This window comes from Aphidius gifuensis, linkage group LG5, assembly GCF_014905175.1.
Source record: "Aphidius gifuensis isolate YNYX2018 linkage group LG5, ASM1490517v1, whole genome shotgun sequence".
Classification (NCBI taxonomy): Eukaryota; Metazoa; Arthropoda; class Insecta; order Hymenoptera; family Braconidae; genus Aphidius; species Aphidius gifuensis.
In genome coordinates, this window is record NC_057792.1 from 7,211,492 (window position 1) to 7,278,876 (window position 67,385).

At 26.3% G+C, this 67,385-nt stretch overlaps 2 protein-coding genes across 5 annotated transcripts; both read right to left on the reverse strand.

Moving 5' to 3' along the window:
* Positions 1 to 3,973: 3,973 nt before the first annotated feature.
* On the reverse strand, positions 3,974 to 9,723 carry LOC122857429 (zinc finger protein Xfin-like). Its single transcript, XM_044159599.1, has 3 exons — positions 9,171 to 9,723; positions 8,712 to 8,864; positions 3,974 to 8,422 (listed from the first exon to the last, which is right to left on the reverse strand). Exons 1-3 carry the CDS (start codon positions 9,312 to 9,314, stop codon positions 4,724 to 4,726), a joined length of 3,996 nt encoding a protein of 1,331 aa, XP_044015534.1. The 5' UTR covers positions 9,315 to 9,723; the 3' UTR covers positions 3,974 to 4,723.
* A 277-nt stretch (positions 9,724 to 10,000) lies between these two features.
* Positions 10,001 to 48,155, reverse strand: LOC122857430 (ras-related protein Rab-37-like). 4 transcript variants are annotated; one of them, XM_044159600.1, is made up of 9 exons: positions 47,820 to 48,155; positions 42,454 to 42,525; positions 35,275 to 35,517; positions 30,142 to 30,249; positions 12,761 to 12,818; positions 12,607 to 12,657; positions 12,151 to 12,261; positions 11,186 to 11,327; positions 10,001 to 11,103 (listed from the first exon to the last, which is right to left on the reverse strand). In XM_044159600.1, the coding sequence occupies exons 2-9, from the start codon at positions 42,514 to 42,516 to the stop codon at positions 10,986 to 10,988; spliced, it is 894 nt and encodes a 297-aa protein (XP_044015535.1). In that variant the 5' UTR covers positions 42,517 to 42,525; positions 47,820 to 48,155; the 3' UTR covers positions 10,001 to 10,985. The 4 variants fall into 4 exon arrangements, with proteins under 4 accessions (XP_044015535.1, XP_044015536.1, XP_044015537.1 ...); XM_044159601.1 differs by lacking the exon at positions 47,820 to 48,155 and adding an exon at positions 44,554 to 44,578 and having other exon boundaries at positions 10,029 to 11,103; XM_044159602.1 differs by lacking the exons at positions 42,454 to 42,525; positions 47,820 to 48,155 and adding exons at positions 35,687 to 35,727; positions 35,877 to 35,920 and having other exon boundaries at positions 10,029 to 11,103.
* Positions 48,156 to 67,385: the final 19,230 nt, after the last annotated feature.

The following is a 67,385-nucleotide window of genomic DNA, read 5'->3' on the forward strand; positions in this document are numbered from 1 at the left end:
TTTTTCATCACAATCAACTTTTATCCTTGACAAGACTATTTGGATTTCATCAACATGTGGATAATTTTACTTTTTTCTTATTACAAATTATTACAATTATTATTATTCTTTTTTGTTTTTCATAGCAAACAACAACGCTGATTTTCATGGCTTATCAAAAAAAAATTCATCGTATTTATATTTTTATTATTTTTTGTCTAAAATTTTTTTTGCAATTTTATTTTTTTATCGATATTAATTTCTTTATCACTAAAAATTGAACATTCTTTCAGACAATTCATGCAGTTCATTGGTCTGGCAATACTGTCATCAACAAATAAAATTTATTTTTATTTATTTTTTTTAAATCAATAAGTTATGAAATTTTCACTCATTCATCCATAAATTTTCTATTTAAAAATTTACCTCAACTGACAAATATTTTTTATAAAAAATAAAATTATTTTTAATAAATTAAAAAACTAAATAAATAATATATATTTTAATTCATAAAATAATTTAATAATTATAAATACTTTAAATATTTATTTAATGGAGCAAAAAAAGTTTCGAATGACTGTGACCATAGGATTTACGTCTGGGTTTCTTGCGGCAAGGTGATACGATTGGCATTTTTACTCCAATCAGTTATTTGATATTGATAAATTATCACATAATTTACATACACACATAAACACACACACACACATAATTAAAAAAATTAATAATAAATAAAACTTTCAACAAATTAAAAAATAGTAATTAACAAAAAAAAAAGTATATAAAGTTCAATCTATTTTATGTCAACTCTTGTATCAGAAATAATGATAAATAACAATAATAATAATAATTGTATATTCAATTTTATATTCTAAAATAATTTTAAAAACGAATGACATTTGAATATATTTGTGTATTATGATAGAAAAATTCAAAAAATATTAAAAACAACAGAAAAAAAAAATCCAAATTGGTTCTGTATATCTTTACGTAAAAAAGCTCAGATAATATATTTATTTTTTTTTTTTCTATGCAAACTACTATCTTGAGATTAAAAAAAATAAATCTGAGTATTAATTAGTATTCTTAGAAGGAAAAAAAAAAATAATATTCCAGTAAAACATACGAAAATTTCTTGATGGAAAACAAATAATAAAGCTGAGCTTTAAATACCTTCGTATACGTAACTAAATGCTTCCGGATATTCTTCCCTCTTCCCAATGAAAATTTATTTAAATGAATAAAAAAAAAATCAATAATTAATTATTAAAATATCAGTGAAATTTTTTTTATTTTGGTTAATTTAATTAAAAAATAAAACAGTCGCAGTCGTCCACGAATTCTAGATACTTTTTTCACAAATTTTTCATACGATAAAAGAAAAAACAATGAAAAATAACAAGAATATTACAAGAAAAAAAATAATATATTGATTTTTAGATGCAAATGAAATAGTTTAGTAAATTCTTTAATAAATAAAATGAAAATATATATTATTAAAAAAATAATAATAAATAAATATGTAAAAAAAAAAATACAAAAATTAAAAAAAAAAAAAAAAAAAAGTTTGTTTAATAATGTAGATGTTTAGATGTAATTTTCTACGAGACTTTTTTCGCATAATATGTGTACGCGTATTTAAAAATAAAAAAAATCTTAAAATAAAAAAAAAAAAATTTTTCAATAAATGTCTTAAATGTAAATTTCTAAAACACAAACAAAAAAAAAAAATCAATTAATAATTTATTATTAAAAATAAATCAATTCCATTTTGCAATAATTTTTCGGGGCAATATTATTGCAGTGTATTTTTTTCTTGTTAAACATATCTAACAATTACATAATTACTCGACATTTAAAAAAAAAAAAAATTAATTATAAGACATGGAAAATAAAACACTTACTGGAAAATTATTGCAAAATGTATTTTTTTAAAATTAAAATTTTCTGATGATACATAAATCATTAGTTTACAAAAAAAAAAAAATACAAAATACAAAAATGCAAATAAATATTAATAACAATACACATGATGAAAAAAAAAAATTGATAAAAATAAAGAGTAAAAAAATAAAAATACAGATTCCAATAAATTACAAATAAATGACAATTAAAATTTAATTAAAAAAAAGAAAAAAAACCATAGAAAAATGCTTGAAATAGCAAAACAAAAAAAAAATTGTTAATTATTCAGTATCAGTGTGTCGTAACTGTCTTTTAAATCTCCAAGGAAAAAAAAAATAAAACTAAATAAAAAAAAATCGATGTGACATAATAACGTTCGATAGCCAATCCGTGTTTCTATAGTCGTAAAATTTCTTTAGAAATTTCTCAAACTAAATAACATCAATAAAAAAAAATTAATAACAATAATTATAATTATTTAATGAATTTTAAATTTGAATAAATAAAAAAAAAAAACTAACAATAACCGTATAAGTAAATTTTAAATTTAAAAATATACCGACGAGATTTTTCAACGGCGCAGCTACAACTCGTACATGATTTTTGAATGAATATAAACAAAAAATTTAAAAAAAAAAAAAAAAAATAGTTTTAGGAAAATAAAAAAACAAAAAAAAAATATTGATAAAGAAGAAACATTATCAATAGATAAGCTAGTGAGTGAGGAAGACCCTCCGTGATAAAAAAAAAAAATAAATTATAATAATAAATAATTAGGCCCGGTTAATAAATAAAAAAAATAATTATAAAATAATAATAATAATAATGACTAATTATTGCTATTAAAATTATTTATCCTTTTTGTTTAATTTCCTAAAGAATAAATTATAATTCTGTTATTCCTCAAACCGAGCCTAAATTAAAAAAAAATATAATAATTATTAAAAATAATTTAATGATAATACTGGGTTTCGTATATTGATATTATAAATTTATTAAAATAATTATAATTAATTTGTGATTAATACAATTTTTTATCTATACAGTATTGATTAATATGAAAACTTTTATGTTTATTTTTTAAAATAGTAAATCTCATCTTCGCTGAACAAATGAATTTAATTTAAAAAAAAAAAAAAAAAACCCAGTTTACCATGGTTATCATGAGAACATGACTATAGGCCTAATCTATGTGTCATCAGTGTGTTACGTACCTTGAAAAAATAAAATAAAAAAAAAATGAAAAAATATAAAAAACCAAAAAAATATAATTATAATATAATATATTAAATTTAATAAGCAAGCTAATTGATTTAGAATAAAAAATGCCAAAGTGTTTACTATTCATATAAAAAATTTATTATATTAATTATCAATTTATCATAGAACTTTAAATAATTGTCTTTTTTGATTGAAAAAAAAAAAACCTGTATAGTTTGTCAATGAATTTTTGATTGTTTTAAAAAATTGTCTAATTATTATAATAAATAATTTTGCCTTTTATTAATGTTAGAAATTAATTGATATCTATAATTAAAAAATAAAAGAATTCAAAAAAAAATAAAATATATATGTAGCGCGGACCTGTGCAATGGTCCACTTTATATTTCTATATATTATAAATAAAAAGAAAATTATAATTAGTATAAATGGAAGAGTTAAAATTATCCATTTTATTGAAAAATAAATAAATTAATGAAAATCATATGATATATTATTATTATAAATATAAAAATATTTAAAAAGTACGACATAAATCTACATAAATATATGTGTATAATAGTCTATAATTTTTCATATTGTTGTACGATAAAAAAAAGACATTTTTAAGTTTATATTAAAGAACTGTTTTTTTGCAATTCATAAAAAAAAAAAAAAAAAACAACGAAATAATTTCTTGTTTATTGAATTTTGTTATTCCAATAATTTTGTATTTATCCAACACACATTTATTCCTTTTCCTTAATTTTTAAATATACTGGATAAAATAAAAAAGGTATGTAAAATTTTTTTTCAATTGTTACATAAAAAAAAACAGTATTTGGTAAAATAAAAATCATAAAAAATACTTAATGTTATTAGAAGTTAATATTTTTTTTTTTTTAATTAAACTGTCATGCATTTTATTTTATGATAGCATTTTACATAATTTTTTTTAAATTACATTTTTCATTAATAATTAAAGCCCATCAAATTTTGTTTAATATATTTCATGTATATGTTTAAAATAAGAAAAGAACAATTTAATTCTAATGAAATAGAGAAAAAAAAAATTATTATTCAATTTTTCAAGACAAAACAGCAATTATTTTGCTGTAAGAAAATATTTATATTTATTGTCTCTTTAATAACTTACAAAGCAAATCATACGTAAAAACAAAATTGAGAAAAACAAAAAAACACAAAAACAATATCTACGAAAATTGAATTATCAATTTAATAATAAAAAAAATAATAATTAAAGAATATTATATATGTTAGTTTGTAGTTTTATTACATCAGCATAATAATCTTCTTTGCCGTAAAAAAAAAAAAGCTTACTAATTGATTATGGAAACTTTTAAAGATAAAATTAACTATTTTATTTACAAAAAAAAATATTTAATCATCAAATTTTAATTCACGCATATTGCCCTTCGTCAATATTGAAATTAAATATTTTTTTTCATTCTTATTTTCTTTTTTCTTAAAAATAAAAAAAAAGAAAAACATTGACGCAGAGAAAAAAAAAAACAAGAAACAGTAGTAGTTTTTTTTTCCAATTACCATACATACTTATTGATAATTTATTTTAATTATTAAGATTTACGATTATTATTATTATTGTTAATTAATATTTCTACGTATTTCCTTCATGAATTTTAACATAATGAATTTTCAATGCTTTAATATTCGGATATTTAATAAGACAAACTGGACAAACACGACCATCAGCTCCTTTAACTTCATAATCATCTAAATCAACTTTTTTAAAATGTTTTTTTTCATCATTAAGATTATCATCATTAACATTTGATGAATGATCAGTCAATAAATGACTATCAATTGCTCCACGATTAAACATATTTTTATCACAATAATTACATTGAAATAACATACTCATATGACTTTTTTCATGTAATTGTTTAGCAACAGATGTATCAAATTCTTCATTACAATCATCAATTGTACAATAATGTTTTTCACCATTACCATGTACTTTTGTATAATGTTGTCTCATATTTGAGCTATTTGAAAAAATTTTAAAACAATCAGAACATTGTACACCATCATCATCATCAGCAACACTGCCACTAGCACCACCACCATTATCATCATTATTATCATCAGTTGTTTTATTTTTTGCTGGTGATTTTGATGTTATTTTATGTACATTTGAACGATGTTTATATAATGAACTCTTTGTTGGGAATAATTTTTTACAAATACCACATGTTACTGGTTTTTTAGATGTATTTGGTGTACCAACACTACTACCAGATGGTTCACCTAAATTATATGCTTTTCTAATAATATCAAAATCAAGTTTTGGTCTTTTTGGACGTATTTCAGAGTCATCACTTTTTGTTGATGATTTTCTTGGTGATGGTGTTGCTACTGATAATGGTATTGATGGTGATGTTGTTGATGTTGATGCTGCCGCAGCAGCAGCAGCAGCTGCAGCTATTGATGCAATTGTTCTTCTAGCATAATGTGCACCAGCTTTATGTTTTTTCATTGAATTTTCATTATTAAATACTTTTTTACATATTGGACATGGAAATGATGCTGTTATTGGTGGTTTTTTAACTGATGTAAATTTTATATTTGCTGAATTTGTTTTATGTAATTTTTTATGTTTTGTTAATGATTTAATTGATGAATAATATTTACCACAAATATCACACATAATATCTGGTGGTGCTCTTACAACATCATTTAATAATGAATCTTCTTTATGCCATTTCATATGTTCATCAAGTGATTGTTCATCATTAAATATATTTGTACATAAATTACATTGTAATTCTTCATTAAATGAATCATCAATTTTATTTTCAGTACAATGTACATCAACTAAATGTTTACGTAAATCTTGTATGTCATTAAAATTATTATTACAAACAGTACATTGTAAACTTTTTGAATTGTCAATATCATCATTATTTGCTTCATCATCATCAACGTCATCACCACCATCATCATCAATATTATTTCCATCATCGTCACCTTCATTTTCATCTTCATCGTCATTATTATCATCATTTGATAAATCATTAAAACTATCAAGCATTAAATTTTTTTTAACTTTTGATGGTGATGATGATCTTATTGATGATGGTGATGTTAATTTATCAATTTTAATTGGACTCAAATTTAATTCATTTGTTCCTTCAACAATTTCAACTTGTACTTGTTCCATTGGATTTGGTATATTTCTAATACTTAAACGTGAATCACGTCTAAAATGATGTCCACGATGTATTTTTAATGATGTTTCATTACTAAATCTTTTACCACATATATCACATGCTAAATGATCATCTTCATCAATACCATGTTCTTCAATTAAATGTTGTGAATGTTGTTCAGCATCATTAAATACTTTTTTACATTGTTGACATGTTATTAATATTGTTGATGCTTCAATATCACGTGGATGTGCACGTTGTCCATGTTGTATCCATAAATCTTCACTGGTAAATGTTTTTGTACAATTTGGACAACAAAATCTTCCATTAATAATATGTGCTGTTCTAACGTGTCTTCTTAAATTTGGATAATTTGCAAATATTTTACCACATGAACGACATTCAGTACTTCTTGAACCAGGTTCACCACTTGGTGGTGAAAATATTGGTGTATCTTGTTGTTGTGGTTGCTCTTGTTGCTCTTGTTGCATACTACAATCACCAATTAATTTTAAATCATCATCAATTGTCAATGGTTTATCTGTATTTTTTAATTTTAAATGTGATGTTTTATGTTGTTGTAATTGATTTTGTGTTGTAAATTCTTTTGGACATAATGGACAACCATATTTTATTATTTTATTATTTTTATTATCATTCTTTGAATCACGATGTTCTTGATAATGTGCTAAAAATTCATGTGCATGTTTATATTTTGAACCACATAAATAACATATTATTTCTTTACGACGATGTTCAGTATTAGTATGTGATTGAAATTTTTTAAATATTAAAAATGTTAAACCACAATGAGCACAATGATATGAATTTCTTTCATGTGGTGGTAAACGTTGACATAATTCACGATGTTTTAACATATTTGGTTTATGTTTATAAATCATACCACAATAAATACATGTATGATTATGAGATGGAGCACCATTTTGATATGGTCCTAATAGCAATGATGGATTTATTAATTTATTATTTGTTTTTTTATTAGAGCTATTATTCATAGGTGTTGTTTTTTCTATATTTGTAGTTGTTGTTGTTGTTGTTGTTGATTTTAATTTAATTGGTGTTTTTTGTGGTGCTGTTAATTGTTCATATTGACGATCAGAATGTTTTGATAAATGTGTTAATAAATCTTTTCTATTTGGCATTGGACGTAAACACATATTACATGTAAAATATTTTTCAGTACCATGTTTTGGAGTTACAAGTGCTATTTTCATAGCACATTCAAATGATGCACCACAATGTAATTTATATATTGAACGATCTGGAAATTCAGTTAAACATGCAATACATGTATATGGACGTAAATCAGGCATATGTTGTCGTATATGATTTAATGTACTACGACGATCATTAAATACTTGTTGACATGAATAACATGAAAATGTTTTTAATTGACTTATTATATTTTCTTGAACTTGTGTTAATGGTGCATTTTTTTCCATTGATATTAATTCATCTTCAACATCTTCAATTGATTCTTCATCATCCATTACTTCATCATCTTCATTACTTTGTTGTTGTTGTTGTTCTTGTTGTTTTTCACCATCATAATATTCATCATCTTCAGTTGAATTACCAGTTTCAATTTCTTTTGTGTTATTATCACTATTTTCAATTAAATTATTATCATCATTATGATATCTTTGCATATGATTTTTATATGAAAATTTGGAATGTAATATAACTTGACAATGTGAACATTTTTTTTTAAATGCTCTAACACCACGAAAATGTGTACGTAAACCACGACGTATTTTTTTTTTAGATTTTGTAAATTTTTGTGTTGAATCAGGCTCAATAATTTTATTTGTTACACCTGCCATTGGATTTATTAATAATTCACTATCAGCAACTGATTCAACATCAATATTATCATAATCATCATGTGGTTCACGCTTTATTTCAATTTTATCAGCTTTTGTATTTTTTTGTGTTTTTAATTCTTCATTTTTTACTGGTGAATCTTCTTCAATTGATTCCATTGATACATCATCCATTGTTGTATTTAATGTACTATCATTTTCAATTGATGATATTTCTTCTGGAATTATATCTTCAACTGATACATCTGCTTGTGATAATTCAGCTGGACTTTTTACATTAGTATCATCCTTTACACTGGGATCCTAAATAATTAAAGATCCAATTAGTATACATAGTTTTAATTTCATACAAACAAATGAATATTTTTGATAAATTAATTACAAAAGTTTGATCTTTTGTTAATATTTAAAAATAATTGATAATGTTTGTGATATTAAAATATTAAATCAACGATATATAAATTAGCAAATATTTTAAATTATTAATTACTGTATCTTTTGAAATCAAATTCCAATTAATTATTAATATTGATTTGCTTGATAATTAATAATTTAACAATATTAATTAAGATAAGATAATAAATTATTTTACCATATTTAAACTGTTATTGCTGATATTTTTTACAAGCCATTGTTGTAATTTTTCCTGTGATTTTTTACAAGATTCCTTGTAAATATGCCAATCTTTGACTTTATCAATACATCCTTCACAAATTAGCGTTGACAATTTGTCATCAGATGCAACCTAAAAACAAAAAAGCATAAACAAAAAAACATCAACAAAAAAAATTAAAAAATAACCTCAAATATGACTTGGTATAAATTTTTATAAAATATATAAATAATAAACAAATAGAAAAAATAGAAAATAATAAATGCAATAAGCCATCACATAACCTTACTTGAAAATTAAAAAAAAAAAAAGAAAATTACTAGTTAAAAACGAGCTGAGAACTAATTAAGAATACAATTAGACTTATTACAACATTGTAATTTACAAAAACAATTAAAATAAAATGTTATAATGTAATTATTTATAAATTTTAAATACCTCAATTAATAAATGCTGATGAATTAGTTCATCAAATGGTAGTGATGATTCTTTGATACCAAAAATATCAATTTTTGGCTCATCAGTAGATAAACATAATCTACAAACATTTTTAATATTGTCCAACTCGACAATATCATCCATTTTGCTCCGGATAAAATCACACTCTCGTTGTGCCAAACAGTGCCAAATAACACAACAAGATTAAATTATCAAACAAATAATAAATTCAATACCTTATGTCAATATGATAAATTTGTTAAAGCATTATTTAAATAGTTGATAAAATTAGTATTAAATAATATGTCGTTAATCAATAATTTGTACTTATGATGTTAAATTAAATCCACCACTTGTAGAACACAAACTACGCCATGGATGAAGAGGATTTTTGACCGACAAGATGCACTCAATATTCCAATGATCAGGTTAGGGGACGCAAACGTTTTTGTTTGCTTGGCCACCAACCACCAAGCACCAGCACCAAGTTTAGTTTTTTAACAACGCTCTTTCTGGGAATGGGGAATATGTTTCGATTTTCGCTGGTAATTTTCGGTTGCTTTTAGTTCAATTCCATATTCCTAATTTAATTTTATGATAAAGATGGCGTTGAGGTAGTAAAAAAAAAAAAAAAAAATTAGAAGCGGGACTTGCGCACGCATGCTTGGTTATGCATTTAAAAACACTAGATGGCAGTTGAACACAGATTTTCAGCTTGAGATTAAAAAACAAAAAAAAAATAAAAAATGATTACGGACGAAAACAGGAAGAGGCTTGTCATGTTGGATCAATAATAATGCAAGTTTGAAAATAATTATCTACATGATGTTGTTTATAAATAATTTTAATAACTTGAAGTTTTTTTTTTTTTTAATTTGATTTTCTTTTATTATGCAGACACAGTGTTATTTTATTATCAACAAATATGAAAAATTAAATTTATAATTACGCATTATAAATTAATGAAATTATAAAATTAATAAAAATTTTTTCTTTTTTTTTTTGTCTGCAAATTTGGTCCATATAACTGTTTAATTTTAATACATATTTGACATAAAATAAAAATAAATTGAACACTTAAAAAATAAAAAGCTAGCTCATATTTTTAAATTAAATTTATTTTAACAAATAGTATAAATGATAAAATAGAAATACGGATTTAAAAAATATTAATTTCAACAGTTTTTTTTTCAAATCTGTTTTAGAATTGACACAAAAAAATAAAATGTTTAGTTTATTAAAAATAAATTAACATGCTAAAAACTGAATCCAAGTTTTCATATTTTCATAAAAATTAATAGTAATCTTTTGCATTAATTACATTCATTAAATAAGAACTTCAGGTATATATTTATATTTTTTTTTTTTCACAGTCTGATCAACAGATTATAATTCTCTTAATATAATAATACATATTTATAACTTTTTCCATACTTTGTATAATTTAATTAGGACAATATACTTTTTTTTATCTAAAACTAAATTTTATTTGATTATTATATAGACACTTTCTAATTATGAACAACGATCTAAGAACCTGTCCTAGTTGTCATATTGAAAAAATAAATATAAATAATAATTTAATTACATTATTTCTACTGCATGTATAAATTTTTTCAATCTTTGGCATTAATTTTAACCGAAAATCTCTTTACGTATATATATTTAATAATACATTTTCATCAGCAGAATAATTAATAAACAATTATACAGTCAATAATCATTAAAAATTAAATAAAACGTAATTGGGTCATAGATATAGTATATAATATGTGCACGTGTTTTAATGTTAATATTTTAATAAATCATAATTCTTCAAGTTGTCTGACAATGTGATGTAAAACAAGTACTTTTTTCTGATTCTTGACGAACATAATCATGAACATTAAATCTTTCTGTATCAGGATTTACTGTTTTCCGTGCTAATAATTCTCTGAAAAATAATAAAATAAATATATGAAAAAAAAAAAAAACAAAGTTATGTACAATATATAAAATATAATAATTCAAATTACTTAGCAACTGCTAAAAAGGCCAATTCAACATTGAGTCCAGTTTTTGCTGATGTTTCCATAAATGGTACATCATATTCATCAGCAAGTCGTTTTCCATCCTCTTTTCTAATAACTCTGTCTGTTCCACAATCACATTTATTTCCTAAAAAAAATTTTAAATATAATACAATTCAATTAATATATTTTCAACTATGCATATTTATTAATCAATCAATGACAAAATTTTTAAGTTAAATTACGAAACAATTTATTCCAAGCAATGCTTTAGGACTTGCACAAATTGTATACTGTGCGCATAAGTATAATATTTCCAATCATTATCGTCTCTAAATAATTTTTTTTAGGTCATCTTTATAAAGAGGTCGTAAATAATCATATATGAAGTATAATAGCAAGTCATTTTAGGTTCTTTTATGGCTCAAGACGATTACTCGTAAAAAAAAATATACATGTGTACAATATATCTACTGCAGTCAAACTATTTAAAGACTTTAAATGACTAGTTGATTTCAGTAATTTTTTAAAGAACTAAATCATTTTCTGAATGATTTTTAAGAGTGTACTAAAATCCTCACTGAACAATTTTAAGATCCGAAAAATGATCGAGTCATTTTGTTTGAGACTATTAAAGACCAAGAATGATTCGAATCTATATAAATTGTATCTCCGGAATCAGTACAAACATTATTTATTATCTGTCTTATTCTTTTTCTTATAATTAGTACTTTTTATATTTAGTTTAAATATAGAAAATAATAACCATCAAGATTTTTTTCAACGATGATAAAAGTAGGCTGATAACTTTTTAAATCAACGATTCACAATATTTAAATATACCAAAGATGAAGATTTTTGTTTTGTTTTTATTATTAAATCTATAAAAGGTATAAAGTTCAACGACACCGAGATGATGTTTGTAATATTGAAAATAAATTTGTAAATGTGTATATATAAAATTAACAAACCCAATAGCATGATGACAACATCAGTCTGTGCAAATTCACGGATTTCACCAAGCCAGGCTCTGATGTTATCATAGCTTGTCTTGTTGGTCACATCGTAGAGAAGTAGCAGTGCTGAAAAACCAGTCAGTATAAATAAATCCTCATCCATTATGCAATCATGATGTCAAACTCAACGTTAAGTTTATACCGTATACAGTAAATATATTTATATTTTAATGATCACATATTGACTAAAACTAAACTTATATAATCAGAGAAAAGAAAAACAAGAGTTGCATCAAATTTTACAACTTGAAAAGAGGCAATTTCTCTAAAAACTTGATGTGTATACTCTTTGCTATTCTTATATATAAATAAAGTTTTTTTTTTTATCTTATAAGTTATTTTTTTATTGTCTTAGGAACAATATTAAATCAATGATTTATTTATATATATTATATGATTTTTTTTCTTTACCATGAGCGTCACGGTAGTATGCGTGAGTCACACTGCGAAATCTTTCTTGACCTGCAAGAGAAAAAAAAAACATTATCGGTTATTCAAGTATGACATTTTTTTTTTTTTTTTATCATCACGTATAAATATCATAACAAATATAAATATATATTACCTGCTGTATCCCAAATTTGTAGTTTCACTTTTGTATCAGCAACAGTTACAACTTTATTCTAAAATAAAGAAACAAAAAAAATATATTATAATAATGTATAAATATTTCATATCAAAAACACCAATTTTTTTTCAATTTAAAATTAATAAATAATATTTATTATTATTGTGAACGATGCATATATATAAAAAAGCTCACTCGAAAATCTATTCCGACAGTTGATATATGTAGATTGCCAGGAAGAAATCTTCCATCACGAAATCTCGTTAAAATACAAGTTTTGCCAACTCCACTGTCACCAAGTAGCATTACCTATATCATAAATTGGTTTTTTTTTTTTTTTTTTTTTTGATCAACATAATTTAATAGTTACATAATAAAATTGAATATTTTCTTCGAATAAAATAAATGTAAGGAAAAAGCAATTGATTCAAATATTTATATATAAAAAATAAACCTTAAAATGATATTCTAGTCCTTCGGGTGGGGCGTGTGGCTGATTGGGACCATCGTAGGACGACTGGCGCCTGGTAATCACGTGATTACCCCCACTATTACCAGTCATTTTAACGGTGGTGGGAAGCAGGCCCCGTGAGGCCGCACCGTGAACCTCTTGACCTGACCAATCAGCAGTACGTTCACTGGAACCAGTCTGTCGCATAATAACTCGTAACAAGTTGTTCAAATACCTCCGCGATATTTATGCGCTCCTGTTAGCAAGAGCACCAATTTGCTCTTCTTCTTCTCGACCACTCCTTATTGTTGACGTCGCTCTGTCGTGCCTTAACTTCTCAATTGGTTTTTTTTATCTTCTCTAACTCTTTCTGTCTCTTTTTATTTTATTTTCCTTTTTTTTTTTCAATTTTGTTTTTTTCTTTGCGTGTTGACGCGCGCTCAATGTTGTTTTGTACTGTACACGTCGAGTTGCTGGGTTACTTATGTTAGAGAACGCCTCGAGGTCACTCAACTTTATATTCCGTAAAAATTGCAATAGTAGAATATCAACTGACTAATTACATTTTCTATTTTTTTTAATTTTTCTATCTTATGTTTATCCTTTGCTGATTATATATTATTCTGAGAAAATAAAAATGACATAAAATGAATTGATCTATAGGTGTTTTTTTTTTTTTTTTAAATTGTATTATTTATAAAAAAATTAATTATAGTTAAGGAACAATTTGAAAGAGTTTTTGAAAAAATTAATTTAATCGACTAAAAATTGTGGAAAAGTAATTACAAACTCATCAAAGTGTAAGTATATATATTTTTGTAAAATAATTTTGTGCAGTTAAATTGAGTTTAAAAATTTTCAATACTAACAGTTAGTTTAGATAACTTCTCGAACTCATTAATTATCGAAAAAACTGAATAATACAATTCATGTGAAATACAAAAATAAAAAAAGAAATTTATTTTAATATTTATAAGTTACGTACTAAAGGCGGGACCAATGAGGTAGGTCCCACCCACGCAAACATTCGTCGTTCGATGAAAAGATAAAAGAAACATTTAAAAAATATGTGGCATTTAAATAAATACATATATATTCATTTCTTTATTCATTTATTTTTATTCGAGTATAAATTTTTTATTTGTATGTGGATTATTATTTTCGACTCGCTTACTTGAGTTTCGAGAAATCAGATATGCTTACACCCGACTGGTGGCGCCATGACCCTGGCCAAAGAATGCAACAAACATTTTATATATATACACCAAGAGACTGGATTTTATTATTTTAACGAGACTCTTTGAACACTTTATGCGGCTTTTGTACTCGGCCACTGACACTGGCTTGTCACGTGACCGAATCTTTCACTTTAATATGTACTTCAATTGCGTCACGCATTTTGATTTTAACTTTTTTTTTTTTTTTCAAAAGAATATAATAGCTATATTAAAAATATATATTCATAAACTTGAAACGGCAAATAGTTAAATTTATTTTAAAATAAAAAATATCTAATAGTGAAAAATTTTTAGTTAATAAATTACGCGTTTTTAAATTTGAACGAAAATAATTTAATTAATTTACGGTTCATTGCTTTACAAACGATCATAGATGATAGATTAATTACTTTTTAAAAAATTAATTATATTTATAGAAAAAAATAAATAAAAATAGTAATATTAAAAAAAAGCATGTGTACTTGAATGTTTTATCAAAGAAAAAAAAATGTTAAAATTATATATTAAAAAAACACTTGTTTGAAATAAGTAATGACACTCTTGTGTGTATATATTTCAACCAAGTTTATGATAAATATTATTAACCAGTATAAATAATATTACAATTGCGTCGCCATTATGAAAATTAATCACGCCCTTTTACGAGTGTGTGGCCATTGGCGGTAACTTGTTGGCGTCAACGTCACATATTAACAATCGCAATACATGTAAAAAAGATATACACATATCAAGTATGGACATTGATGAACTGAATAATGTTGAAAGGAATATGTATAATCCTCATCACATGTGGTCATACAAATACAAAGCTTCAAAAGCCTTGAGGGTGACTATCTCGACCTCGACAAAACACACACACAAACAAACACAAAGACTATATCAATTTTCACATTCTACTGTATGACTACTAGTCATGATGTATGTATGCATCAAAGTCAAACAAGTATATATGAATTTATAATTAGAATGATAATTAGCAAATTGTGATTACAGTCAATGAACATTAAAATATATGATGTAAAATTATTATCATAAAGTATAGATATTTCATTCGAGCTTTTGATTTCCTTAGAATATACATATATATATTTGTACACCTTAAAAATTCGAATTGAGGTCAATTTACCGATAGGAAATGAACTAGGGTAATTAGTTTTATGATTGACTGAAAATTATTATTATAATTTAAATACTGATTATAATAAAAATAGAAAATTTAATATATTATTTATTTTTTCTTGATAACACTCAGAGTAACTATGACATTGCGTGTTCATATGAACGACGGCGGATTCTGATCAGAACAATCATCGTCCATAATTGTCGTTCTCGGCAACAATATTTATCATCACTGTGTAAAGAAAAAACAAATAATATTTAAAAAACCACAGAGAAAATGACCGAGCGGGGATTTGAACTGACGACTGTTAGGTTCAAATTCCAGCGCTTTAACCACTGAGCCAAATGTCCCATCATTTTTTGGTGTATTATCTTTTACCTCAAAATGTAAAAATTTAAAATTAATATATTCTACAATAATAGATAACTAATTTGGTTGGTTTTTTTTTTTTGAAAATCAAATTAAATATATAACGGTTAAAATAAATGTTACATTGGAAAATAAAATAAAGAAGGAAATAAGTCAGCGGAAGCTAATAGAGTTTTCCAGATGACCGGTAATGCTTGAAAAAATATTATTATGAAATTATTATTATAAAAAAAAAATAATAGATCAAGAATATTCTGCACAGAGAGTAATTTGTTTAATTTTTTATATTATTTTTGTGAAAAAATAAAATAGACAAAAACAAAATGTTATATGTATATCCAAGTAATTATATTTAAATGAATGAATTCTCTTTGCCAAAGGCATCTCTTTGTTAGTTGTTAACTGTACCTTATTTTTCTCAGTAATTATGTAAGTATTTAATTTTATGTGACATTTAATCCTTACAGCTATTTTTGTGCAACCAGTTTATTTGTTGTTGTCTGTCGACTTTCATATGGTATTCAATTTATCTTATAATTTACTAAAACAGTATATATATACACAGTTAAAAATTTACTGTAAATAACAAATAAATTTTTCCATCAAATTTTCTAAACTCTGGAATGTTAAATTACAATTTTAATGACAAAGTAATTTTTTTTAAGCATCTAATTAATAGTTTTTTGTAAATTCAATTTAAATTAACTAAAAAATAATATCTCTTGAATTTATTTTCACATTTTACAGTGTTAATTTTTTTTTTTTTTTCATATTCTTTTTGAGCTAGTTAAAGTTTAAACTCATAAGCCTAGTTAATAAATAAATATATAAAAATTAAACGTGCATCATTTTTAAAAACAGATTTATGTTAAATTTTCTTTTTCTGCAATTTAAATTAATTTAAATAAAATAAAAATAGTTGTTATCACTCTAAAAACGACGAACAAAAAAATAAAAAAAAAAATAATTTTTTTTACATCCCCGTGGGGGTGGGGTGAAAAAAAGCTGATGGGACAGCCTCTTGATGCACGTAATAGCATCAAAATAAATGATAAAGGGGATGGCCCGCACCCTGAGGGCTCCAATAATAAACATATATATATTTAAAACTATAGATATACGATTGGGAACTGTTTGGCAAATGTACCCCACGTTGTACTAAACTATATATATATGATATCGTACTTGTGCAGGCCTACATGTACACATACTAAATCAAAATGCCCCCTACCGGAAAAACTTACACAAAGGCTTGACTCTCGGTTGCCTTGCGAACGCCCTTATGAAGCTTTTTGTATATAATACACATCTCTCGTTATGCCACTCAACCCCCAATATGTATACGATATTTTTGAAATTTTTTGCTTTGACAAAAACTGTCACAAAACTAATTGGTTCAAGTTTTTAAAAATTGACAAAAAAAATAGTCTGTTAGGTATAGCGTTGATTGAATTATAATTTTTAATTAATTAACAAAAAATTTTAAGTATTTTAAAAATATTTTCAACTGATATAATGATATTTTGATTCAAAAAAATTTGTATATTAATTGATACGTGTTGATTTTTTTTTATTTAGTCGTATTTTTTTGGTGTGAAAAAATTTAGATACAGAGATTATAGACATGAGGTCGTATTGAAATTGAGGTTTATTATTTTTATAATTTTATCATGCTATAATTTCACTGTAAAATAAATTTTATAATAATTTATTTTTTTATTTTAGGGGTTGTAATTAGTCCTACGAAGTTTGAGCACGTTGTTTGTGTCCTTTTTTTAAGGTATCTTTTTCTTTTTTTTTATGAGAAATTTATAGATCAATGACTGGTCGAACTCAATCGTTTTTTAAATAACTAAATCCTTTTTAAATTAATTTAAAATGAAAATTTAGCATTTCAAATAGTCGTAATAAATTTATTTAACATTAAAACTTTGTAAAATATAATTTTCTCAATTCAACATAACAGTAAAACACAACCACTTGTTAAACTAATAGATTTCAGATTTTAGAAATTTTAACTAAAAAATTTAGGCACTTACACTTTTTTCAAATTTAATTAACATTGAAAATAAATGATTGAGAAAAAAATTCTCATTTAGTTTTCTTTTGAGAATTCAAATTTTAGATTTTTAAAGATGAACTATTTTTTTTTAGAATATTTATATGAAAATGAATTTTTTTATTATACATAAAATTATAAATAACAAATGATTTTTCAAAGCTTTTTATATTACATCAATTTATACTTTTTTTTTGTGATAAATATTTGGCTTTTTAAAATTGAAATCGGCTGTGTTAACGTGTATATATTTTTATAGCCGACTTATACTGCACCTCGTGTGAAGTAACCGCACCCTTGTCACTCTTTTTTTTTTTATTTCCATTCATTCTGTCTTTTCGTGTGTTCTTCTTTTTCTCAATATTTTTTTTCTTCTCTTTCTTTTTTATATAGGACGTGAGCCTCCTGCACGATTGCCATAAATAAGCTCTCGACATGGTATGTACTCTTTTTTTTCCTATATACATAAAACTCTCGTATTTTTGCTTTAGTAATATATACAAACAAATAATAATTTTGGAAAATCTTATAAAACTAAAAAAGACATACAAAATTAACAATAAAAAATGAGAAAAAAAAAAATTAATTAAGATGATTTTCGATTATAATTTACAGATAAAAATGTATAAATACAAAAAAAAAAAACAAATTAAATATATCATATTTGAGAAATTTAATATTGTTAAAATTCGACTGAACATTTATTTTATTCATAAAATTTAAAAAAATATATACGTTTATATAATTTATTTTGCCCATCAGCTTTGTAATTTTTTTTTTTAATTTTTCAATAAAAAAACAATCATTATCGATAATTTTAATTAATTACATCAATTTCTATATAGTTTTTTCTTATTTTTAAATTAAAAAAAAAATACCAATAATGTTTATTTCAATTTATTTAAAAGAAAAAAAAAATATGTTGACAATAAACATAATAATAATGGCATTGATAAGCAACAGTGTTATGAAAATAAAAAAAGCAGACTCGTGCAAACTGGATGAATTCGATTCCCGAGGGCAACCGCTTGGAAAAACGAGCTTCTCTCATTTCATTCACCACAATAACGAATGTATCCACATATCCATCATTGCATAAGGTGAATAAATATACACATATATATCCATATGTATATTTAAATAAATCGTATGTTTCAACATTTCAGTAAGTTCATAAAAATTATCTATATACAAAATAAAAAATAAAATAGAATATATAAAGAATTTTTCGCAATTTAATATAACGGAAATGACACGCGATAAAATACGTTATAAATGTTATAATGTAACCGGAAGTGAGAAATAGCATCGAGACAACAGGCCTAATATATATGATGGATAATGTGTCATTTCCGGTGATAGAATTGTGTACACATTATAATTACATTTTAAAAATGCTATCTTAATTTTTTGGATTTTATTCTTAATGTTATTATTTAATATAGTTGCCTTATTAAAACAAAATAGCATTAGTTTTTTACTTTCAACCTTTTAACATATACGTTTCACATGAATTTCAAACGTTTATGAAAAAAAAACTAATACAATCGTCTATGTCGTACATAATAAAATAAAAAGGGTTCATATTCGACAGAGATGAATCCTTATTATATGAACATCTGTTTTTTTTATTAATTGTATATAAAAGTCTATATCACCACAAAGTGATATAGACCCTCGTGTTTTAATATTTCCTGTAATAATGTTTGTATTAATAATAAAAAAAAAGCTCAGTGTTTACGTAGTTAAAGCTGCTTAATTTTTACAATAATAAACAAAAAAATAGTAATTTTAAAAGTCTAAAAAATAATAACAAAGAGCAAAGGAATATATATTTATTTTTAAGTTGAAATTATAATAATCGAATTGTATATCAACTTATTATCAATCAAAAAGTCTCGAAAAACAAAAAAAAAAAGCTTCAATTTGTGGAGACTGGAGTCAAGGCTTTCTAAATTAATTTCAGAAGTTGAGAATCATTATGTGTTAATTTTTTTTCATATCAAAATTATACCCAAAATAATTCAATGAAACATAAAGTTGGAGATTGTTTTTTCTCATATTTATTATGATATTTTTTATTATATAAAGTTGGAAGAAAAAAAAAATATACATTTATATATAGAAAATAAAAAAATAACTACTTATTTTTTCTTTGTAAATGTATATATTGTCAGAAGGTTTGAATTTCTTTGACGATAAATGATATATAATTCTCTTTTATTTAAACATTGTGCAAAGTGTTTTATACGCAAGGATACTCCCTCATTATGACGTGTACAATAATGTGTGTTAAACGTGTAGAAATACGCGTCAATAAAGCATTCACTGACCGTCTGTTATATAGCCGATTATATTAAACACGCTTCCAAGCTTACCCTACCCTTCTTCCTCCCATTTGCCCTTATATAACAACCATTTTTTTTTTTCCCGATGACTACCACCTTGCAGTCCTCTATTTCCTCAACTCCATTATTATAATTTTTGAAAAATCATATCGAATTTTAATTTATTATAATTTATATCATTCAAGAAAAAAATTAACATATCAACAAAATTATATTTAAAATATTCACTGATAAAAAGTTATAAAAAATATATATATATTTTTTTTTTTTTTACATTCTGTTCATATTTTTTTACAATTATTATCAAAGCTCTCTTTGATATTTCATATAAAAACAAAAATGAAATTTTAAACCCTTTTGCTGTTTGTAAAAAAAGTTTGTAAACTTTGAAGTTTGTATTTTTCTATTAATTATATTTTAAAATATATTTTTTTAAATTTTATATAATTGCTTTTTCTTTTATTTATCGACAACTTCATCTGGGTTATTCTTATGGCGTATTGGTTTTTCAAAAAATAAATAAAAAAATTAAAAATATAAAATAACAATGCAGTGCTTTTCATTTATTAAAATAACTCTTGTTTGTTATTTATTGGTTACTTGCGGAAATATTTAACATTGAGCTTTTTTGTAATGCTGCAACAAATATATCAAGAAAACTTATAAATCCATCAATGAATTATTTTTCAAGATTGTGTCAGAATAAATGGAAACTTTAAAATATGTAAGAAATATTTTGAAATAATATTAGGAGTCGATACTAGCACGAAGGTGGCCGACTATGCAGAGTAATGTTAGAAATGTGTCATGTGTTTTCGTAATACAGCACAAAGGACAATAGGATTTTCTGGGAATAACTATAGAAATATACAAGACCCAAACATCGGGCCTGTGAGACCCACCAGTTAGTTGCTTCATTTTGACCTTAATTTAGCATATCAATATCGCTTGGATAAATATTTTACAATCATCTTGAATTATTATTGAGTCAACAGAATCATACATAATTAATAAATATATTTATTAATTTCAATTATTTGTTAATTGAATAATTTATAAATTACATAATTTATAAATAATTTATTAATTTATTAATTACATAATTAATAAATATATTTATTAATTTCAATTATAATTGAAAAATGAAGATGAAATGAAATAAAAAAATTATTTCATCCAATTTTCTATCCAAATATTTAATATGTAGGTATATAGTTATATATTTTTATATTATTTAATCTGTTATATATTGAAATTTAATACCCGTTCTGTTTGCTATACAGAGAATATACAGCAAAAAAAAAATTACCCGATCAAATAACAGATATTCGATCTATAATATATATGTATATGTATATAATTTTAGAGCTTAACTTATTGTAGAATTTGAACAAGAAAATATAAAATAAAATAAATAAAAATGAGTATTTCAGTGAATTAACAATTTACAATTTGCAATGATTTGAATTAAATTTAATCGCTGCTTTACTAACAGAAAGCCACCAAAAACATTATAATAAAAGAGAGAAAAAACTTCATGTGCCACCGCGTTATTTTGGATATTTTCAACATATAAAAAATTAATACAAAAAGCTCCCAAATTTCTGGAATTAATATAGAAAGACCAAACTTCAGAGATTGATTGTTTTTTTATTTTTCGAATTTTTTTATTGTTAATAGCAAAAGGACCTTGACTTACAGTTTTTAACTAATAATCCGAAAAATTTTATTTTTATCACAGGCTCTCGGAGCTTATCGAGACCTTCAATTTGCATCTAATATGATTTCTCTCTGTACCTTAATCATTATATAGAAATTAGAAACTATGAGTGGGATCCGTAAAACATATATAAAAAAAAACAATACACTATATGGTGGGGACGATGCACGTCTATCCCACCTTCGTAAAAAGCATCAACTGAGGCAAACACTGAGCTTTTTTTTGATCACTCTATGGTGATATAGGCTTTTAAACAATTAATAAAAAAAAAAAAAAAAAGATGCTCACAAGGGTATATATCTCGGTCAGAAATGAACCCTTTTCATTTTATTATCTACGACATATAGACCTTAATTGTGTTATTTTTTTTTTGTCAACGATAACAGTTTATTTTTTATCATTTTTTAAAAAACTGGAAAATGTCATAAACTAGTTAAGCTCTTCTGTGAGCGGAGCAGCAACATGCATTGTTGTTATCAATTACATTAATGTATATGATATAATTATACTTTGTTACTAAATTACATTCGAACTTTAACTTTCATTTATTTATAATCGTTATTATGCTTTCAATTATATATACACTTTGATAATTTTTGCATATCTTATCGGAAAAATCTAATTGACTCGATGCCAACTGTTCAACGGATTAAATATAAATAAAATTAAAATGTATTTTGTTATCTCGTGACTTTTGAAAGCTGCATTACATGTAATAGAATATTCAAATTAATCAAATATTTAATAAAAACAATTATGCACTGTCAACCACAAACGTTCATTCTACCGCAATCAATGAGCAATTATAGAATGAGTCCCTCGATAAAATTAATTATATATATAAATGTTTATTCTATCGTGAATTTTATTAGAACTTTGTACTTATTAGTTTCGTGATAAGTGATAACAATCGTCATTAACATATAGATAACATTCATAAAAATATCAATACAAATCTATATTTAAAAAAAAATTAAACACCAATTATATATCTGCAAATAAAAATTAACAAACTCTACAGTTGATTTCACACTAAAAATTAAATTTAAAGAAACGAATAACAATTTATCATTAAAAAAATTTATATTTAATATACTTTTTTTTTTTTACGATTATCAATGGAAAAAAATATAATTTTTTATATAAAAATATTTAAATTCAATATGAGTATTATACCATAAAATTTTTTTAAAGAAAAGTTCAAAAGTATTTATAATATATATATACGATAGATGTTGACAATTTATTATATTTAAAAAACTTTACTGGAACTTTATAAATTATATAGTTTTATATTTTATTTGTTAAAACGTATTTAAAATAATTTGGATAATAGAAAAAACTAACATTAATTACATATACAAAAAAAAAATAAAGAAATTACAATAGTTAAACGATTTCACAATTAAATATTACCAATTGAAGATGATACTTTATTTTTATAATTAAATTTTTTTTTGATCACAATTAGCACAAATTTCAGCACATAAATAATGAATATTTCTTTACCATCAATGTAACATGATTGAGTCTGTGCTTCGACTGTTTCGAATGTACCTCGTTCAGGAAACTCTTAGTGATAACCATGGTAACATGCGCGTATCAATTTTTTACACATGCGCGTTTTAATCACGTGTTAAATACTCATATATTTATAAATACTAAAAATTTTTTATCATTATTATTTTTATTAATATAAATTTATCCATTTTTTCCAACCAATACGTTGTCACATGTGTATAATCTATCCAAAAATATTTTACATATACTTTGAGTAAACTTTGTCATCTTTACAAAAAGATATTTTTTTTTTTTGAAAAAATCATTTCTTAGGATTATTAAGAATACTAACTTTGGTGCCATGACAATTTTTGTTATATATAAAATAATAAAAACAAATTTATTGAAAACAAAAATAAAACAAATAATAATAATATCTTTTTTTTTGACTTTGTTCAGGTTGCAATTCTGTTTACTAAATCCCTTGGGATATTCTTTATCTCATTCTCACTTTAATTTCCCTGACCCTTTGCAATATTTTTTTTTTTTTTTTTTTCACCCCTACTTACTTGCCCTTGGCGTTTATACATTACAGACGGTTTTATGGTAATGGGAGGGTTGAATAGCTAGGGGTGACGAAGTGAGGGTGCGATGCCACTGGATATATATTTTTATACTAAGGTGAAAAATTCTCAATGAAAAAAAATCTGAGGTTTTTATTATACAAAAAAAAAAAAAAAAAAAAAAGAGATTAGTATGTAACTAAATGTCAATTTCAATCTCTGCTTTATATCATTGTTATTATTATTTTCTTTTAACCATCAATATTCAGTAATTGGATTTATCATTTGCATGTTTGTGCAAGCAGTAACTTCCGGTTGAATAATCTGTTGTATTGATAATTTATACAAACGTATATGAACTGTGTGTTTTTTTTTTTTTTTTCAATAATTATTATCAAGAGACTCGGTAGAGTGTCGCCTCAATTTTTAAAAATAGCGAGACTCTTACCGGATATAAGTATTTTAAGTGAGTGTTCCTTGACGTCGTCGTTTTTAATTTATCAAATTTCGTTCTAATTATTTGTTAAAAAGTAAAAATAAAAATAGTTTCACTATATATATCAATGCCTTTCTTGCCAATGAACCTACTCTCGATTTTATTTAACAAATAATAAAAAAGATATAAGAGTCAGCGGAAGCCGGGTATTAAATCTTACTACAAAAAAAATTTTCAAGCTGAAATGTGTAATTTCTTCGGATACGTTGCGCATACTTCGCGCCTATCCATACTCCTGAATTTTTTTTTACATGCATATACGTGTATGTATTCAGCCACATGTGTTAGTTATTTATCATTGATGGTATAGCAGAATTTGTTTGTTTTTTTTTTATTCAAAGCATACATATATAATATATATACACGTTTTAATTTTTATATTCAAGAAAATTAGTATGCGATTATTATTTATTATTTATTATGGTATTCACGGTTATTTTAAATAGACGAATTACAAATATAATTTATTATTAGTTTAAACAAAGTAAATGGAATAAAAACAAAACATAAATTTTAATTTACGATTTATGTCCCCAAAAAGCCTCACTTTTTAATTAAGTGTTTATTCATCATATACCTTTAATAATCAAAAGACGTGAAAAACTATACAAGCAAATGCTTGGTTGTACGCTTGAGCGGTCGTACACCCGAGCAGTCGTACACCCAAGCGTCACTCGGCCGACACACATTTTTTTTTTACTACCCTTCGAAAAAAAGTTTCACTTCAAAAATATATTCAGCACGGAGAAATTCTTCCGAAATCAACGACGAGGAGAAAATTTTTCCACTTATTTTTTTGTATGGGTCAATTTGGGAGAAATTCGGAGTAACCGCGGAAAAATTCGGAGTAATCACGGAGAATTTCGAACAAATTCGGAGAAATATTTTTCTCAGGGAGTTAATGAGCTGTTTTGGGCCAACAATTAATTCTGATACATTTGGTCACCAATTTAATTTGGTGTGTTATTTGACACATAATTATAAATTTATAATTTTTTAAAGCACTGCCGACCAACAGTGTTTTTGAAACATTCACCCGTGATTTACAGCCATTGGCTATCTGTTTCAAACACTGATGCTTGCTTTCTTCTCTTATTGTCCAGAGTTTTACGGGGGGCCCACAAGCACGAGCGAATCGGGGATAATGGGTTTGGAAATGATATTCAGGTAATCAGGTTTCGAGCACTTATTAAATACTTGAATATATACAATTCAAAATGTTCTGTAATCAACGTTTCGAGCAGTTCGATTGAATTTTCATGATATGTTGTTTCCATCATTAAATTTGTCAAGTCATAAAGAGTAATAAACTTCATGCCGGAGTAATTTCTCCGCCACCAACCTCGTGCCAGAATAATTTCTTCGGAAATGGGCGCGAACTTTCCCCGGGAATGGGGAGAAAGCCGGAGTAATGGCGGAGAAATATTTCTACCAAAGTTGACAATCATTTCGAGGACAAAAATAACATGTGGTATCATCGTTATCATTATAATCTTCTGGAGTGTGTTTAGATTCATGTTCGAGTAAAAGTTCTTCATTTTGCATATTTTTAAAACACCATGGACAATAAAATCGGGCATGGTTTTTTGTTGTGAAATGATTTCTCAGATCGTCAGTAAGTACTAATTCGGTGCAAAAGCCACATGCGGTTAATTCTTCGTCAAAGTCGTTTTTTGAAAGGTTTTTATCTGCGACATCAGATTTTCTTGTTCTTTTTTTACTTTTTTTTTTGGACTTCTTTTTTTTTGTTCATTCATCATTAAAAAAAGTATTTATTATTATTTTTTTAAATTTGTTTTAAGACCAATTTTATTTCTTGATCACTCTCTTTTTTTATTATTTTTTTAATTTTCCCGTGGGGAAGGAACATCATATTTATCATCGTATTCATCATCATCATCATCAATATATTCCTTGTGGAACTTGCCAGCTTTAGTTTGAAGTGTTGATGATTTTTTTGGGATAAGTTCCCTGGTGAAAATATTTTTTTGCGACTTCTCCGCATTTACTCCGAATTTCTCCCAAAGTGACCCACGCGGAAAATTGAGTGGAGAAAGGTATCAAATTTTTTTCCGAATTTCCTCTGAATCGACTTTGGTAGAAAAACGGTCGAAAATATTTCTCCACGATGAGAATACGCGGAGAAACATGTGAAAAAAATAAATTAGTCGCAGAGAAATTTTTTACGAATTTTTTCCGAATCGGCTTGAGTGGAGAAACGTTCGGAAATATTTCTCTGCGATAAAAATACGCGGAGAAATGTGTGAAAAAAAAAATTTTACCACAGAGAAATTTTTCCGAAACCAACGGCGAGGAGAAATTTTTCCACTCATTTCCCCATATTCATCAATTTGATGAAACGGTCACAGGAGTTTCGTAGACCGAGTACCTCAGGTATATCAACTTTTTTGAGAGAAAGTGTCTTCGAATTTTCATTTCTTTCAAAAAAAATAATCATCATTATGTTTTGCGTTATGAAACGATTAATAATTAGTTATTTTTTTCTTGGAGAAATTGAAATTCGAAAAAGTTGGAAAAAAATTGAACAAATGGTAGAGAGAGTTGGAGAAAGGGTAGAGAGATTTGTTTGCCATTTCTCCGACTGCGTGAAAAATTAATTTTACATGTGCGATTTTTCATACACCCTGTATATGATACTGCGAGGATTTTTTTTTTTTTTGCGAGTCACCAAAGTGGTTTAGAAATTTTTTCAATTTCGAATTGTTTTTGAATTATTTGGTAAATTGAAAATTCTGACTTAGAGGGTATTTGTATTTATTTATTGAAGAAAATCACAACATCAACTTCAACATTTGTACAAGAGACAATTTATATTGGTGTAGTCATGCTGTAGTAGTACAGTGAATGAATTTTTAAATATTTTTTTGACCAAGTCATTTTATGTATAATTGAATTGTGACAAATAAAGCAAGTGAATCTACTACGTAGTATAGTATGTATACATAAACAGTATCACAACTAACAACTGGTAGAAAATTATAAGCTGTTTATTCAATTTATAAAAAAATAAAACCGTATTTTCATAAGGAAAACATATATATATATAGCTATATATTTTTTTATAAGAAAAACACATAGATGTTTATACGAAGCCGATTTCATAATATTGAAATGTAAATTTATCTATGTAGATATTATATGATTCCTCTACACAATTCTATATAATTAATTAAATTATATAATTTGATTTTTTTTTTGCATTAGATTACAGAATTTAGTTTGACATTATATTATTCAATTGTATTTAAAAAAAATAATTATTTCAATGTTATTTAATATGTTTTTTAAATTATTTTATTCAATATTAAGAATTTTTTTCTTTTTGTAATTTTAATATTGTTGATACATATATTTTTTATAAATATATCTTTATTTATTTATAGATAAAAAATAGAAAAAAAGGAAATTAATTTAAGGTGAAATGTAAACGACGATTAATGTCGACCTTTTGAGGTGTTTCATATACGATTCGAAGCTAAATTGGTTACAACTTTCTACATGATTTATCAGCTCGTTTTCACCACGAGTGTATAAAATATATATATATAATGTATACGTTGCCGACTGAAAATACCGTTTCACTAAACCCGCACATATGTTTCAATATGTACGTGAATACAATCGATGAATAAAGATTACTATAACATAAGAAAAAAAAAAAAAGAAAATTTGAATTTTATTTTTTTTTACAATTGCACTTATACATGCATGTTCATCAAATAAAAATATGATGATAATGAATAATAATAAAAATATATATGATAATGAAAAATATAAACCCAGAAATTTCATTAATAGATTTTCCATTTATTTAAAAGTCATATTGTTTTGCATTTTATATTTTTTTTTATTTGTTGAAAAAGTAAAAATATATAAACAAAATAAATAATATATTTTTCTAAATAAAATATATAAAGTATTATTATATATTTTTCTATAAAAAAAATTTTTTTTGATGATTCTGAGTAACGATTAAAATTTAAGATTTTTATAAACACAAAGAGAAGAGAGTAAGTGACGGTAATAAATCAACAGATAATTTTTCAATTCCCTTTAAAATAAAATCTGAATAAAAGCATCATTAAAAAACATGAAAATTGTATCGTAATATTTCGAGCATGAATCATGCTAATAAAATTAATCATTTAGGTTTTATTATAATACGAAAGAAAAAAAAAGAAATTAAAAGTCAAAGTATTTAAATACAAAATAATAATAATACATTGTAAATTATTATAAAGACAATTTGAATAAAAAATATAAATATATTATTCGATTAAATATGTCGACATATTTTGTCGATCGAGAAAATAAAATGTCTTGTTAATTAAATGGGCATTGATTAAACGAGTGTTATTGAATAGTAAAGTATATAAAATCTTCTTTGTCCTTAATTAGCGTCAACAAATATCACAGTGACTGCAGTACTTGTGTATATTTTTAGCTTTTTAATTAATGACTTTTTCGTGATCTTGTAAAAAATAAAATCAAGAATAATTCAATTATTTTTTACAATTTATTTATTGTTTATTGAGAGAATAAAAAACTTTTATTATTATTATGATGGAACAATTGATTTTCTTGAATGTATTTATTATTTGTTTTCATTGGTTTTAAAATTATAATTACTAATTATTAATAATAGATTTCAGATCAAATATCATTACTAATTACAGGATTGGAGTTATTAAAATAATTGTATTATAATATTGAAGTCTTGTTGAGTGAATATTTAAAAAAGTTAACAGATTTTTTTTCGAATTCTTATTTTTGTTGCTTTACTAATAAGTAATAACAGCTCATCGTTAAAGGAAAAAAAAACTATTTCAAGCTTACCTACTATTATGTTATTTTTGGTATTTTTGTCATGAAAAAAATTAATACAAAAAAGTCTAGAAAAACTTAAATCAATGTTGAAAGTCTATTGACTCTACAAATTAAAGCCTTCTTTTCGTTTAAAAAATTGTTTTTAATATTTTTTGATCGATTCTATCTATGAGGCAATAATAAACACAAATCTGTACATTTATCAGTTAAAAGTTTCAACTATATATATAAACATTGAGATTTTTTTTTTTATTATTAATAAACAATGTATGCAAAATATTAAAACATAAGGGTGTACATCACTTTGTGTAAATCACTGTGTGGTGTTATATAGGCTTTTACATAAAACTTTAAACTAATAATAAAAAAAAAAAGTTGCTCAAGAAGGGTATATTTCTGTCGAAAGTGAACCCTTTTTATTTTCATATCTATACGATGTAGACCCTTGTGTTCGTTTTTTTTTCTCGTCCACGCTTGGAATACATAGTCAATTAAATAACTTAAAAATCTATTTGTACATATTAAATCAGTATTAAAATATTTATAATTATCTTTCATGTTTATAACACGATAAAGTAATTAATTTTTCTAGATATTTTAAAATGCATCGTTCACAATAACATAGACAGTTTTTTTTTTTAAATATATTTATAATACATTGCTTACCGTAAATCCAATACCGACTGTCGCTGCAAAATTACTCTGAAATTTACCAGTGTCAAATTGAACCAATAAAGAAGTTTTTCCAACACCACTATCACCAAGTAAAATTGTCTGAAAAAATAAATAAATAAATATTGTCTTTAATTACATCAAACAAAAGTCAAAATTTAAAATATTTTTTATGCAAATTTACGAATTATTTTATTTTTAACTTTTAGAAAACTTGTAGTTATTATTTTTTTGTAATTTAAAATATCTCAGCAGTATTTCAACGGCTTTAAAAGTTTAAAATATTCTCTGTATAAAGCTGATGTGATAACTTTATTTTTTTAAATGCATCAGGATAAAAGTTGAATAGTGTTATAAACCTGATTAGAATACGTGTTGTTTTTTTTTATTTGCTTCTTGCATTTTTAAAAAGTAAAAGAAAAAATATTTGTATGTAAATGTTCCAGCCACGATTTATCGATAAACTCTTTTTTTTTTTTTCCAATAACCTACATGTTTATCAGTGCTTATTAAAAACAAAAAAAAAAATTTTTTTAGAGTTTAAAAGATGACTGAATAATATGCATATATGTTTCAAAAAATGGTGAACTCATGACTCTTCATCTTAAATTAACGAATCCAAAAAACATGAAAAAAACGATAAATGATTATAAAAAAATTAATCAATCCATGAAGCAAAAATCAAAATACGATGAAAAGTTTTTGTCCCCTCACAATGACTATGAGGAAAATAATCATCAAGAAAATTTCACTGATAATAGTGATGATGATATATTGATATCGATTCACAAACAAAAATGAAATTAAAAAACATTAAGGTTAATAATGACGATGATATTGATAAAAAAAAAAAACAAAAAATGATAAGAATTAAAAGCCAACATTGAGCAAGATGTTAATGAATTACATGATGGTCAATTAAATGTTTATCATAATATTTTAATCAAGTAAAAGATGACGAACACGAGCCTTACGTTGAAAAAAAACCAAATAACAAAATCATGTCTATATGCTGACTATTGATAACATTTATGGTTAGTAATGAAGTGATTTTCTTTATAAAATACACCAATTCATTTTATTTTGATATACATACTCCAATAATTTTTCCTATAAACAACTAATACAACCAATTTCTTACCAACCATCCACCTTATTTAACGTCTGAATCGTCTAATACCAGTTAAGTTTTATGCGGGCAAGTGGTAACGTTTCAGGATGTCACTCAAAAAACCCTGGTTTAAGTTCAGATAAAATTAAATAACATATATCGATAGATATTCTTCAATCATAATTACTTTAAATAATTGTCTATAATTTGTTTAATTTGATTGAAAAAATTGTTTAATATTGGGGTCATCAGTCAGCCATTTATTGACTGAGTATTGGAAAGTATTTAGGGCCCAACCTTGGGGAATATTATGGGCTCATCTTGGAAAATATCAATAAATCATTGATGGCGTACCCCAGGCCTAGCTTATTAATGGCAAAATTTTTCCAAGCATCGGCCAATGATTGGCCATGTTGTATACTCTTCCACATTGGGTAATTCAACACTCAGTAATAAAAACAAAAGAAAAATAAATAATTATTCTGAACTATTGTTTGTAGTAGCGTCTTATGAAAACTCGTATAATATTATATCAAAGTGGTATTTAAAATTTTTTTTTAATCGTTAACATATAATATGTAAATATATAATTGACGCGTAACATTTTGCATTACCTTTCATAGACAGAATGTGCGCACGTTTGACGAGGCCACAAATATTTGTATGCTAATTTAAAGATTGTCATGTGCAGTCCAGTGATAAAAATGTAATCTCAACATTGTCGCAACATCAAAGAGAAAGAAAATCATATATTATAAAAAATTTAAAAATATATAATAAAACTCAAAAATATATTTAAAAAAAAATAATAAAACGATCGTTTATAAATTATTCGAATATTTTAGTGGAAAGAAAAAATTATATTTTATATTGCAATATATTATTTTCTTTTTAGAATAAAATTAAAAAAAAAAAAAACATTTATGAAATTTTTTTTATTAAACTTGTTGATTTTTTGTTGACCATCACAAGTCTATCTATATATTTATAAATTCCTTCTGAGTGGTAACAAGATAAGAATACCCAGGCATATCAGTATGAAACGTGTTTACGTGAGACCACGTCAGTTTTTATTTTTTGAGCGTGCGCACGAAATAGCGATAATAAAAAATAAAATTATGATAATAAATAATAAAAACAGAAATAATATTTCAATTTTAAAAAATACTAAATATTGAAAAAATGCATATATATAAATAAAAATATATTACGTAATTGCATTAAGTATTATTATTTTTTTTTTTCAAAAATAATTATTAAAAAAAATAATAATATAACTTTGTAGAAAATATGATTTTATTTCTGTAGAATAAACAAGAAGTAATAATGAAACGAAATAGAGATTAAATATATTTCGTTTATTAGAATGAGATGGTGTGTATGTATGTGAGTATGATGTAGTCGCATGAGGTGATGCATGCGGCGTAACCGAAATATTTTTCTTGGAATAAATGACGGATGCTGGAAGTATGATTTGAACAAAAGAATGAGGAATTAATGTTGCGTCGATATGTTTTATATACTTGAGTTACTCAATCTAATTGGGACTCTTGTCTGATATACATATAGCATTGACACGGTCTCCCTATACGTATAGCTTTGATTAAAGAAAATAATTAATAATTAATCTAAAGTCTACCTTATTATATACCTTGATATTATTCCTTCCACATTATTCCTAATTAATTGATGATTATTGAAATAATAATTTAAATATTAACTAGAAATTCTAACAAACTTGTTTTTAAATATTAATGATGTAATTGTAGTTGATATTGGAGTTTGTATCTATATAAGTTTGGAACTTCAAATAAATATATGTAGACACGTATGGTATAACTTAATTTGTATGCGAGTAAGCCACTCTGCCAGATGGGTGCTCAAGCCAGACAGCCTTGCCAATGCTTCTTTTATATGTATACGTAAAAAAAAATATCTTCAAGCAATGCTTAATCGCATTCCACTGGACTTTCAAGCGTATATTCATCGAAATAAATATACACTAATAACAACGACGTGATATGTCACATATAGGAAAAGAATATTTCCATGACTGGTAATAACAATTTCTTCGTTTTAAAGACAATATTTTAAAATTTTATAGAGCGGACTTGATTGTATATGTGCACTTAGATGAATAATCATGGTCAATTCAGGATAAAGTCCATTATGACTTCATGATGAAGTATACTTTTTACATGGGTGTAAACTGAAATATTAACATTGTTAGAAATATTTATGATGAATGTATATACTAATTTCATACTTGGCATGAGGTATATTATTGAAACAATTAATAAGAAATTAATGTAGCTTACCACATAACTAATTCCTTGGCAACATTAATTCCTTAGCTACATCATAATAATCAGCCAATGATCAGAGATCGTGTCTTGGCCATTCAATAATTAATTAATGTCTGCCAATCATCGGTCAACTCTTGGCGTTATTTATGACTAGATAATTCATCGTTGTCAATATGGTACCCAAGTAGATGGTCAGATGGCCTGCCATTCAAGTGCCGATACTTGGCTGTTAATCATGAATCATGATGCCAAAGATGGCAAGCCAATTAATGGCCAGAGGTAGGTCAATCATGGTAACACAAGAATGGGCCAGGCGTTTGCCAATCATCGATCCCCGTTGATCAGCAAATTTACGGCCACGTTTCCGCTTCGCAATTTGTAAATGGGAAGGTATCATCGTTGAAGTTTAAAATTTAAGAGTTGAATGAATCCATCCCATAACATGATATTATAGTTTCATAGTGGGAATCAATAAAATACAAGGGAGCTTTAAGTTTCATTACGAAAAATTTCAACGAACCCGTGAATCGTGATATATAATTTGCCTGACCCAAGTTTAATACCTTAAAACACAAAAAAAAAAAAAAAAATACTTCTACCTAAAAGTTGAACGAAAAACATTTAAATATTTTTATAATAAGTGAAAATAATAAATAATAATAAAATCAATAGAAATACTTTTATATTTTATAAATATAAAAAAGAAAACTTTCAACTATTATTATGTATAGGATGATTATTGATATAAAAGTATAGAAAGTTTATTTAATGATTTGGTATTATATTACCTCGGTCACAGCCAAAGCGGTATGTATTAACGTGAATATATGGTAAAAGTTTATGTTATTTTAAAACAGCTAAGATCGGCAAATACAAAGAACAAGAAGAAGTTAAATAAGGCAACGAGTTTAAAAAATCAAGGTGGAGCAAAGAGCATAAGAATGGTAAAAACCGGCTCATGACGATAAGAAAACTATACTGACTACCGGTTACTGTCGAACATCCAAATTGCATTTAAAAAAAACAGCAACGCCACCTACAACTCAGATAAGTACGTTTAACCTCAAATGAAACAAAAAAAAACAACATAAATAAACCATACAGAACAAAGAAAATTCTTTTAAAAGAAAAAAAACAACACAAAAATTGCAAGGACAAAAGTAAAATTGAACAATTTTGTATAATACATCAATTATTTATTTCAAATATTATTATAAAAATATATGTAGTTAAAAAGGGATGAAAAATTTACAAAAAAAAAAATCACGTCGAGAACACGCAAAGCGAAGACATGTATGAAATGAGAAATGATTGACCGTAAAAAAAAATAAATAAAGAAAAAAAAGAAGTGATACATGGAAGAGGGGAATTCAAGAGAAATAAAAAAAAAAAAAAAAAAAAGAGGGGCTACCATGGGGGCCGTACCCAGGTCTGCATGTCAGGTATTCACGATCATTATTCCACTTGCTTTTACCAAGGAGGGGACCTTGAATCAAATATCTGGTTTTTTATTTTTCTTTTTATGTTTCATTTGATTTTAATTTCTTTTATATTGCAATTCGTTTTTTATTAATACTAATATTTAACAAACCAAATGATGAAAAATAATATATATTCAAAAAATTATTGTTTTCTTTTTTTGTTTAATAATTAAGATGTTGATAGCTGTGAGTTAATTGATACAAAGAAAAAATATATTTATAGATATACCTTGTGAAAATCACCATCATCTCGAGCAAACTCACGACGAGGACTGACACGATTGTTGTTTCTTGTAATACTAGAATGATATCCGTTGTTTAGTAATTCAATGGGTGGTTTGTAGTCACGATAGCCTGTTGGTGATGGTGTTGATCTAGCTAGCAATTGGTCACCAGGTGTCAAACCAGTTACTTGACTGTCCGTTTCAATTTCGAATACATCATCACTCATACTGTCATCATGAATCATTGCCTGAAACATAAAAAATATATCGAATGAACAATTTTTTTTAATTAATAACAATGTATATTGGATTAAAAATTTTAAAAAAATTATAAGACTGTATCGATAAATTATAAGATTTGGCATCACTAACGTGAACACTGTTTTGATTGTTTTAATATGAATAAGGTAAACGTACCAGTTGATGACCAAGTAAGAGAAATTTTACATATTTTTTATCTGGAAAAATGATTAAACAGAAGAAAATTAATATCAAATAATTGAAACTAATAATTTATATTATTCTCTTGATGATAAAAAATGATCAATCACATTTTTTATTAATTTTATAAGTAAAAAGAATTATTTAAAAAAATTTATAAATTAACCAGTTTATGTCCGCCTGAAAATCGAGTCGAGGTGTCTATGTCCGTTGGTGAATGGTGATTCAGTTATGTCTGATGATTTTTGAGGAGGTTACGCACAAATTCATCGCGGGTGTTGCGGGGCGCTTCTGACGTCACAGACAAAACTCAAATCTGGCTACACTGTAAAAAAATAAAGTGAAAAGCGCCTGCGCCCCGTGTACAATATATGGGATTGCGGGTATGTGTGTGTGTTTGAACATGCCATACGTTGCCACATCTAATTTTTGTAAAGTTTATAATTAATTTCTCATTAATTGACCGATCAACATATGAAAATTTTTCGCGCAATTAATAAAACTCGGTTTCTAGTATATGTGTGATTTTTTTCAAGACTTTTTCATCATTTTTTCTATCCGAAAAAAATGGTTGAAATCTCCGTAAGAGCCAATGTTAAATATTATTTACAATTATTAATTACAAAAAATTTAACCGATCAACATAAGAAAATAATTATACCGTTGTATTCAGAATGAAAAGATCTACTTGTGTACGAAATTTCAGAACATTCTCATTATATTTAAAAAAAAAGAGTAATTTCTGCATAACCTCCTTAAGATAAAACAAGCAGCAAAAATTGAATACATTTTAGTATAAAACTTTTATTAACTAAACAAAGTATGAAAAAAAATTCGTTTATAAGTAAATAAAAGAAAAATATTAATTAAAGTGATAATAATTTTTTTTTTTGTTTTAAATAAAATAAATAAGCAGGCTCGCCTATTTTAATAGCTGTGAAAGTTTCCTGTAATTGTTCTTCAATGTAACTAAATTCGAAATTGAAAAAAAATATTAGTAAAAATATACATTTTATTATTAAATAAGACTCAAAGTGAGGTTAGAAACTTCGGACATAAACTAAAAATGTTCGAAAAATTATGCCCTGGTTCATGTCTTAGTTGATTTTTATATTAAATGATAAAAAAAAGGTGTTTTTTTAAATTGGTGAGTTCGTTAATAATATTTAACTATTTTAGAAAAAAAAAATTGACTTATTGTACTGTTACATGATGAATGATTCTTTATTCCAACTTGACAATCACCTAGCTCCACTATTAAGGAAATTTAGTTACAACTAGACCCAAAAAATGTGATACCTGGCTTTCTTAATAAGTTTTCAGGTATTAAAAATCAGAATAAAAATAAGAAATATTTACTAAAGAGTGTGCAAACAGTTAATTTTCCATAAAAAAAATATTTAGAGGACGAAACGTATCAAATTATTTATTAATCATTAATTTAAACCAAAACGGATATAGGACAGTAACTGGCACGTTTACCTTAATTTAAGTTAATCTTTATTTTTATTTTTTTAATTTAATGATTTTCATTTTCCGTACTCAAATATAATTAATACAGTTTGAAAAAAAAAATATTTTGGAAATATGAAAAATAAATTTCATAAAATTCACAAGATTTATCTGCTTATAACGGAAACGTGAGGTAATTTGTTTGCAAGCATGTCGGTATACCTTTTTTTATTTTTATTTCCATTTTAATTTTTATTTTTTATATACAGATACTTTTTTTTTTTTCTATATATATAGAATATAGGATACATGTGAAAAAGATTTATAACGTATTTTTTTTCATGTATCTCGAGGGATAACCGAGAGTTCATAGTATTACAGTATAAATCATGCATGGCGGTGAAAAATGAAATTTCAAAATGTGCAAAAGTTTTAATAATTTACAAGTACTTGTGTAAATTGACACATACAAAAAAGTAAAACCAAAATTTGTATTATAAAATTATTGAATAGCTTATGTGTTTTTTCATTCTTTTTTATTTTATTTGATTCTTTTATTTTTTTGTATGCTGAATTTTTTCCAATTATATACATTTGATCAAACTGTTGAATTATAGCAGTAAGTTTTTTTAAGGCGTTACCAGTGCTGGATTGCTGGTAGAAAATGATATTGCTGAAACTATTGCTGAAATTTCTGTAGTAACAAGAATTCTTGAAATAACAATACACAATCTTGAATTTTTCGTTAATTTTGTTGTAACTTGTTATTTTTTAATTAATTGTTAAAGTCGACTACTTTTTCAGAAATTAAACATAGGGTTTTATGTAGAGCCAAGTTTAGTTTTTTATCACCTGGTTAGCCATTTCAAGAAAAATGTTCATAGATTTACCAAAAACTAGAGATTTATAAAAGAAAAAAAAAAGAAATTTTTGATATAAAAATTAATAGGGCTTTGAAATCTTTTTACTTTACAATAACAGTTTAAAAGTAAAAAACTCCAATATTTCAGAACATCTATCAGTTTCGACACACGCAGATACACACACGTATATTCAGGGCACATAGACACATGAATTCTCAAGGCGGCAACTTTTAAATTTTGATCAGATTTTAAATTGTTAACCATTGTGAAAAATCAACTAAAAAAAATATTTATTCAATGGGAAATTCATTACGAGACACATTTAAGTTCTGACATGTCATTGTTTCGTTGATGAATATTATTTCATCATATTTAAAAATATTTGAATATTGTTTATCTAAAGTTGGCAGATATGGGGCACCATATGTAAAAAAGAAAGGACTTATCCCGACTAGAAGTCCTCCCAACACGGCATTGGGACCTAGTCCGGTTTTTGTTGGGTAGACGAAAATTGGATAACTGCATTGGGTCCCAATTGCGTTGTCGTTGGGTTGCATTTTTTTGAAAAAATGCAAAAGTATCTCTTTAGGAATTTGGTAGGGTAACGTTGGGGAGCATTTTTCGAGAAATGCAAAAATATCTTTTTAGGGGTTTAGTAGGGTAACGTTGGGGAGCATTTTTTATATAATGTATAAGAGACTGGGAAAAAGAAATATATCAGGAAATAAATCCTGAAGTAACAGAGAGTACACAGTAAAAAAAAAAAATGTAAAATGTAAAAAAAATGTAAATGTTAAGATAAAAATGTCAAATTTTTAACATTTTTTCAAGTGTTAAATGGAAATTTAACATTTTTTCATTTTTAACATCTGAAAAAATGTAAAAATACTAAAAATTCGAAAAAATGTAAGTTTGACATCTAAAAAAATGTCAATTTATTTTACACATAAAATTAACACTTAAAAAAATGTTAAATTTTGAATTTGACATTTTTCAAATCTTAAAAATTATAGTTAAAAGATGACCGCTAGGTCTTGCGAGTTGCGTTAATTATTTCCCATTTTTCCCTCGCTTCTACCAGTGAACGACGCCAAATAAAACTTTGTGTTACAGAAATAAGTTTAATAAACGTATTATAAAAATAAATAATATAATTAAAGAAGTTACAATTGTAACTTATGTTTTAAAACATAAGTTATTCTTCAGTTCATCTTTTTTTTGTTTTATCGAGATCCATTCGAAATGAATAACTCGAGTGCGACAATCTAACACATTAACACACATTAAAGTTTCATGTGAGACTGTTGATTACGTGCACATTAAAAGCATGACTTAAGGTTGAATGTAAACACGAGTTCCCTCTACTCGATTTTGCTAATTTTTTTTTTAATCGCTAGCTAAAATAATTCTCTATTCGCTAGAATTTTTTCAGATTTTTCAACCGTGAAATAAAATTGACCGATTTAACACGGCCATAAACGGAAAAACCCACGTTTTGATCTGTATCGACTAAACCTTCTACTCGAAAATACTAAATTTGATTTAGATTTGTACTTTTTTCAATTGCGAAATTTTTTTTTTTTAAATTATCAATTTCGACGGTTTTTTTAGAAGATATTCAATCGCAAATGATTAATTAACTCCGAAATTTACTTCTTTTTATTGCTGTAGTCGTATTTGTGTGTGTTCGTATAGGCCGGGTACACACATACTACTACAGATGTTATAGTAAAGGACATAGATTTTGAGCATAAAGGGACTTATTTATTTTATGAAAGCATGGGTCGGAGCGTGCCCTTTTAGCTCAAAAAAGTCGTCCGACTATGGGACTTACATTCAACCTTAATTGAGGTTATTCTCAGGTGCTTGTTGGAAAATATATAGTGTTTAATTTAAGTGTATATCGATGGCTATCTTCCACGATAATACAAGTACTACATTCATCACCCCCGAGTCTTAAAAAAACAGTTTTAAATAGTTTGACTATTTTTTTATGCGTAGCCATTTTGAGGCGGGAAAAATTTAAATCAAGTAATACAAACTGTAACTTTTACTGGACTACTAATTGTCATTTATAAAATGTACCTGACTTATTAATTTGTCAGTTATAACTTACAAACATATAACCATGCTTTTAATTCATTATCTATATCACAATAAATGTCTATAATAATTACAATGTCCATATCAAAATAACAAGTCAGGACTCAAAATTATAAGAAATAAATCATTATTAAAAAAAACAAACTTTTATACATATCCCAGCCTATTAGCTTTGTTCCTCAACTCCCATGAAATTTCATCAAAAGATATCTTATTATTATTTATTACTTTTTAATATTTCATAAGAGAATTTTCTTTTTCTCAGTATTCATTAAAATTTGCTGAGTTTATTCAGTACTTGTACACCACTTGAATTGACTCATTGATTTGACTTTTGCGCGCCCTCCATTTCATTTCGTCTTTCCGACCGCCCCATTCGTTTTTGATGGGGAGATCATTCAAGCTTGAAGGGTGTCTGCCCCACCCCTACCAAAATATCCATCATCAACCCAACTAAATTGAAAATCTAATATTATATTTAACTTTTTAAAAAAACTCATTAAGTGTACTTATTTTTTAGTCTTTTTTTTTTTTTAATTCCAATAAAGTATGATATATGTATATACAATTATTGATACCCCGGAAGGCCCAGTTAAAGTTATGTAAAGTAACTGACGAGCTGTAGAAAATTTTTCAAAGTTATCAAGAATTTTAAAAAATTTTAACGAATACTGACAGTGAAACAAATATTCGTGTAATTTTGTTTTGAATTATCAATTTAAAACAATTGAAAAGTGCATGTTCAACTCATCTTGGAACTTGGGATACACTTGGATTTTTTCGTATTTTAGAAAACTGTAACACTCAGTTTTATGGACAGGATAAATCATATAATGAACATCCTTCACGAGAGAAAAAAAATGCAAAAATTTGAAAAAAACTGAAAAGATATGAATCGTTTTCAAAATAAAAAACAAAATAATAATAAAATATATATGTATATATAGTTCAACAATTTCCTGGATGTAAGTTGATAAAGTTTATATATTTTTTTATATACGTTGTTGAGAAAGTTAAGGTCTATTTTACTTGAAAAGGATCAATGAATCGACAGGCTGAATAAGATTGGCTGTTTGATTGCGGACCCGTGTTTTATCAACTCTTTTCGCTCGGGTAAAAAAAAATTCGATGAAATGAGATCTATTTGTCCTTGTAATACTGTTCGTAGAAAAACTCACAGAATGCATCGATCTCTGTCCACTTTCTATATATACTACTACTACCACTTAAAAGGAAATTTCTTTTTTCTTTTTTTTTTTTTGTTAAAGAAAAATATTTTCCTTTTCTCGGAAAATAATTCATCTATACCTTCAGATATTATTATATTTTTTATTCGGTTATGATAAAGTGGTTCAAGAAAAAAAAGAGTAAAGCAATTGTGTAAATAGTTAGTAATGAATAATTTTTTGCTTTTACAAAAAAGCTTTTGCACATTTTATTCGGTATTTTATAAGCTTGCACTAAAAAAAATTTAAGGTTGTACCCATCAAAACGTTACTTGAATAAAGAAGCTTACTTCATGCAAGAAAAATTTCTTTATGGAAGGAAAATTTCTTCATTCGAGAAAAATATTTCTTCAATCAATCAAATTTACTTGAAAAAGAAAATCAAAGGCTTTGAAGAAGAAATAGTTTTCTATAACACGTTTATTCTTCGTTGAAGAAAAAGTAAATGTTATTTAGAATGGAAATTCTTTGACACTACTGGATCTAGTTTCATCGTAACGAGTCGTTGACTTGTTTTAGAGAAGAATAAGTTGTTCTATTTAAGACTTCCCGATCAGTATTCAAATTAAAGGTTTATGAGTGATAAATGCCTCCAAAAAACAACCATAGAATTTTTTTTGAAATATTGTTATTTATTGATTTCAACTACGAACGTCATGCAACAACATTCTTAAAGTTTGTCTAAAACAAAGCATATTTAAACGTTGAAATTTTTTTCTTCCATAAAGAAACTGCTATCTGTTTTTTCTATGTATATTTGAATCTGACGGTTTATTTAAGTAAAGAATATAATGAAAGTAGAAAATCGTGTTGATCCTTAACCAATGAGCAGCTTAAAGACGAAAACATTTTTCTTTGTTTGAGAAAATTGTACCTTCCTCAATCCTCGTTTACAATTTAATACTATTATTTAACGAAGAAAATACGCGTTTAAGAACAAAACTTCTCCAAGGAAATTAAAAAGATTTATCAGAGAATTTTTGTCGATTCTTAATCGTTAAGTGACTTTTTAAGTGAACCTTTTTTTCAAATTTTTTTCCTTCTTGAGAATGCATGCATTTTTTTTTCTCGTTAATAATATATGCAAAATTATATTTACACTGAGTGATGTTGATACTGGTAGTGTGACCATTCTACTCGAATTTTCTTCGCTTCCTCTCATTTTTCCTGTCTGAAAAAAAAATAGAAACACTTGAACAAACACATGAAAATAGTAATGATTGTATACTTTTAAATATGATAATAATAATTGTATGAATTTTTTAATGATATAAATTTCGAAAAAAAAATTAATTACTTTCATGAAGTCAAAATTAAAAATTAAAAATTCTAAGGAAATTACATATACAGTCATATATAAAAATAATATTAAAATGACATTTAAAAAAGTTGGTGACACGTGACTTTGGTCCACGACAAAATAACCCAACCATAACGGCTCATGGCAAAATAATTCACGTAAAAATAACCCATAGAAAAATTATTTATTATCAAAATAATTATACTAATCATTATAATTGTTGAAAAGAACATTGTGTCAAATTATCCTGGTGTCAATGATACTAATTTGTCATTGGAATTGCAATAATATTTACATCATATATTGCTAAAAATATTACGCTATAATTATTTAAAATAAAATTAAAAAACATTACGAGTTAACATGACACATTTTGGGTCATTACGACTTGTAATCAAAAAATTAGATAACCATATTTTTTTTAATCTTTTATTTTATTACTATGATTTGTACATTCATCGCCTTCTTTTATCATTCTTTCAGCTGCTTCTACATAATCCACTACAACGTCTGAACAACATACAAGCATATCAATTTTAAATGTATCTTCATAACCATTTTTAACAAACTTTATATTCTTTTCAAATAAACGAATTTTATCTTCAATTGAATTCAACATGTCATCGTTATTATTGTCTAGCTGTGAATGTATACCCAATCCATCCTAAATTATAATTAATTATAAAATTTAATTTTTTATTATTGCATAAAGTTTAACGACTGAAAATTAATTTAATACTATAAATATTTACCAAAGTAATACTTTCAATGATATTACTGAATTTTAAAATCTCCTTGTCATAGCAATTTTTTATACCTTGATTTGCATCAATATCTAATTGATGAAAATCATCCATTATTTTGTCACGACAAACATCATCTTCTTGATCATCAATAAAATTCATTGAATCAATTTTTTTAGAAATATTTTTAAACATATTTACATTATTACGAAAATAATATTTCATTTCGTTAAATAAAAAAACTTCAGCTTTTGAAAGTATATCATCAATTTGACTGGTTAACTCATTAACTTTTATTTTACGTTCAGTGATCATCAATGATTTATCGTCAACAATAGGCCGTACTTTATAACTGTTTATCTGTGATTTAAAAAAAAAAAAACTATTAACCATTAAAATGAGCTTTAAAAATAAATAAAAATTCAATAAATATTTTTAAATTTTAAAATTCACATTTATTTTTTTCCATATGTAATTACTTCGTTGATCATAACTTGTAATTTAATTATTTATATTTACCTGAATTATACAAAAGCCCAGAAAAACGAACAAAAATAAATTAATTCGTTTCATAATTTATGATAAAATTTTCTGTTTTTTTTCAAGATACACGTTTACCTCACAAACTACTTTGATGAACTAAATAGCAAAAAACTCACCACTAAATTCATTATATCTCCAGGTGTTTTTTTATATATATTTATTAATTTAATGTGAGCTTTGAGATTAGATTATTTTATTAAACACAAAACACTAATGAAAATGTATAAAAACATATACATATATTCATACAAAAAATATATTGATGCCAAGGCTAATATCTCATATAGCTAAAATCATTATTGAAAATAAAAAAAAAATCATTTAAAAATGATTAAAAGACTAATAATTTTTTTTTCTAAGAACTGATAATTATTTTAAAAATAAATAATATTAATTAAACAAATTGATAACGCAGTAGAGAGAGAAATTTTTATACGTTGTAAATGTATTATTGTCATTCGTTTTAATGAGGTATTTGATTAAATCATCAACACAATAAAGATTTAAAGAATAAATAAAAAACGAATTTAGGTCACGTATATATACGCTTTAAAAACAAACTGGAACAATAAAATATCCACACACTTTATAAATATATATACACAATAATTACAATTTTTTTCTCAAATTGACGATGAATAAATGGACGTTTTTCTCTGATTTACTGATGTTATTGAAGTTATATTAAATTACAAAATATCATATGTATAATGTTCGAGCTAGCCATCAAAGCGCTGTCTATTTAGCCTTGACTCTTTCGTGTTGTCCGCCTACACGCACTTGTACATTTGCGTGCTAATTTTGATAAATTATGCTGTGTATATATATACTCGGAGATATGATAATAAAATTAAAAATTTTTTTAATTATAATGTAATTAATAAACAATTATATATAAAGATATTTATAAAATTTGTGTCGAAGTCATTATGATATTTATTATTAACAACATAATCATCAAAAATATTTTTATAGAAATATCAAGTTTTTTTTTCACATCATATTTTCATTGCGTTGAACTGATTCATACGTTAAAACTGAGAATGAGTGGTGAAAACAGAAAAGTATTTAAAAAATTTGACAATTTGACATACAAACAGATTTTCACATCAAAAATTACTGGAAAGGGGGGGGGGGAGGAGGTGTTTTGCGATTTAATAAAAAAAAATTTTTTTAGAAATTATAGAGAGGAGCCCGGTATGTTTTTTGTGGGAACTCAATCTTTTGAATTAGGGTTTTGGGTCGTCATCGTTTTTTAATTTACTTATATCTGATCAATTATTGTAAAAAAAAAAAAAGGTAAAAACCAGGTACAGATTTGGACTAGAACAGAAAGTCAGAAAATATGACATTATGTCAACATTTTGTTTCCGATATGATTGTTTCGTCACCTGATCATTCCATCTCTGTTTTCAATGGATTTGTTTCAAACATTTATTGTAAAAAAAAATATCAATAAATACACAGATGCATTCGCTAATTTATCATTGTATGGTATAGTAGAAATTGTTTTTTTTTCAACTGGGTATACATATATATTTTTAGTACACTCGTGGAATATGAAAAGCATCTAAAAAAATGATGATAAAAGCCGATAAATACATGAATGTACAATGTATATAAATACTGTCATTATAGAACGCAAAATTAACCAAAATGCTTTGTGGCTTTTGGTGAACGTAATTTCAATTTTATGTGATTGCATAATGAATTTTTACGACTATTGCGTACACTTCAGTGAAGTTCCCGTGTAGGAGACTACAACACGGCCATGCAACGGCCGATGCATGGCGAAATTTTGCCATTAATGGGCCACTCATACGCCGGGCCTGGCGCGTTACACCAATCTAATATTGGCTGCCATTATTGGCCCATTAACATTTGCCAAGATTGGCCCATTAAAATTTGCCAAGATTGGCCCATTAAAATTTGCCAAGATTCGCCCATTAACATTTGCCAAGATTGGCCCATTACTTGCGAAATCAATTTTTTTATAAATAAAAATAAAAAAAATATTTTTTTTTTCAATTGCATATATAGATTATCGAGTCCAACTCTGTTTTTTTTTATAATAAATGTTTTTTTTTTCCTGCCTCTCGCCGGGCGCGAACTCTCGACCGAAAACCTAAACCTACACTAAACCTATGCTTTAACTAACTGAGCCACGAGCGCGATATATATATTTTGGAAGTTTTTTGTTCTCTTGTAGTAATTAAGTTCACTCGTAGACTTGGTAGACTTTTTTGAAGATGATTATTCAAATACAAATATATTTATTTATTCATTTAATTTTAATGCTCCATTGTTGATTTTTTTTTTTCTATTGTCTTGTTTTTTTTTTTGTCAAAAATTAGCTGATGGTTGGTAGCCATTAATGGCCAGCCATGAATTTGCCATGAATTGGCCGATGAACGGTAGCCATTAATGGCCAGCCATGAATTTGCCATGAATTGGCCGATGAACGGTAGCCATTAATGGCCAGCCATGAATTTGCCATGAATTGGCCGATGAACGGCAGCCATTAAATGGCCAGCCATGAATTTGCCATGAATTGGCCGATGAACAGTAGCCATTAATGGCCAGCCATGAATTTGCCATGAATTGGCCGATGAACGGCAGCCATTAAATGGCCAGCCATGAATTTGCCATGAATTGGCCGATGAACGGTAGCCATTAAATGGCCAGCCATGAATTTGCCATGAATTGGCCGATGAACGGTAGCCATTAATGGCCAGCCATGAATTTGCCATGAATTGGCCGATGAACGGTAGCCATTAATGGCCAGCCATGAATTTGCCATGAATTGGCCGATGAACAGTAGCCATTAAATGGCCAGCCTTGAATTTGCCATGAATTGGCCGATGAATGGTACCCATTAAATGGCCAGCCATGAATTTGCCAAGGATCGGCCAATGAACGGCAGCCATTAAATGGCCAGCAATGCATTTACCATGAATTGGCCGATGAATGGCAGCCATTGAATGGCCAGCCAATTAATGGCCAGACGTTGGCCAAGACAAGACTGCCAATCTTGGCAACACAATAATGGACCGATCGTTTGCCAAGTATATCCCATTAATGGCCCTTGCTTGGCTACCAATCATGGGCTGCCGTTTATCGGCCAGTGTATGGCCATGTTTCCATGCTTGGCGATTCCTACACGGGTTATTTATTTTTCGATGTGTTTGTAAATAACAGTATATGAAAAAATGTTATGTCAAAGAATTTTATAAGATCCCAGAAATATTATTCGAACTAACATTCTCATTTCTTGTAATTATATATTATTTAAATAAAATTTTCAAAAAATTATATTTGCAATCGTGTTTTAATTTACACACCAGAAAATTGATATCAATGAAGCATCTAATTAAATATCAACAATAAACAAGTAACTCTATTTTTATTTACATATTATATATACATATTATGTATACGAGAAGTTTAAAACATTCTGTAATTAGTTCTATTTATTGATGCATGAGTGTATATATATGACTGGAAAAAAAAAACATATGCGGGTATAAATTGTATATGTTATATATACAACAGGTGATCGATTTTGTCTCGTAAGTAAATTTCAACATGAGTTAGTCATATTGCTACCCACTGTACCTAATCATCACGATTACTCGACTGGTAAAACATGTTTTTGTTATATAAAGAATTTAATCGATATGAACATTTCCAGCGCGAAACTATTAAAAAAAACTAATAAAAAAAAAAAATTAAAAAAAACTTTAAAAAAATGTTGTAATTATTTGTTTAATATACAAATTTTATTGATATGAATAATTTCCAAAAATATCTAATACAATAATTTATAATAAATAAATATACAAAATTTTTTATGTTTTAAAATATAATTAATTTATTTACCTGATATTGTTCGATGAAAATTAAAAAAAAATAAATATAGAGTGGAATGTAGGTTGCTGGTAAAAAACAAAAACTTTCCTGTAAAGATATTCCTAAATTTCGCGTGACACAAAAAAAAAAAAAACTGATTATAAAACTCACTTAAACAGGATTTAAAAATACAGAAATATATTCTATAATCAAATTATTAATAATCACTTGATGCAACTTATGAAATAATTCATAATTAAATATTTGTTTTATTATTATTGGCTATAATTTGAGATATTTTAAACGAATTGAAATGAAAAATTTTAAGGGTTAGGCACTCTCAGGGAAACTTGACGTCAGTAGACTAGGACATTGGACTTATTTTTGATTGCGCATGCGTTTAATACAATGTCATGATATAGCTCGATACTCGGTCTTTTGTTGCGTCATTTGTATATAGAGTTTTAGTGTCCCTGAAAAATAAACACGTGTTGTAGAAAATTGGCGGGATAATATTTATTTGATTTTTTTTTATTCGCATAAAAAAAACGAGAAATGAAGCCTTGCTTCGATTCATTTGATTAGTTCTTGCCTTATTAATAATTCATTTGTTTTTGCATTTAGTAATTATTTTATTTGTGCATCAATAGATAAATATTATTAAATCTATTTAATAATATTTAATATTTAATAAAAATAGAGTACACGTTCACATCAAATGACGAAATTAATTGTTTACAGCCAAATTTAATTTTTTTAGAAATAAGAGATAAGGAAACAATTGGTCACAGGAAATTAAAAAAAAGGTGTGGTGATGATGTGTCGATGATGTGGTGATGACACGTTGGCTAGACTCAAGAACTATACATTGCTATACATTAGAAAAATAAAAAACTACTCGGGTTCACTCAGTGTCCGGCCACCAAACTCGAAGGTACTCTCAGAAAATAGCTAAACTTTTATTGGTGATGTGGCAAAGCTTTGCCACATCACCAGTGATAATTTTTTGTCATTTCAACATTATTTAAAATAGTCAAGACAACATTAATTTATTTAAGTAATAAATAAATATTGTGTTTTTTATAATTAAAATATATTTAAAATATAAATATTAAATTATTTAAATAAGTGTGCATATCAAATCCACATTTTAGATGGTTTTCGTAATTTCTTTACAAGTAATTGAGATGGTAAGCTTAATCAAATTTTTAATAGTTTTTTTTTTAATATTAATTTATTTCATCAGTTTTTTAAAATATCAATTAAAGTCATTCTTTTCATCAGTTTTTTTTTTGGTAAATTCAATAGTTTATAACTTCAAGCAAAAAAATAAATAGAAAAAAAGCACAGGAATTTTCACACCCACTATTTGAGTATACTTTGTGTCTCGAAAAGAAAAAATTTATTTTTTCTTGGAACTTTACATTATCAATTAAATAAAAAAAAAAAAACCCACTGATAGCTTAAGTATTCATATATTATTATTTTAAAAAATATATTCAATTTTTTACAGAGGAAAAAAAAAAAAAAAAAAAAAGAAACAGATAAGAATAATAATAATAATGATAATAATAATAATAATAAATTTTAATTTCTTTTCAGTACTACAATTAGAATATCCAGGAATAAAAAATAAAAAAAATCCAGAAATGAATAAAAAGAAGAACTACCATTATCAAGTGACGACAATGATATCAACAATATTACATGAATTTATCCTGAAAATAATCATCATGTGAGTTGTATTTTGATAACTAATTAGTAATCATAAAAAAAATATTAAGTAAATTTGTTATTGTCTCAAAAACATAATATTTTTCAGCTTAAAATACAAATATTTATTTATAAAAAAACAAAAAAAATTTATTATTTATTTAAATTAATAATTAATATATGTATTTCTTTTTTTGTTAGAATGGACTATCTGAGGATTCAGGATTGTGTGATGTCCAATAATCCACAGACTCAAAGGTAAATAATAAATACATAAAATTACAAAAAAATAAATTAAAATTAAAAATTTCATATTGTCATTATTGATGATGATCATTTATCATTCAAATTAATACATTATTTTTTTCAATTTTCAGAAAGTTACAAATGGTAAATGGTCCAACCTGGCGATGCTCATTGCCAAATTATTCACGTCGTTTTTTAACATAAATTACTCTTGAGTCTTGAATAATAACATCAATCATCATTAAATATAGTCTCTATATTTATTTTTTGTTGCTGAATAAATCATTGATAATTGTTTGTTCTTATCATTTTCTGTATGATTGAACCCAATGATGATACAACATCATAATTAGAAGCAGAAATTTGTGATAAATAGTCTGTCGTACCATTATCAAATAATGTTTTGTTTATCTCTACAAATGGTTTATTTAAATTTATGTGATAATCGACTATTTATTTTCAATGATATTTTTTTAAGTTTGTACTAATTGAGATTTGAGAAAAAAATGGACGTTTTTTCGGCGCTTCATCCTAGCAGCGTATCATCAATCCGTATATTTTATTAGCTAAATATTTTGGTTTCTGCAGTCTCCTTCCTTCTATTTTCATGACACTGAGTTTCCCAATGCATATTAAAATGTGATGTCTGACCAAAACTGTCATAAAACAACACCAAATGACGAAAAATTAAATTGTAATTTTACCCCTGGTCAGACATTTATATATTTTAAGATGCATTGGGAAACTCAGTGTCATGAAATTGTAGGAGGAAGAAGACTGCAGAGATATTATCTATCATTATTTATCATTAATGTCTACTCCTAATTATGATATTGTGTTATCGTTGGGTTCAACGCTATCACCGGTAATAAATACGGTGATGAATATTAATTGAAAAAAAAAAAAAAAAATATAAAATAAATCAGAGAGATAATGGTGATAAAAATATACTTCAATGGAAGAATAAAAATTACTAAAACAGTGTAAATCAGCATGTTTGTAATCATACAAAAAAAAACGATACAATATAAATTCAATTTTGGTTCAATACGATTTTTCAATTATATAACTTTTGAATCAAATGATAAGCTATCATTAAATTAAGAATTGTTTTTGTATAAATTATAATTATCAATAAAACGTTACATTGTTGTCGTACGAGTTGTTTATGTATTAAAATTTTAAAATAAATTAAATATAGTAATAAATTTTCATTATCTTTATTAATTCATTATAGATTTTTACCTTTCATTATATTTATTGCAGCAGGTACTTGTTATCAAAAAAAAATGTTGTTTGAACTTCAAGCCTTTAGAAAATGAACATTTCAAATGCGGTTAAATTAAAAATGTGAAATACAAAAATTTATTTAAATTTAAATCAACGTTTTTCTCTGATTTAATTGAACATTTTATTGAATTCTGATGAATTATTTTTATTTATTAAAATTTACGTTTTGCAATTATTCAATTTTAAAATTCGATCTCAAATTCTCGATTTTCAATTAACATCTAATGAATATTGCTGATCTAGTTTTACATTTGCAATATTTTAAATTGCAATTTTGTTTCTTACTACGTATTCGACCTGCTAATATACTCATGTTTGATATTAATTTTTCCTTTATGTCAATGAAATATTTAAAACAATGTATAACAATAAGCACGATTGTAAAAGTAATTTTTATCTTTTACTTAGTAGGACGTATTTTCAAGTGGGTCACTGAAATTAACGGTGATTCGCTTTTTGCCTCTATAGATATTGCTTTCACGAGCATAAAAAATACAATGTCGTTTATTTATGATAAAGTTGAAATAAATATTATTTAAATTAGTTAAATACTATTTAATAACATCAAAACAAAAATCCTTAATTTTTGTATACGAAAGTAACTCATTTTTACTTTTATTCGGTGCAAATAAGAAACCAAAAAAACAAACGAAATCAACTGATGAATTCAAACAATTAAATCAATTATTTATCGGATATAAAAGAAAAAGACTCAAAATATAAAATTAAGACCAACATACTACACAAAGAATTTAGTTTGATTTATTTTTTTAAGCTTTATTTGTATTTTAATTGTGAAAAAGATGAAAGAGCATCTAGAAAAAGAATAACGCCTAAAATTTTTCTCTAATTTTTTCGAACTTTCCCCACCTTCGCTTTAACTTTTTCCACCTTTTGGCCAATTTTTATGGTTCGAAAAATTTTTCCGCTTTTTATCGAATTGAAAATCTTTTCAATATTTCACCAACGTTTCTCCACCATTTTTTCAACCAAAAATCTCTCCATTATTGCTCCAACTTCTCTCCGTCATTTCAGAAGATATGTAGGCCCGAAACTAAAAAAAATTTTAAAAAGTACCACGAAGGTAATAAAAATAATGGTAGACGTTAATTAAAAACAAAAATTTAAACATTTATTTCAACGAAAAAATGTTTAAATTTTCGTTTAAGGTGTTACCCGCGCATATCTAGAGACCTCTTTTGGATGGCGTTGTTCATTTTCTACCAGCACTGGTAACGCCTTAATATATTGTCTAAATTTTTGTTTAAAAAGATGTTAAATTTATTGTTCAAATAAATGTTAAATTTATTGTTTGAAAAATGTTTAAAACAATTTTAACAATTTTTTTAACAGTAACAATTCATACAGTGTTTAAAAAAGTACTGAATTCATTGATAAAAAAAGGGTAAAAATTAATAAATAAATCAAATCTTTTATATTTTCCCGAACTGTAACTCCATCTCCTTTTGTGTACATAATGAAGAAAAATACAAAAAATCACAAGAAAAAAAAAAAAAAAATACAGGCAATACAGGTATACAAGAATAGAGCCAAAGCATCAAGAAAAATTGAGTAATCAGGAAAAAAAAAAAACTAATAGAAGTGAAATTCTTGAATGGACTCAAAGCAGAAAAAAGCACGATTAAAGTTACAATTGAGAAAACAAATATATTCAAAAATCAAGAAGATTAAATGTTGATTATCATAAAACACTTGTATTTATTGGTTTTATAAATGTACAAAAATATATAAAAGGCAATGTACGCGTGCACGAACATTAAAATTTTCAAAACATATTAGAAATCAAATATTTTACTGTCTTATATGTGGTTAATATAATACAACTAAATTGTAAAGTGAATGCAGCATGTATCAAACTGTTGGTAAGTATGGTCATAGATATGGCACATGTGATTGTCACAGTAAAATCAATTGATAATATTGGTCAAAAAGATAGTGAGCAATATCACTTATATAATTATCAAACACATCGTTACAGATCTGGTGGGTCTATTCGTCAAAAGTAAAATAAACAATCACTGCTCAAGTTAATGGATATTTTCAAAATTTATTACTACAAGATATAATTATAAAATTACTCACATCACTACATCATAGAATTCCGCTCGGATCGACGTCGGGAGCGAGCTCTATTCGATGTCGGAATGTAACGCTATTCGACGTCGAAACGAGACTAAAACGAGGCTAAAAAAAAAAAAGTGGGATAGAACCTAAAAAATGTTATTATTTAATTGTTTTATATAGTTTTATTGTAAATAATAGTAAAACTAATAATTATTATTGATAAAACAACATAATTAATGAATTTTAAGGAGTTTTTCTATTCAGTCTCGGCGTAACCGCTTTTTAGTCTCGATTTGACGTCGAAACAAGACTAAAACGAGGCTAAAAAAAAAAAAGTCGGAAAAAACCTAAAAAACTTTATTATTTAATTGTTTTATATAGTTTCATTCTAAATAATAGTGGATCAAATAATAATTATTAATAGAACAACATAATTATTGAATTTGAAGGAGTTTTTCTATTCAGTCTCACAACATTCGTGATCCAACACATATATTTCATATTCGTTACTGTTATTGAAAAAAAAAAATTATGTCTGACAGAATTTCAGAGTTGACAAAAAAAAGAGTTGCACAATATAGAGCTCGGAAAAAAGCTAAGACTGAGAATAAAAAAAACAAAACTATAAATTTTGAAGATCTATCAGATAGCTCTGCCATTTCAGCATCATCTTCTACAAGTTGTGATACGGATGATAATGTTAATATTAGTGTAAATAATGTTGTACATAATGACCCAAGTTATGATAGCAGTAAAGATAGTAATAACGATAGTGATAATGATAGTTATAATCACAGTATTGATATGATCATTAGTGATAATAGTGATAGTAGTGATAGTTATAGTGTAAATGGTGGTTTAAAAAATGACAGTAATTATGAGAGTAGCGATGTTGCCAGTGACGTTGACGATACCGAGGAGAATGATTTAGACAATGATGCGGAATTAAATAGAAAAATAGGTCTTATTGAGTGGGCCATTAAGTTCAAAGTTTCCCATGTTATGCTAGACGGGTTACTTTCTGTTCTTAGGCGAGACTCGCCTCGTGGAGAAAAATTGCCAAAATCTGCAAAGACATTGTTAGGTACAACTGGCGCTAGATATGTTATACGGCCCATGATGGATCTTACTGGGGATTCAGGACAGTTTACATATTGTGGTATTCAGCAAGGGTTGGAAAAGTGTATTAATCCAAATGCTCACGTAACTGATGATATTGAACTTCAGTTTCACTGTGACGGCTTGAGCCTTTCTCGTTCCACCTGTTCTGAAATGTGGCCAATATTATGCAAAGTGTACTGTAAATCTGCAAAGTACAAACCCTTTGTTGTCGCTATGTTTCATGGACGATCGAAACCAATGTCACCTGCTAAATGAATTTGTTGAAGGAATTAACTTGTTATTGCAGGATGGTATCTTTGTTGAAGGAAGACACTTTCAAATTCACATACAGTGCATTATTGCAGACACCCCAGCCCGGGCCTACTTGAAATCAATTCAAGGTCACGCAGGAGCTCATGCGTGCGAGCGGTGCAAGGCCATAGGTGTATCGCTTGCTCCAGAACAAAAAAATATCAATAGAAATGATCGAAAAATGAAAAAAAAAATGACATTTCCAGATGTTGATCCAGTTGCGAGAACTAATGAGTCGTTTAGAGAATACAAAGATCATCAACACCACAATGGAGTTTCTCTATTAGTGAATATTGTTCCACACATCGACATGGTCCGTTCCTTTGTCATTGATTTTATGCACTTGGGATTTTTAGGAGTAACATCAAAATTACTGGAATTTTGGTTTTCTCCTCATTCAAAGTTTAAAGTAAGCCAAACACACAAAATCAAAATCAACTCTTTATTGGGACAAATTAAAAATCAAATCCCCAGAGACTTTCGAAGGAAAGTTCGTGCAATCGATGATTTTGGAAAGTACAAAGCAGTAGAGCTAAAGTTCTTCGCTTTTTATGCTGGTCCAATAATTTAAAAAAAAATTATAAGTAATGATAAGTATAGAAATTTCATAAGATTTCATTATGCAACAAAATTGTTATGGAATGAAAAAACTGCAATTGACTTTGTTCCTTTTGCAAGAAATCTTCTAAAGCTTTTTTTCAATGAATACAAACAAATATATGGAAATTCATTAGCTTCTTTGAACTTACATAACCTGAATCATGTTGCAGATGACGTTTTATTCACAGGTCATAGTCTGAGTGAAACAAATGCATTTATCTTTGAAGATTATTTAGGTATAATTAAAAGAAAACTGCGTTCACTGTATCATTTACTAGCACAAATATGTCGCAGAAATCATGAAGAATCAACATTTCTGGATAGTAAAGCAATCATTGTTACTGAAATACAAGATCTAAAAGTTGTTGGAAATGTCATCAAAAGTTTAAAGTAACAATAAATAATTACTTACTGATATAATTTAGAAAAGTTTTCAATAACACTTTCTTACTTGAATATTTATCAAAAGTATTGATAATTAACTTGATTTCATTCATCAATTATCGTTAAACTTTCAATTGTAGTATGTATAGAAAACATACTTAATGAAAACATAAACAACAATAACATGTGACTTTAGCGTTTGCATTACTAGCGCCACCATGGTTGTTCCATTCCCTAAGATTGCCCTCACTTCGGGCCTCTCTTTTTCTGCAGTCCAATTCTCAGGGCAAATTTTTTACAATTTAGGGCTTTTTTTTGCCGCTGATGGCGCTTGTAAAAATTTTTTTTATATAGATTTTGCATACAAAAGCTTCACAAGCACCGTGAGTGGTGAAAAAAAGCGCTAAATTGTAATGCCCTGTGAATTGGACTGCTGCCATGTAAACACCGAGTGATAGTTTTGGAACGCTAGAGTCTATTGCAGCGGTATTACACGTTTGGCGCGAGGAACGTGTTTTAGCTTGGTTGGGGCGTGATTTCTTTTGTGACTTTTTGTGACCTACTGTTTTACGTATGCCATAAAGTAAACACAAAAAACCTTGGGTTAAAAAAGTTTGTTGGGCAGGTTTATTGAAACATTAAAATAAAATTTAGCAGAAAAAAAAGTCACAGAGTTTAATAAAGAACTTTGTTATTGTTGAGTTTGTGAACCGTGGAAGAAAACTAAAAATTAGGTGTGTTGAAATCGTGCCAAAGTCATGGGTAGTAACAGAAAATAATCAAAAAATTTAATGTTTATATCCACCACTTCCGTACAACAATGTACAAACTATGATTATGGAATCAAAGCCACCTGATGATAATTGGAAAAAATATACTGTTACTTGTCTTTATCAATCAAGTAAGTAGATCAGTGAAGACACACAATTGGAACCATGGTGATGTAATTAATTAATAATTATATGTGGTATTTTTTCCAGGCACATACCATAATGCGGTTGACGGGTTTAATAAATTATCAAAAGAAAGTGATGCAAGTTTTGCATCAGTCACTGGGGCTCGATTCTCAAACTCATTTTTCGTGACAACTCGCCGGTGAGCGCGTTCACTCGTGAGCTGCTGTCGCTCGCTGTGCCAGCAGCTCACGGGTGAACGCGCTCACCGGCGAGTTGTCACGAAAAATGAGTTTGAGAATCGAGCCCCAGATGATGATAATGTGTTGGAAACAGATGAACTGGAGAAGGCTGTCCACAGGGACCAAGTCATGTCTCAAGAAAAAGCAATGAGCGAAAAATTTGCAGGTAAAAATCAACAAAAAATGATGAAAAAGCTTGAAAAAATAGATAATCAGCAAAAAGAATTGTTAAAATTATACAGAAAAGGGATGACGAGTGAAGATTGTACGATCCAAGGCGAATTTTGATTTATTTGAGAAAAAATTAAATGAAAATAAACAATACCGACGAGACAAGATTTTTGTTGTTATTTTTTTAGAAAACTGTCATGATGAACTTGATCAAAAATACCACCGACATCAATAGAGGGGCATGAATTATTGTCAAGGAAACACTGAGTTTTTACGTAGCGAGAAATTTTGTTGATTCACTCCTGTGCACAAGAAAAGATAAAGATAAAGATAAATATAAACATAAATATATATTAATTATGTGTGTGTTTGAAATACAATACTGCTTTTCTGCTTCACATCTTTTCATAACAATCATTTTTTCCTTAGCTTCTGCTTTTCCTTGGACATTTGTTCCTTAGCTACATACATAAATTACATGTAATTTACTTTAAAAAATAAAGTTGTCTAAAAGAAAGCAGTAGCTGGAATAAAGATGTAGCTGAAAAATAGCTTTTGCTACTTAGCTACTGCTTCTCTTTGGACAACTATTATTTCTTACATAAATATATTACATGTAATTTACTGTTTTTCCCAAGTAAATAACATGTAATATATTAATGTAATAAAAAATAGTTGTCCAAAAAAAGATGTAGCTTGAGAAAAGATGTAGCTAAGAAATTCATGTAGCCAAATGAATTATAGGATAAGCAACTTTATTTTTTTCAGTACTGCTTTTCTTTGGTATTTTAATTCATTAACAAATGAAATCGATGTCATAAATAAATTAGTAAAAAAATTAACGAACATAAGATGCGCAGTATGAATCGGCGCATGTTTGTGGCTCTACCTTTAGCCTCATTTTAGTCTCGTTTCGACGTCGAATCAAGACTAAAAAACGGTTACGTCGAGACTGAATAGAAAAACACCTCAAAATTTATTAATTATGTTGTTTTATCAATAATAATTATTAGTTTTACTATTATTTACAATAAAACTATATAAAACAATTAAATAATAACATTTTTTAGGTTTTTTTCGACTTTTTTTTTTTTAGCCTCGTTTTAGTCTCGTTTCGACCTCGAATAGCGTTACATTCCGACATCGAACAGAGCTCGCTCCCGACGTCGATCCATGCGTGAAGCCTTGATCTCCGAGTCTATAATTTCTACCTGGGAATCACTTATACTATTTCTATCGTAACACATACTATTTTTTGGCCGAGTGGGCGGAAAACACCCGTTTTTCGCCAAGAATTTGTTGGGCGACAAACGGACAATTTTTGCTCGCTTGGCCAAAAAAAGCTATGATTATTAGTGGATCTTTAATGAGAAAACAAACTAAAACGCTGAAACAGAAAAGCCAGATAAGAGTTGACCAAGCGGAAAGCAATGTAAAGCAAAATCTAAATTCATTAAAAAAGTTGAATAATTGAAAAATTTTGCTAATTTATATGTTGATAAACATAATACAACAAAATTTTGCAGTGAATGCAGCATTAATTTAATTGTTGGTAAATATGGTCATAGATATTGTTATCGTCCAACGTGTCATACACAACATGGAATAGAAATGTCAATGCTGGTCGTAATGTCACTACCAAGATGTAATCAAAAAAATTTGTATAGAAACGGCAGAGAAAAGTTGAAGAAATGATGGAGAGAAGTTGGAGAAATGATGGAAAAATAGTGGAGAGATTTTTGGTGGAAAAATAACGGAGAAAAGTTGGAGTAGTGGTGGAGATTTCTCCAACCATGGAATATTTTCGTAAGAAGGTGGACAAATTTGGAGAAAAAGTGGAGAAAGTTAGAGAAAAATTTCCTGCAACCATCACTTTTAGCTTAAGGAAGGAATGACAAAAAATATTAAAAATAAATATAAAATAATTACTTGTTCATTGGCTCATAAAGAAATAGAAATAACTTAATTTCAAGCTAGTCTCCAGATATATTGCAAACGTAGATTATAAAATAAGTATTTGTTTTTTTATAAACAATCTTTAGCCAAAAATTTGTCATTGAGATTGTTTGTCATATTATAGAATCACACGCTACAGGTCTTTGTAACAGACGTTGCAAAACCATATTGATGTTTATACACAAAACTTTTTAATTGATATTCTATGTCTCTGCAGATATTCTATGTCTTGTTTTACAACTATCTGTATTAATTGTTATCGAAAATTATATTGTTAGTTTATTATTATATTCAACCAACTTACTCCACGTATTTGAATGTTATTCAAACTCTTGATTATCATTCTTGGAGACATGGTTCCACTTCCGTAAGATATTTCATATGAATAGATATCTCGTTATAACAATTTAAAAACCATAATTAAAATTAGAGTCAAGCTCACAAAAAAAATTAAAAATGAATAATCTAAATCATTGAATCTATTTTAAATCGATTTCAATTTAAAAACGAAATTAAATAAATAATCTTAATAAAACTTTTTCAAGATAAATTAAACAAAGAAAAAAAATAAATTGAGATTTTATTTTCAAATATATTTTTAAGAAATTACAAATGTCAAATACATAAAGAGTTTGTGTCTTAAGACACACTCTTTTAATTAAAAGAAGAAAGAAAAGAAATAATCTCACGTTAAATAAATTTATTTTATATTATTAGTGATATTCAATTTTAACAGATTATATTTTCGTTTTTATTCAATGATCCAGTCATTTTCAATCATCAATAGCATGTAAATAAATCTATAAATATGAAAAAGTACATCAAAAAAAATCAAAAATAAAAAAGAGTTTACATCATCAGGAATATTATTCTTTAAGACTTTCTTGACCTGAACTGTCATAATCGCATGAAAATAAATGTAAACTACGAAACCAATTTTAAGAAACACATGTTCCAAAATGATGATGCACACAAAATAAAAATACAATAAATCGTCAAACTTTAGTACATTAGTTTTATTCAATAATCAATAAGTAATTAACAAATAATAATAGTTTCTTATTTCACTTGTTTTCCATGTATATTTGTTTTTGTGTAGATAAAAAATTTTCCTAATTTTAAATCTATCTTTGGAAAATTATAAAAAGTTCAATTTGAAATAACATTTTTTCAAGTCCTACTTTTTTATCTTAGAAAAGTATACAGTAATCTTGAGCTGACTCAAATTACTCATCTTTCCTATCTCAGGTACACTTATTGTGAAAAGACTTAATGCTTATAAGCATTTTTAACATTTTTTTAACACTTAAAAAAATGTTGAATTTAATATTTAAAAAAGTGTAGACCGATTTTGACATCCAAAAAATGTTAAATTATAAATTTTTTTTCTACTGTATAGGAACAATATCAGGAGCGTTATATAGCATTACAATCATCATGAAAATTGTGTAAATTAATACACCTACAGTACATGCTAATTCTTTCCATGGCTGGTTTTTAACATTACCAAGTACATCAATTCCAACAAGAATACCAGTTATGGCACCAGCAATATGTCCAACACAAGAAATTTGTTTTTTTTTGTCAAGACCATAACGATTGTCCAAATATGTATAAGGCTTAGCTATAGCTAAGCTAAAATCAAGAACTATTATTAGACTAAAAATACAAATTCGAAGTGAACTAACTTTCCTTTGACGCCATTGAGAAATCACATCAGCAGCATAAGCAGTAATAAGAGCATATACACCACCTGATGCACCAGCAAGATATGTATTTGGATAAAAAATTGAAGTACAAAATGATCCAGCCAATACACCAGCAAAAAAAACTATAAATACACGATACCACTTGTTAACCATTGCGAATGGTATTCCTATCATTAGTTGGATGATAATATTAAATATTAACTGGAACAACCTGTCATTTTAATAATCAAAATAACTATACTGTAATACATTGTACACTCAAAAAAAATTTATAAAAATATACATAATTTAACTCACCCAACATGGACAAACATGTAAGTTAAAAATCTCCAGGATTCAGCTTTTCTAGAAGGATTATAAATAAGCCATTGAGCAATTTCTTCTTGAGTCTGTGATACAAATGCATCATACATAAAAATTCCGATTTCAATTATTGATAGGACAATCATGAAAAGTGCAGATGAGTAATGGCTGTACTCCTTTTCATCAGTAAAATTGAATTCTAAAGATTGTGTGACAATAGACTTTCTTTCTGGTAACTCTTCATGGATATATAATTCTACAGAATCATCAGAAACTACCTCCACATCTCTTCTTTCAATCATGGCAATGTATTCTAAATATTCCAAATAACCAATCTCATGAGAATAATTTTTTATTTGACTCAGAATTTTATTTGAAACATACTCGTTGCGAGCAATTTTAAATAACAATTTTTCAAATTCGTGGTAAGATATTTTACCATCATGATCTGAATCATACTTGTCAAATATTTTTTTCCATATCTAAAATTTAAACAACAATGTGATTAATAATTTTTCTCTTAATAATAATACTTGAGTATAATAACTTTAGTGTTTAAATATTTTCATATGCATCCACATCTGACTGATAAATTAAATTTCATTTTGACAATTCAGATACTTTTCTAAAAACCAACAAAACCCATTAAATAATAATTTATTTTGTCAATTAAAATTTGGTTATTATCTCTGATCTTTTAACAATAGATGATTTTAATTATTTGTTAATATTTTTTGTGTTATCATAACAAAAAAATGTGCACAAATCTATTGTGAAAATAGGAAAAAAAATTCCAACAAGTTAACAAGACTGATATAAACTGGTCAATCATTTGATTATGTTTTAAAAATACTTTTGAAATATATTTAGAAAAGACAAGGACAAGTTTATTAAAATAATAAAATTAATAATAATAATCGTACTCACGGAATTTTTATATTCAATTGGTATTAAAACTTCAACTTCATTGTCATGAATACTAGTCATTTTAATAAGTATTTGATCCTATGAAAAATAAAAGAATTTATATTACTGATTAATAAAAAAACAAAACAAAAAGAAGGTCAAATAAATTATTTATAATTAAAATTTAAAAATTTATTTGATTATTTTTAGTCCTCATTTGTGTGATTCTTAGAAATTATTTATTTTTTTATTTATTAAAATGAATTTTAAAAAATTTATTTTTTATTATATTTAAATTTTAAAAGTTTTTATTTTTATTTTATTTTAGTGATAATAAAGATAACAGGAAAAAAAAGATTTTTTTTTGTGTCAACCATTGCCTGGGGTTTCAATCTGACTCACGTTTCCAACACATGTATATTTATTTTTTATAAAAACTAACCAAATCAGTATAATAAAATATTTAAAAAAATATAAATAGTTTTTTAACCAGTTAAAAAGATTTTGTTAAACAAATATAATTATAATGAATAAAAAATAATAATAAAAAAATGATTTAAATATTTATAATTCATTGTTATTTGTGGTATTACAAAAAAACTCAGCGTAACTAATTTTTATATATTCACACACTGTAAATATATTTATATAACATGTCAAAAAACAGTCTAAGTAATAAATAAATTTTCATTATTTTATTTTGTTAATCAAATTTTATATAGAAATAACGTTTCAAATATATAAATATTTTAAAAAACAGGTCAGATAATTTGTCCAGTTAAAATAACAAAATTTTAGAAAATATATATTTTTTTTTTATAGATATGCTAAATTAATGATAGACACAACAATAATTAAATATTAGTTAAATTTATGAACGTTATATACCTTTTAAGTTGTTATGAATTGACTTGGACGACAACAAAAAACTGGTTAGAGTCGTGCTCACTAATTATATTTTAGAAGTATATAGCTCCTATTCCCACTGTTCTATCTATGAAAGCGTCAGGGATTCAGGGAAGGGGAATAATTCCCTGAACTATCATTAGTAGACACAACGTTATCTTTTTAGTTTTTGGGCTTTTATGTATAGGTGTTGAGTTGACGACAGAGCAGTAAAGTGTGAATATATAGACGTCCGCAATGATAAAGAATAATAAAGAATACATGTTCATATTTTTGTCGTTGATAAATGATAATCAATAAATTCTCTCATTTATTTTCACAAATTTAAAACTTCATTTTATAAATAAATTATTTTTATTAATTAATAAAATGAAACTAACATTGTGTTTGCTTTCTATAAAGTGTAAACAATAAAAATTTAAATGGATAATAATTATAACAATTTAAATGGATAATAACTATAACAATTTAAATGGATACGATAAATATATACAATATATATATAAGGAAAGTAAAAAATATATAAAATAGTTACAAAGTAGCAAGATGAAAAAAAAAAAAGTACCATACGTATTTTGTCTTTATCAAATGTCAATTGAATCTGATATACATTTTGCCGGTTATTCATTAAACTCTTTATACAGGACAATAACTATAATTTTTTTCGATAATCGAATTATATATACATTTTTATTTTTTTTATAGAACATTTTTTTTTATTATGTTGCTCCTCACAGGGCTGTGAGAATTGGCGATATTCAACTTTTGTAAAATAAAAAAAAAAAAGTTTTCACCGCCAAAGGAAGAATAACGAATGAGCGGATGAAAAAGATGACTACCACTCAAATGCAGTTGTCGTTTTTTCAATGGGATAGGATTATATCAAACGATTGTATATTACATTGTACTATATTTTTACATTTTTTTTGTTATTTTTCAAATTGTCAACAAAATAATATAACTAATTTTTCTTCATATAATTAAAATACAATTCATATTAAAATAAAAAAATAATAATAATTTGATGAAGTTTATTCAAATGTTATTATTTTATTTAAATAATTGAATCGTGAAACTTTTTTTATGATGTTATACATTTTAATAATAATTAAACATCTGTTATTTTAGATGATTTCATTTAATTAATTTTGCTTTTTGTTCGAGATTTCGTTGCTTTTCTCACCAATGCAAATATTTTTCGAGTCGTATTTTTTATAGTGAATAAAATGGTGGTGAATCTTTTGTTAAAAATTTTGTCTTTTGAAATTTATAATATAAATATATAATTTACATATGTATAAGTTCATAGATTACATATTTCTAGTATGCTTTAATCTCAATGATCTAGTAATTTTTCATGATTGTTATACGATTTCTTAATTTATATTATTATTTATAGTATTATCTAGTATGTTTATGATGTTCTATGTTTGTATATTGTTATATGTTGTTTCAGTAGTTGTGTCTTATTTCTGTGGTTATATACAGCTTGTTCGAATACGGTACATGGATCTGTGTAAATGTACTTAGTCTTGAACTGTCTGCATCTGATTTACAATACAGGTTTCTATTTCTTGAATAGGTCTGTTTCAAGTTTTGTATATCTGAACGGTAACACAATGAAAAGCTGAGTGTATTCTAATATATGTACACTGGTCACAGAAAATTCCAAGAAGTTTGGCACGCTTTGTCCGTGTCTTGAACTTAAACCACCAACATCCAGAGGGAAAAAAAAAGAAAAAATCAAGTCATACTACACTCTGTACCAATGGATATTCATGGCTTTATTAAAGTTGGAAATATGATTTTATTTCTTTAGAATAAACTAGAAGTAATAATGAAACGAAATAGAGATTAAATATATATAAATATATTGTTTATGATTATGAGAATGAGATTGTGTGTATGTATGTGAGTATGGTGTGATCAGATGATGTTGATGCATAGTGTAACCAAAATATTTTTCTTGGAATAAATGACGAATGCTAGAAGTGTGATTAGGACAAAGGAATAAATAATTATAATATTGCGTCAATATATATATTTTAGCTACTCAGTCTAGTACACATTAGCATTGACACAATCTCTCTATACGTAGCTTTTGATTAAAGAAAATAATTAATAATTAAAGTCTACCTCATTTTATACCTTAACTAATTCCTTCCACATTATTCCTAGTTTAATAAATATATATTTAAATAAATAATAAAAATATAAACTATATAAATTCTAACAATTGATGCTGAAGTGTAGTTAAAACGTAGTCATATGTAGTCAAGTAGTCACAAGTTTTCTCAGCTGAAGTCATTGGTATAATCACCAGCTGCTTGAAGTCACGTGAAGACTGTAGTTCCAGCCATTTTAATTGAGTATTGACTATACATTTGTAATCGTGGTTTTACTAAATCAGGGCATGAATGGCCCCTCGAATTTACTGCAATATATCATATCGCAAACCAGCAGTAAGTGCACATTAGGGCTTCATGCGGTACCGAGACTAGTCTCGGTCTCGCATGCGTCGTCTCGCGAGACGCGAGACCGAGACCGAGACCGAGACCGAGAGTATCGTCTGAAAGTCTCGCTAGTCTCGCGAGACTCTGAAAATTTTAAATAATATTTTTTTTTTTTTTTTTTTTTTCCTCTTACCGTATCGAATCATATTGAAAAAAAAGAACTGTTATATTCCTGCACAGTAAGACACTGCACAGTAGGGCACTGACGCCAGAGTCACAAGATATTTACAAGCCTTATGTATCAATGAAAATTGTAAAGACTTAAGTTACGCCAATTATATTTTCCTCAACTGATATTTTTTGTATTTGATGTTTCAAAAGCAATGATTTACTTCTTGGAAAAAAAATACATATCGATGAAGTAAAAGAAAAAAAAAAAAGAAAATATACTATTTGTTTATGGCATTTCTAAAGACTTTTCTCAGACTAATTTAACGATTTTTAAATTTTCAAGATTCACTTTGAACATTCGTTTGTCTTTCATTTTTATTTTTTTTCTGGAAACAGAAAGATTATGTCTACTGTATTTGTTTACACAATTAGGACGTTCTGATGCTTCATCCTTGAAGTTGTTCAGTTCCTCTGTGGTCACGTTGAAGAAAACATCAAATTTTTTTTTATGAATTTAATAAATGAAAATAAAAAACAAACGTTGTATATAAAAATAATTCTCGTCATAATTTTGTATGATTAATCAATTTTATTAATATTAAAATTAATAATCAATTTATTAATTAATATAATTCAATATTTATTGCATTATTTTATATTTTATAATTTTAAAAAAATTAGGTAATACAATATTAATTGTTTTTATTTTACACGAATTTGATATACATGGTATTATTCAATCACTTTTTTTACTTTACTTGGACGAATAAATATTAGTATAAAAGCGAGACCCGGCGAGACTTGCGAGACGAGACCGAGACCGAGACCGAGACCAGGGGGGCTATTCTCGAATGAATACGAGTCGACTCGTTCACACGGATCGAGGTCCGTGGACGGATCTACTTGAGCGACGAACTGAGATCCGTTCACGGAGGACCCTTCGTATGAGAGTAGCCAGTCCGTCCACGAATATCCGTCTCCCATACAATTTGATTTGAGCGCGAGACAATTGCTTGTATTTTTTATTTTGGTTTATTGTTGCTTGTTTATTTCAATTGTTGTATTTTTATTTATTTTTATCTATCCTCATCCAAAAAACAATTCAATAAACAATAAACCAAAATAAAAAATACAAGCAATTGTCTCGCGATCAAATCAAATTGTCTGAGAGACGGATATTTACATTCGTGGACGGACTGGCTACTCTCATACGAACTGTCCTCCGTGAACGGATCTCAGTTCGTCGTTCAAGTAGATCCGTTCACGGACCTCGCTCCGTGTGAACGAGTCGACTCGTATGAGTTCGAGAATAGCCCCCCTGGTGCGAACGAGCGAGACCGATACCGAGACTCGTCGAATCTCGTCTCGTCTCGTACCGCATGAAGCCCTAGTGCACATGTTCCATTTGCTTTTAGCGGATAATTGGAACTTTGTTTCCGGGATATATTGTAATGACAACTTTTTAAAGACTTTCATGAGAAATATACAACTAATTATTTTATCTTTTTTTCATCATTTTATCATCAAGTTTAACTATACTTGTGTCGAAATTTTTCAGTCCTGCTGAATCTTTTGCGTTCTGCTCAATCCTAAAATGATGCCTATCGTTTTGCTGTGTCGTTGATCGTTTTTATTTAAAAAATGATCGTCTTTATAATTGGCTTCAAAAAATTCCAAATGACTTTTACGTCATTATTCTCCGTTTTTTTCGATGAAGAAAATGACGTCACAGTATACTGAAAAATTTTATCCCGGGAAATGAGGAAAAAAAAAAAACTTTCATTATTTTTTATTAATAAGCTGTTTAGGTGAATTAACGTTCATAATTGTGAAGGGTTAAAACGGAATGTATTATTTTTGAGAACTTACCAAATAAATAACGTAAATTTTAAAACCAACAGCCACATTTTACTTCGCTTTACTTGCCGACAACAGACACATACTGTATATTTGTAATATATATACCGTAACAGCCGATAAAATCACCCACCATCAACTAAAATTACCAACCCTGTCTGAGGGGGTCAGGTGGTTATGCGCCATATATATAAATATACTCTATAAATTCCAACAGGAGATTTAGTGGGTGGGCGTATTAATGATTTAGAGTTGCGCGAATGCTTTTCCATCGGATGTACTACATCAAAGTGTACTG

Bases quoted from the DNA above. Each gene is read 5' to 3' on its own strand.
- LOC122857429 (XM_044159599.1), bottom strand. From the start codon at position 9,314: ATGGATGATATTGTCGAGTTGGACAATATTAAAAATGTTTGTAGATTA. The intron at 8,865-9,170 runs GTATTTAAAATT...TTTTGTTTTTAG, and splicing joins ATCAGCATTTATTAATTGAG to GTTGCATCTGATGACAAATT. The intron at 8,423-8,711 runs GTAAAATAATTT...TTAATTATTTAG, and splicing joins GCAATAACAGTTTAAATATG to GATCCCAGTGTAAAGGATGA.
- LOC122857430 (XM_044159600.1), bottom strand. From the start codon at position 42,516: ATGAGAGGAAGCGAAGAAAATTCGAGTAGAATGGTCACACTACCAGTA. The intron at 12,819-30,141 runs GTAAGCAATGTA...TCTTTATTTTAG, and splicing joins CAGTCGGTATTGGATTTACG to AATAAAGTTGTAACTGTTGC. The intron at 12,658-12,760 runs GTAATATATATT...TTTCTCTTGCAG, and splicing joins ACAAATTTGGGATACAGCAG to GTCAAGAAAGATTTCGCAGT.